At 45.1% G+C, this 65756-nt stretch overlaps 3 protein-coding genes across 4 annotated transcripts in view; all 3 read right to left on the minus strand.

Annotated features, from left to right (window-relative positions):
• Nucleotides 1-6991: 6991 nt before the first annotated feature.
• LOC139381308 (5-hydroxytryptamine receptor 1D-like) lies at nucleotides 6992-16037 on the minus strand. The gene is made up of 5 exons (XM_071124759.1): nucleotides 15866-16037; nucleotides 12149-12309; nucleotides 9247-9362; nucleotides 8728-8850; nucleotides 6992-8237 (listed from the first exon to the last, which is right to left on the minus strand). Exons 1-5 carry the CDS (start codon nucleotides 16035-16037, stop codon nucleotides 6992-6994), a joined length of 1818 nt encoding a protein of 605 aa, XP_070980860.1.
• A 391-nt stretch (nucleotides 16038-16428) lies between these two features.
• On the minus strand, nucleotides 16429-60740 carry LOC139381865 (probable methyltransferase TARBP1). The gene is made up of 29 exons (XM_071125692.1): nucleotides 59664-60740; nucleotides 59409-59512; nucleotides 59224-59293; nucleotides 58981-59129; nucleotides 57782-57834; nucleotides 57538-57635; nucleotides 57083-57218; nucleotides 56313-56409; nucleotides 56059-56148; nucleotides 51302-51458; nucleotides 50757-51122; nucleotides 50162-50259; nucleotides 49117-49269; nucleotides 48662-48891; nucleotides 46543-46768; nucleotides 38841-39029; nucleotides 38129-38334; nucleotides 37069-37140; nucleotides 35385-35505; nucleotides 34914-35024; nucleotides 34683-34832; nucleotides 34163-34249; nucleotides 33451-33671; nucleotides 32589-32670; nucleotides 32237-32408; nucleotides 31774-31959; nucleotides 19956-20080; nucleotides 19432-19568; nucleotides 16429-17363 (listed from the first exon to the last, which is right to left on the minus strand). Exons 1-29 carry the CDS (start codon nucleotides 60673-60675, stop codon nucleotides 17195-17197), a joined length of 5067 nt encoding a protein of 1688 aa, XP_070981793.1. The 5' UTR covers nucleotides 60676-60740; the 3' UTR covers nucleotides 16429-17194.
• Nucleotides 60741-64656: 3916 nt separating this feature from the next.
• The window catches only part of LOC139381478 (FERM domain-containing protein 6), a 28661-nt gene continuing 27561 nt past the window's right edge, over nucleotides 64657-65756 (minus strand). For both annotated transcript variants that reach the window (XM_071125046.1, XM_071125045.1), the window contains exons 15-16: nucleotides 65178-65248; nucleotides 64657-65070 (exon numbers count right to left, since the gene is read on the minus strand). In XM_071125046.1, the coding sequence (XP_070981147.1) occupies nucleotides 64768-65070; nucleotides 65178-65248 (374 nt within the window). In that variant the 3' untranslated portion in view covers nucleotides 64657-64767. The remainder of the gene's footprint in view (nucleotides 65071-65177; nucleotides 65249-65756) is intronic.

Raw genomic sequence — 65756 nt, forward strand, 5'->3', positions numbered from 1 at the left:
AAACAGGAAGTGGGCAGAACCTCTGCCTTGTTGTGAATGTATACATGACCACTGCTCAACACTCACCATGTGCTATCTATCTTTTCTATTTATTCGGAGGGAGGCACAATTTGATTGGTTATGTCACAGCCTCACACTACAACCATTCTTATTGCACTCATCCTTCTTGAATGAACTGTGAGATGCATCTTATTAAATGGACATGTTTTTCAATTTCTGCATTTAGTTTGACCACTGATGTGAAGGGACAGCGAGTGACTGACATGACATCTACAGAACAAGCATGCAGAGATGACCACATATAACTGAGCAGTCCATTCACTTCACTGCCTATTATTTTTGTTCTGCAATAGAGTACAGGGTTGGGCTCAGTTCCATTTCAATTCAGTCAAATTTTCTGGAAATAAACTGAAATTCCAATTCCCCTCATTGAAAAGCATTGGGGAACATTTGAATTGAAGTTTGGAATTGGAATTTCAGTCCTAAATTGGCTGAATTGAAATGGTAGTGAGACCAACCCTGAATAGAAGTACTACATCAGCACTGTAATCTCCCATTGTCATTCTTCGTAATGACAATATAATCATGATATTGTATTCCTCTGGAATTATTGCTAGACATACCTGTAAACCTTTGTAAGGAATGAAGCTGACTTTTACACTGAAATAATAAATGCAACATATGATTATCACATCTGAAGAAGAATACAGCGTGGTTGGATTACATGATGACGCCATGTGTTAGATCCGTTCTTCAACAAGTGTAATCACATGTACTATTTCAAAATATATATTTTTAATACATTTATTTGTTTACTGGATTAGTATATAATATGTAGCTCACACTGAAGTTTAATTTTTTTACGGGATTTGCAATGTGTGTTTTAGAATGTGTTGAACTGTCCCTATATGTTGAACATGTGAAAAGGAAATAACTAAACAAAGGAACTAGACAGTATAACAGATTACATTTACAAAGGAACTAGACAGTATAACAGATTACATTTACAAAGGAACTAGACAGTATAACATATTACATTTACAAAGGAACAAGACAGTATAACAGATTACATTTACAAAGGAACTAGACAGTATAACAGATTACATTTACAAAGGAACTAGACAGTATAACATATTACATTTACAAAGGAACAAGACAGTATAACAGATTACATTTACAAAGGAACTAGACAGTATAACAGATTACATTTACAAAGGAACAAGACAGTATAACAGATGTAATTTACAAAGGAACTAGACAGTATAACATATGTAATTTACAAAGGAACTAGACAGTATAACAGATTACATTTTCAAAGGAACAAGACAGTATAACAGATTTCATTTACAAAGGAACTAGACAGTATAACAGATTACATTTACAAAGGAACTAGACAGTAGTAGGCGAGAGCCAAATCGGCATATTCAGAGGGGATGCGCACGGTGGAGACCTGGTCTGGACTTTCCACTGTAGTAGCACCGACAGAAACCCATAAACACCTCCCCGAGCACTTTCGTGACCACCCCATGAGAGCCCTCTGTTGCCACGAAATAGTGGGGTCATGACAGGCCAACCAGGGTAAACCCAGCACCACGGGAAACGCAGGAGAATCAATAAGGAAGAGGCTGATTCTCTCCTTGTGACCCTCCTGCATAACCATGCCCAGTGGAGCGGTGGCCTCCCTAATTAGCCCTGACCTTAATGGTCGACTATCTAGGGCGTGTACAGGCAAGGGCATGTCCACAGGAACAATGGGAATCCCTAAACTATGGGCAAATGATCTGTCAATAAAATTCCCAGCTGCACCTGAATCTACGAGTGCCTTATGCTGGGAATGCGGGGGGGGGGGGGGGAATCAGGAAAATTAATCAACAAAAACATGTGAGCAACAGGGGGCTCTGGGTGAGCCTGGTGCTGACTCACCTGGGGTGACACGATAGTGCCCTGCCTGCTGCCTTGACTCCTAGAGGAACCTCCCCAGCACCGACCAGCAGTGTGCCCTCTGCGGCCACAGATGGTGCTTGGAACGGCCCCTCCTCCGGTCACCCTAAGTGCAGCACCTCCCAGCTTCATGGGCATTGCAGCGGTGGTGCTGGGGAATGGAACCAACAGACCCCGATCTGGACGCCCGCGGCTGGCCAGCAGGTTATCCAACCGGATGGACATGTCCACCCGCTGGTCAAAGGTGAGTGTGGTGTCCCTGCAGGCCAACTCCCTACGGACGTCCTCACGCAAACTACAATGGTAGTGATCGATCAGGGCCCTGCCGTTCCATCCCGTGCTGGCGGCCAGGGTCAGAAAGTCCAACGCAAACTCCTGTGCGCTCCTTGTCTCCTGCCTAAGGTGAAAAAGCCATTCACCCGCCGCTCTACCCTCAGGTGGGTGGTCGAAAACTTCCCGGAAGCAGCGGGTGAACTCCTCAAATTGGTCCAACACCGCTTCTCCTTCCCCCCTAACGGCGTTGGCCCACTCCAGGGCTTTACCTGAGATGCAGGAGACACGCTCTCACGGCCCGAGGGAGCCGGGTGAATGGTTGCCAGGTAAAGCCCCAGCTGGAGTAGGAACCCCTGACATCCCGAAGCCGTCCCATCATACTCCCTCGGAAGAGCGAGCCGGATCCCACTGGGACCAGGTGAAGGAGAGGTGGGTAGTGGTGCCATTGGTGGTGTCGGCCGAGGCGTCCCAGCAATCCATCGTCTGCAGGACGCGATCCATGCCGGTGCTGAGATGTTGCAGCATGGCCGCATGCTGCTGGGACGCGCTCCTCGACCCTTAATACGGGGTTGTCTGCTCCTGCTGACTCCATATCCTCAAGTGTTGCGGGATTCTGTCAGAATGGTGGGTGTAGCTGGTGTATGCAGTCAGGAGCAGGAGAGCAGAGAACTGGGAGCAACGTAACTTTACTCAGAATAATGAATGGTGCAAGGTAAAACAATACACTTGCCCAAACACAAACACACGAACATCAACGTTTACACACGTGCAAGAAACAGCACCTGTCAAAATAACCAGTCACCGACATTACAGAACATGATATAAAACAATCCCGCACAACGCCATGGGGGAAACAGAGGGTTAAATACAGTGGGGCAAAAAAGTCTTTAGTCAGCCACCAATTGTGCAAGTTCTCCCACTTAAAAAGATGAGAGAGGCCTGTAATTTTCATCATAGGTACACTTCAACTATGACAGACCAAATGAGAAAAAAAATCCAGAAAATCTCATTGTAGGATTTTTAATGAATTTATTTGCAAATTATGGTGGAAAATTTGGTATTTGGTCAATAACAAAAGTTTATCTCAATACTTATATACCCTTTGTTGGCATTGACAGAGGTCAAATGTTTTCTGTAAGTCTTCACAAGATTTTCACACACTGTTGCTGGTATTTTGGCCCATTCCTCCATGCAGATCTCCTCTAGAGCAGTGATGTTTTGGGGCTGTTGCTGGGCAACAAGGACTTTCAACCCCCTCCAAAGATTTTCTATGGGGTTGAGATCTGGAGACTGGCTAGGCCACTCCAGGACCTTGAAATGCTTCTTACGAAGCCACTCCTTCGTTGCCCGGGCGGTGTGTTTGGGATCATTGTCATGCTGAAAGACCCAGCCACGTTTTATCTTCAATGCCCTTGCTGATGGAAGGAGGTTTTCACTCAAAATCTCACGATACATGGCCCCATTCATTCTTTCCTTTACACGGATCAGTCGTCCTGGTCCCTTTGCAGAAAAACAGCCCCTAAGCATGATGTTTCCACCCCCATGCTTCACAGTAGGTATGGTGTTCTTTGGATGCAACTCAGCATTCTTTGTCCTCCAAACACGACGAGTTGAGTTTTTACCAAAAAGTTATATTTTGGTTTCATCTGACCATATGACATTCTCCCAATCTTCTTCTGGATCATCCAAATGCTCTCTAGCAAACTTCAGACGGGCCTGGACATGTACTGGCTTAAGCAGGGGGACACGTCTGGCACTGCAGGATTTGAGTCCCTGGCGGCGTAGTGTGTTACTGATGGTAGGCTTTGTTACTTTGGTCCCAGCTCTCTGCAGGTCATTCTCTAGGTCCCCCCGTGTGGGTGTGGGATTTTTGCTCTCCATTCTTGTGATCATTTTGACCCCACGGGGTGAGATCTTGCACGGAGCCCCAGATCGAGGGAGATTATCAGCGGTCTTGTATGTCTTCCATTTCCTAACAATTGCTCCCACAGTTGATTTCTTCAAACCAAGCTGCTTACCTATTGCAGATTCAGTCTTCCCAGCCTGGTGCAGGTCTACAATTTTGTTTCTGGTGTCCTCTTTGGTCTTGGCCATAGTGGAGTTTGGAGTGTGACTGTTTGAGGTTGTGAACAGGTGTCTTTTATACTGATAACAAGTTCAAACAGGTGCCATTAATACAGGTAACGAGTGGAGGACAGAGGAGCCTCTTAAAGAAGAAGTTACAGGTCTGTGAGAGCCAGAAATCTTGCTTGTTTGTAGGTGACCAAATACTTATTTTCCACCATAATTTGCAAATAAATTCATTAAAAATCCTACAATGTGATTTTCTGGATTTTTTTTTCATTTTGTCTGTCATAGTTGAAGTGTACCTATGATGAAAATTACAGGCCTCTCTCATCTTTTTAAGTGGGAGAACTTGCACAATTGGTGGCTGACTAAATACTTTTTGCCCCACTGTACATGAACAATAATTAGGGGAATGAAAAACAGGTGTGTAGAAACAAAGACAAAACAAACGGAAAATGAAAAGTGGATCGGCGATGGCTAGTAGACCGGCGACGCCTACCTCCGAGCACCGCCCGAACAAGGAGAGGAACCCACTTCGGCTGAAGTCGTGCGACGCTTACCTCCGAGCACCGCCCGAACAAGGAGAGGAACCCACTTCGGCTGAAGTCGTGCGACGCTTACCTCCGAGCACCGCCCGAACAAGGAGAGGAACCCACTTCGGCTGAAGTCGTGCGACGCCTACCTCCGAGCACCGCCCGAACAATGAGAGAAACCCACTTCGGCTGAAGTCGTGACATAGACAGTATAATAGATTTAATTTACAAAGGAACTAGACAGTATAATAGATTTAATTTACAAAGGAACTAGACAGTATAACAGCTGTAATTTACAAAGGAACTAGACAGTATAACAGATATAATTTACAAAGGAACTAGACAGTATAACAGATGTAATTTACAAAGGAACTAGACAGTATAACAGATATAATTTACACAGGGGAGCGCAGCTGCTTGTCAAGAAGCCACACTCATGTTAGAAGTTCAGCTCCCTGAAACAATTATTTTCAAATAAACAACTAATTTAACCAAAAAAGGGGGAATTTCTATCATCCTAATGGAGGTGTAGATTACATCTCACATTCCAGTGTTTCTAATGGAGGTGTAGATTACATCTCACATTCCAGTGTTTCTAATGAAGGTGTAGATTACATCTCACATTCCAGTGTTTCTAATGAAGGTGTAGATTACATATCACATTCCAGTGTTTCTAATGAAGGTGTAGATTACATCTCACATTCCAGTGTTTCTAATGAAGGTGTAGATTACATCTCACATTCCAGTGTTTCTAATGAAGGTGTAGATTACATCTCACATTCCAGTGTTTCTAATGGAGGTGTAGATTACATCTCACATTCCAGTGTTTCTAATGGAGGTGTAGATTACATCTCACATTCCAGTGTTTCTAATGAAGGTGTAGATTACATCTCACATTCCAGTGTTTCTAATGAAGGTGTAGATTACATCTCACATTCCAGTGTTTCTAATGAAGGTGTAGATTACATCTCACATTCCAGTGTTTCTAATGAAGGTGTAGATTACATCTCACATTCCAGTGTTTCTAATGAAGGTGTAGATTACATCTCACATTCCAGTGTTTCTAATGAAGGTGTAGATTACATCTCACATTCCAGTGTTTCTAATGAAGGTGTAGATTACATCTCACATTCCAGTGTTCCTATTGGCGGTATAGATTACATCTCACATTCCAGTGTTTCTAATGAAGGTGTAGATTACATCTCACATTCCAGTGTTTCTAATGAAGGTGTAGATTACATCTCACATTCCAGTGTTTCTAATGAAGGTGTAGATTACATCTCACATTCCAGTGTTTCTAATGAAGGTGTAGATTACATCTCACATTCCAGTGTTTCTAATGAAGGTGTAGATTACATCTCACATTCCAGTGTTTCTAATGAAGGTGTAGATTACATCTCACATTCCAGTGTTTCTAATGAAGGTGTAGATTACATCTCACATTCCAGTGTTCCTAATGGAGGTGTAGATTACATCTCACATTCCAGTGTTCCTAATGAAGGTGTAGATTACATCTCACATTCCAGTGTTTCTAATGAAGGTGTAGATTACATCTCACATTCCAGTGTTTCTAATGAAGGTGTAGATTACATCTCACATTCCAGTGTTCCTATTGGCGGTATAGATTACATCTCACATTCCAGTGTTTCTAATGAAGGTGTAGATTACATCTCACATTCCAGTGTTTCTAATGAAGGTGTAGATTACATCTCACATTCCAGTGTTTCTAATGAAGGTGTAGATTACATCTCACATTCCAGTGTTTCTAATGAAGGTGTAGATTACATCTCACATTCCAGTGTTTCTAATGAAGGTGTAGATTACATCTCACATTCCACTATTCAAACTTGTAAACAAGACTGTATAAGATTTCTGTTAATCAGACTCTGTGCAGCCAATGGCAATGTCTGCTATAGGTATAATGCCGGGAGCCACTTGTGGATTTGACAGCTCTAACGCAGTTCTGCCTCTGACACCATCAAAACAACTGCTATGCTGATGTCGGCTAAAGCAGATCTGATTGGATCGAGCCGTTAGTCTTCTGTTTTACCCCACGTCCTCTGAGGTTGGAGCGCGGGGTAAGTCATAGTACAGCACTCCTGGAGACGTTTCATTCGGGGTTAAGTGCCTTGATCAACAACAGATGGATGGTTCATAAAGATCTTAATCCGCTCCGACTAGCATACATCATGCTCTACCCTCACTGTGATCTGTCCATAGAAGAAGGTTGCCTGTCTGTCTCTGGTGGCTGCAGAGAACGGCAGACTGCTGCCCTCTGCTGTCCTGGTGGGGACCTGCAGGCACTCCAACCTCCTGTTTGAACTCCTCTCCCCACCTCCTCCAACTGAGTCCTGCCACGGGGGGCAGGAGGAGGTGGAGGAAGAGGCGGAGCTACCGGGGCGGAACACACCACACACACGCTCCCTGGAGCTGTCCGAGAAGTTGGAGTCGACTGTGAAGACGGAAGAGCAGTAGGCCCGTCTCAGCCCCTCTCCTACAGGTGTGTTGTGGATGTTAGACCCAAGTCCAGAACATACTAGGCCAGGATGGGGGCGGGGCCACTGGGGTCGGGGATGGACGGAAGTCAGAGTACATGGGTCAAATGGTTCACCGCTCCTCCCCTCCTCTCCCTCCCCCCTGGTCTCGCCTCCCCCACTCCCCACCACGTTCCCCCCAAGACGCACTCTGATCTTCTGCTTCAGGCACCGCAGAGCCCCCTGGAACCTCTGACTGAGCAGAGCATACAGCAGAGGATTGATGTCTGAGTTCAACAGAACCAACCAATAGGAGAAGGTAACCGCTGAGGGCGGAACTAAGGAGGACTTACACGATAGGGCGGTCTCCGTGGCCTGGACTAGCGCAACGCCTATATATGGAGTCCAACACAAGAAGAAGGCAGCGATAACCAGGAAGAGACGTACAACCCCGTGGTGATGGAGGTGATTGGAGTTGGAGTTCTGGTGGGGCGGATGGGGGTGGCCATGGGGGGCGTGTTGGGCCAGGAAGGAGAACAGTCTCCGGGATGCAGCATTGGAGCTGGAGGTAGAGTCTGGGTGGTTGGAGGTCTGTGGAGCTCCAGCAGTATGATCTGACCCTGAAGGAACCTCATCCCCAACCTCTCCATGGGTCTCCGATACAAACCGCCCACTCAGATGATACACCAGCCTGGAGGTGGAAGGACCGTGGGCACCTAGACACCTCGGACTAGTCCGCTCAGAAGTACTCTCGGTCGGGAAGGAGGAGCTCGGCATTCCAGTGTTTCTCTGGAGCTGGTCCTCCAGGTTGTGGATCCTCCTGGCGTGGCTCCGGGCTACACGGACGATGATGACGTAACAGAAGAGGATTACTGCAGCAGGCATGAGGAAGGACAGGGCAGCCATGAAGGCTGTGTAGCTGGGACTGCTCTTCCAGTTCACCGCACAGCTGAAATAATAGTACATGGTGATAGTTTACATTAGTGACCTTATTACTGTAACATGTCCTGGAAGTACTGCACAGTGTAACAAGTATTGGAAGTACTGCACAGTGTAACAAGTATTGGAAGTACTGCACAGTGTAACAAGTATTGGAAGTACTGCACAGTGTAACAAGTGTTGGAAGTACTGCACAGTGTAACAAGTATTGGAAGTACTGCACAGTGTAACAAGTATTGGAAGTACTGCACAGTGTAACAAGTATTGGAAGTACTGCACAGTGTAACAAGTATTGGAAATGATCACTGTTACACAACACTGTAAGAATGAGTAATAGCAATTATTGATACATTGTACTCACGGAAAATATGAAACATTAATAAGGGCAATGCAGCCTTTTATCTAAAGCAAACGTACATTTTAGTGCTGACATTCCATACATTTTGAGATCATACATTGTTAGTATATTTGACCCCAGCGGGAATGGAACCTACACCAACCTGTACATGGGAGCCATGTAGGACACAGTGCTCCAGCCCAGCAGAGGAGGACAGCTGGTGACCAGGGCCTGGAGCCAGATCCACAGCACCACAGCACACTTCCTCCATAAGGTACAGTGGGAACTGGAATAATAATCAAAATAACTAGAAAAGTTCCATTTTCTGAAGGAAATGTCTGTGCTTTAACTGTTTCTAATCTAGATCTATAGTCTAATGAGATGTCCTAGGTTTAGATCGGATTGGTCTATAGTCTAATGAGATGTCCTAGGTTTAGATCTGATTGGTCTATAGTCTAATGAGATGTCCTAGGTTAAAAACAGATTGGTCTAGATCTATAGTCTAATGAGATGTCCTAGGTTTAGATCTGATTGGTCTAGATCCTAAGTTAGTAGTACAGTGCCTTCAGAAGGTATTCACACCCCCTGGGAATACTTTCTGAAGGCACTGTATAATTTGTCTAGATCTATTTTAGTTGGTTCAAATGTATAGTCTTGTAGTTGGTCAGGATCATTGAATTACCTGTAGCGCAGACAGTCCATGATAGAGTGGTAGCGGTCCAGGGCGATGGCTGCCAGGGTCAGGACTGAGGCTGTACAGTAGACTGAGGAGGTGTACCCCACATACAGACACAGGTCCTAGCAGACAGAAGGTAGGGAGAAACAGATGAACCAGTCCAGTCACTGTTATTGGGCACATTTCTCACACACAGACGATCAAATAAACGTTTGAAAGAGTCACTAGTGTTATGGAAGGGGCAGCCACTGACAACCCTGCTCCAGGAGAGCGACCCGCCCGACAACCCTGCTCCAGGAGAGCGACCCACCTGACAACCCTGCTCCAGGAGAGCGACCCACCTGACAACCCTGCTCCAGGAGAGCGACGCACCTGACAACCCTGCTCCAGGAGAGCGACCCGCCTGACAACCCTGCTCCAGGAGAGTTACCCACCTGACAACCCTGCTCCAGGAGAGCGACTCACCTGACAACCCTGTTCCAGGAGAGTTACCCACCTGACAACCCTGCTCCAGGAGAGTTACCTGCCTGACAACCCTGCTCCAGGAGAGTTACCCACCTGACAACCCTGCTCCAGGAGAGTTACCCACCTGACAACCCTGCTCCAGGAGAGCTACCCGCCTGATAACCCTGCTCCAGGAGAGCTACCCGCCTGATAACCCTGCTCCAGGAGAGTTACCCGCCTGATAACCCTGCTCCAGGAGAGTTACCCACCTGACAACCCTGCTCCAGGAGAGTTACCCACCTGACAACCCTGCTCCAGGAGAGTTACCCACCTGACAACCCTGCTCCTGGAGAGTTACCCACCTGACAACCCTGCTCCAGGAGAGTTACCTGCCTGACAACCCTAATCCAGGAGAGTTACCCACCTGACAACCCTGCTCCAGGAGAGTTACCCACCTGACAACCCTGCTCCAGGAGAGTTACCCGCCTGACAACCCTGCTCCAGGAGAGTTACCCACCTACAACCCTGCTCCTGGAGAGTTACCCACCTGACAACCCTGCTCCAGGAGAGTTACCCACCTGACAACCCTGCTCCAGGAGAGTTACCCACCTGACAACCCTGCTTCTGGAGAGTTACCCACCTGACAACCCTGCTCCAGGAGAGTTACCCACCTGACAACCCTGCTCCAGGAGAGTTACCCACCTGACAACCCTGCTCCAGGAGAGTTACCCACCTGACAACCCTGCTCCAGGAGAGTTACCCACCTGACAACCCTGCTCCAGGAGAGTTACCCACCTGACAACCCTGCTCCAGGAGAGTTACCCGCCTGACAACCCAGTAGCTCTCCATTAGGAGGGTTGGCCTCCCCTTGGTTATGGTACACCCCTGGGCTATGGTCCACCCCTGGGTTGTGGTCCACCCCTGGGTTATGGTACACCCCTGGGTTATGATACACCCCTGGGTTAGGGTACACCCCTGGGTTATGATACACCCCTGGGTTAGGGTACACCCCTGGGTTATGGTACACCCCTGGGTTATGGTACACCCCTGGGTTATGATACACCCCTGGGTTAGGGTACACCCCTGGGTTAGGGTACACCCCTGGGTTATGGTACACCTCTGGGTTATGGTCCACTCCTGGGTTATGGTACACCCCTGGGTTATGGTTCACCCCTGGGTTATGGTTCACCTCTGGGTTATGGTCCACTCCTGGGTTATGGTACACCCCTGGGTTATGGTTCACCCCTGGGTTATGGTACACCCCTGGGTTATGGTACACCCCTGGGTTATGGTTCACCCCTGGGTTATGGTACACCCCTGGGTTATGGTACACCTCTGGGTTATGGTACACCCCTGGGTTATGGTACACCCCTGGGTTATGGTACACCCCTGGGTTATGGTTCACCCCTGGGTTATGGTACACCCCTGGGTTATGGTCCACTCCTGGGTTATGGTCCACTCCTGGGTTATGGTTCACCCCTGGGTTATGGTTCACCTCTGGGTTATGGTCCACTCCTGGGTTATGGTACATCCCTGGGTTATGGTTCACCCCTGGGTTATGGTACACCCCTGGGTTATGGTACACCCCTGGGTTATGGTACACCCCTGGGTTATGGTTCACCTCTGGGTTATGGTCCACTCCTGGGTTATGGTACACCCCTGGGTTATGGTTCACCCCTGGGTTATGGTACACCCCTGGGTTATGGTACACCCCTGGGTTATGGTTCACCCCTGGGTTATGGTACACCCCTGGGTTATGGTTCACCCCTGGGTTATGGTACACCCCTGGGTTACCCTGGGTACACCCCTCCTGTCTCAGCCTCCAGTATTTATGCTGCAGTAGTTTATGTGTCGGGGGGCTAGTGTCAGTTTGTTATATCTGGAGTACTTCTCCTGTCCTATTCGGTGTCCTGTGTGAATTTAAGAGTGCTCTCTCTAATTCTCTCTTTCTCTCTCTCAGAGGACCTGAGCCCTAGGACCATGCCTCAGGACTACCTGACATGATGACTCCTTGCTGTCCCCAGTCCACCTGGCCGTGCTGCTGCTCCAGTTTCAACTGTTCTGCCTTATTATTATTCGACCATGCTGGTCATTTATGAACATTTGAACATCTTGGCCATGTTCTGTTATAATCTCCACCCGCACAGCCAGAAGAGGACTGGCCACCCCACATAGCCTGGTTCCTCTCTAGGTTTCTTCCTAGGTTTTGGCCTTTCTAGGGAGTTTTTCCTAGCCACCGTGCTTCTACACCTGCATTGCTTGCTGTTTGGGGTTTTAGGCTGGGTTTCTGTACAGCACTTTGAGATATCAGCTGATGTACGAAGGGCTATATAAATACATTTGATTTGATTTGTTATGGTACCTACAGATTAACTATATGACTGCTTAGAGGCACTATAACATCAATGACACTCACACACACTCTCACACACACAGATGAATAGAAGCCCCAGATCAGCCTTACAGTACAGTCGACCCATCCGTTGTTCATGATGGAGAGAGCTATGAAGGGCATGACCCCAACCCCGACCAACAGGTCACTGATGGCCAGGTTCATAATGAGCACTGATGTCACGCAGTGGAAGGTCTTGGTGGCCGCCACTATCACAATCACCAGGATGTTACCTACAGACACACACACATAATATGACAGCATTAGAGTCACATGGATCTTTACCTTCCATTAAAGGGGCCTATCTGCAGTTGCTATAGTCATTTTTGGATGTATAAATTAACCGTGTGAACAGACATTTTTGGATGTATAAATGAACAGTGTGGACTCGAGTCACATTACCTGGACTCGAGTTTGACTCCAGTCAGAAATGTGATGATTTGAGGCTAGACGTTGAGCCTCAAGACTAGGACTAGGACTTGAGACTGATGAAGTGAAATTATCTGGCCAGGTTTTGGAACATTTTGTCACTTATTTTATGGCACAGAGTCTTGGTGGAATTCTCTCCACGCAGCCAGACACTGTAGCTTGCAAAAAAACGTGCACGAGATTGGGTAGTGAAACGCACACTCGGCCCTCTGATTGGACCAGCAAACTGTCAGTCAACAGAGGTCGGATGAGCTGGTGGTTTTTAAAGTTGGGGTGGGTCACAGAAGGTTTTTGGGGGTCAGAGTGTGAAACTGAATGGATTAAAAAAATTATAATAATATAAATTATTACATTATTTTATATGTATAACTAAGCCTATTCGATCTGGTCACCAACATAGGCCTAAGGCATTACACCAAATTCCTTTCTCAAAAACATAACATGGAAAAGATGAGTGTATTGACTGTTGACCAATGACCAGTCTGCAGCATCAACCGCCCCACAGTTATCCAGATAAGTGACCAAAAATCACTTGTTTCATCCTCTCCGGTTTTTCCTGGTAAAAACAGAGTAGCCTATGTTGATATTATCTATATACAGCTCAGAAATCTGTTACAGAGAATCTTTGCCAGAACAACAGGCTACCAGGCAATTTCATTAGAACATTTTCATATTTCAGTTAGGTCTAGTTTGGGTGAGTTAATTAGGCTATATATATACAGTACCTCAGTTCTACGTATTGGCTATATGTCATAAGACATATAGCTGTAACATCACACTACCTTCAATACTTATGAGATGAAGATGTTTGTGAGGAAGAGAAAGGCTCCAGACAGACCCTGCTTTCCGACCTCCGCTGCATACAGTAGAGTAGCTTCCAGCCTTGTAACGCTTAGAACACACCAACAGACAGATTGCATTTTGGAACACCAGAATTACATAAATTTCCAATGAAACGCTGCGTTTGCTTTGCAGCATTGCGTTGCAGATGTAGTTGCAATGCGTTCGGTGTAGTGCATTTCGAACATATGTGTCAAACTGTATGCGTTAATTGCTTGACAGAAATGGTAGCAGAAGGTGAATGTTGAACTGTTGTTGCCTACATATCCAGATGAGGCCTCATGCCATTTTGTGCCATAACACTGTCGGTGTGTTCGAAGCGTTATGATGCTGCTTGCTCTGGACTCTAGAGAAGTGACATGATATCACTAATTGATATTGACATGAATGACTTTCAGCTCAAAATGCAGGTGTAAAACGCAGTTTATTTCTGTATCTTGTGTTTTGAAAATACATAACCGTTTATGGCTGTATGAATTCTTATTTCTATGGCAATGACAGGCTACATCTGCTCAGATTGTGTTCGCGTGTGCATGTGCGTGCGCGTGGGTGTTCGCGAGCGTTGAACACTCCGGTCAAAACGTTTAGGAAACAATGATCTAGCGAACAGATTGCTGATTTGTTGTACAACTATAGGATCGGGTCCCGGCAAAACGTTAAATTATAGAGCGAGAGGATTGCCATAAATAAATATTTACAGCTCCAAAATAATATTAACTGTTAGCTTTACAAGCTCACCAGCAATGGGCATCAAGCAACACAATCACTAGCATAGGCCCACTGGTCTTTTGCTATGTCGAAATGGATTCAAATTAATAATTTACTTATGAAGCTTGCATTTAGAATATGTTGTTCAAATTCATTATTACATCATCAAAAATGTGTTGTCGACAAAATAATGAAAAGAGCTGTCAGGTAGCCTCAATAAATAGACACATATTTGTAGTTGAAGTCATTGCATGCATCGATGTTTTATTTTACTTGACTTGAGACTTGACTTGCTCTTACAATGCACGACTTGGACTTGACTCCAGACTCGACCAGTTCTATTTGTGACTGGACTTGAGACATGGACCTCATGACTTGAGACTTGCTTGTGACTCGAATAATAGTGATTCAGTCCCACCTCTGTAAATGAATGATACCAGTAACTGCCAAAATAAAGGAAACCAGCATAAAGCATATTCATAGGGCGCTGGGCCACCACGCGCCGTCAGAACAGCTTGACATAGATTCTACAATTGTTTGGAACTTTATTTGAGGGTTGAAACACCACTCTTCCACGAGAAATGCCATAATGTGGTGTTTTGTTGTTGATGATGGTGGAAAACTCCAGAATCTCACATAAGTGTTCAGTTGGGTTGGGATCTGGTGACTGACTGGCTGACTGACACACCCACAACTGAGATCTCTTCTAGCCATGGTAGCCAAAATAATGGGCAACTGGGCATTTTTTTTATACATGACCCTAAGCATGATGGGATGATAATTGCTTAATGAACTCAGGAACCACTCCTGGGTTGAAGCACCTGCTTTCAATATACACTTTGTATCCCTCATTTACTCAAGTGTTTCCTTTATTTTGGCAGTTATCTGTATGTATCCATTGATTCTTGAAGAATATAACTTATGCCTCTTGAGCTTAGTTCAACTGTCGTACCTCATCAGAACCCAAAATATAAACTTGTTTTACACCAATGTTTGTAAACAAAGTAAATGTAAAGACACTATATAGCCTCAACATGGTTAAAACTATATTTTGTTATCTCCTAGATGGTCAGTCCTTGCATCCATAGCTACGTCCATGAATTTGAGAGTGGTTATATGTCTTCAGCCCCAACTGTCAGCTTTGTAGAGGAACGGGGGCAGGGAAAACGCTTGGTTGTTGTTTCAACTGCTGATTGCCGCTTTAATTGATACAGCAAGTTTCAGAGTAGGCCTCCTGTAGAGGTCTCAAAGCATTCTTCTAAGAAAAGCCATTGCTACAAATTCCATTGAAAGAATAAGGCAACATCAAAAACAATATTTCGATGCTTTTGGTGCTTTAATCACAGACATGGCCAGTGTCTTTCTAAAAGAAAGCACATCACACAGAGAGACATCTGCCACCAATGTATAGCAGCACCCAGCGGGGATTTGTACAGCATTCATCACGCTAGCGTTTCCCCTTGATTATTTTACACAGGCATAAAAGGCTCTCCAAATCAGTGTTCAGAGCATCTGTAATCAGTGTTCAGAGCATCTGTAATCAGTGTTCAGAGTATTTTTAATCAGGGTTTAGGACCAAGAAGTTAAACCCCACATGTATAATTAAAACCATTATAGGAGCCCAATGTATTGAAGGCAGAGGGGAACATAGTGGGCGTCTAATGCTACAATGAAGATAACGCATATAACTGGAAGTCAGTGAAAACTGAAAAGTGATTCACTTTTTCGAAATGATTAAGTATATTTTCATGAGCTTTATGAAAATAAAAGGTTTTCCTTGCAGTTGCGCATCTGCGTTATGATGACACACACCTGTGACTGCGCCGAGACACATCAACACCATCAGGACCTCCAGAACCAGTTTAGTTCGGGGGGACAAGTTGAGCCGAGCCTCCGCCATCGATGTCGCATTCCGGACTGAAATCCGCATCTCATCCGGGAAAGGGGCACTTGTATCCAGCCAAGCGCCACCTAGCTGCTCCATAGCCTACTCTCCTTTTTTGATGCTATTTAGCCTAGTTTAAACTTTTTGTTGATACTGGTTGGAAATAGTTTTGGGCGCCAAATATCCATAGGCTATTAATTCTACACAGGGTAAACGACATACATTTTAGTAATCTTGTAAATACGTTTCCTTCTCATTATCCATTGTTGCTATCCTCTACCAGTCTAATGTCTCCGCCGCACCGCTCAGTGGTTCGTTCACCTGCGCAACGTTATTCTTGGTGAAAGTTGGGCGTGGCGCACGGCACCTTTCGATAAACTACTGTGAGCTTATGTTCTTTCTGCGCTATGAACGGCTCCGTGAGAAATAACATGGTTTGGTAAGAAAAACATAAATAAACCAAATGTGTGTGATAAGAAAAACAGAGTTCTTACGAAATAATTGTTTTATTTGTTTAAAAAGATGCATTACTTTCCAACAATTTCTCCACTCCAAAAAAAGCATTGTTCAATATTTAATACCACACAGAAAAAAAACAGAGACTCGGGGAAAATCAAGTGTCTGCTGCTTTACTGGGAAAGCACTTGGAAACATGACCCTGTCCAAACGACAAACGCATTGGAATATTCTAATGTAATATCTAGCCACGGCTAAAGCGGAATACCCTCCAATGGATCTGAGATGGGTTCTAGGTCTAATAACAAGTCACTACTTGTAAGACTAACATCCATTCTCTAGATCTATGGCCCATTGGATGGTTAAGGCTGCATTTTAAAATGGGTTAAAGGTACAGTTGTGGGGGCTGTAGGTACAGTTGTCGGTAGGTACAGATATAGGATCAGCGTCCCCTTCTAACCTTAACCATTAGTGGGGAAAGGCCCCATGTAGCTCAGTTGGTAGAGTGTGGTGCTTGCAACACCAGAGTTGTGGGTTCGATTCCCATGGGGGACCAGTATGAACATGCATGTACTCACTACTGTAAGTTTCTCTGGATAAGAGCATCTGCTTAATGACTACAATGTAAAGGGGCAACTTAACCCTACTCCGCAGCGGGGGCAGTAGGGGGTAGGTACTGGTGGGTTTACCCCCACACTAGGGCCATGTTCATTAGTGCACGCAATGGAAAACATTTAAAAAACGTTTTACAACAGAGTGAAAACGTTTGTTTCTTATCATCCAGGTCATCTCTCCCTATTTCAGTCTGACTTCACTCCAGTAGAGGGCAGGTACTGGCGGGTGTACTCCCACACCAGTAGGGCGGCGCTCACGTGTACGTTGAGGGAACGGATGACACCTTGCTGAGGGATCTCCACACACACATCCAGCAGCTGGAGCAGGTTAGCTGGGATACCCTCACGCTCATTACTAAAGTAGGGAGGAGGGGGGGAGTATGAATAAAAAGGAGAATAACTAGACAGGTGAAATATGGAACACAGTGCTAGGAAACGAGATAGGATGTTGGTCCATAGAAATTTAAAGGGCTGGAACACTGGACATTCCCATTCAAGTCAATGTCATTCTATTTCTATAGTGTAAGGTCAAAGTTCATTTAGATCCGTGTTAGATCCACATATATATAGATCCACGCGACTGAAATTTAAAGGTAATTTCCAATTGAGCTGACAATGTGGTCTCCACAAATGCGGGAGCAATGCCTTTAGTAGGTCCATAGCCGAAAAGGGGCGATGGGGTTGAATCCCGGCCTTAGTCACTGATCTACAGAACATTCACCCTGGCCTGCTGTGAACAATATGACAGAGACAGGTACAGATATGGTTGTAATGGGTTACATTAGACAAACACCATGCTGTGCTGGAACAGAGCAGACCACAGGTGGAGTGTTCACTGACTAATGGCTGTGTGTGTGTGTGTGTGTGTGTGTGCGCGTGTGTGTGTGTTTGTGTGTGTGTGTGTGTGTGTGCGTGTGTGTGTGTGTGCGTGTGTTGACTGAGTGCGAGATACACTTTGCCTTGTTGGGTTCATTACAAATAGCAGCTCTCCTCGGCCTTCTCAGCTTAAACAAACCCTGTATGTTTGACTGAGCTCAACCATCCCACCCAGGAATGATCAACCTCCAATGACAAACCAATAACAGACGCCGTTTGGAGACGGTACACAGTAGAGAAAAAACGTGTATTACTGACCGATGTGTGTCTATTGATCAAACATCATTCTGTAGCTTGTGTGTGTGTGTGATATTTATTTATTTATATATATATATATATATATAACACACACACACACACTTGAAGTCGGAAGTTTACATACACTTATTTACTTTGTGCACAAGTAACTTTTCCAACAATTATTTAGACAGATTATTTCACTGTATCACGATTCCAGTGGGTCAGAAGTTTACATACACTAAGTTGACTGTGCCTTTAAACAGCTTGGTAAATTCCAGAAAAAGCTTCTGATAGGCTAATTGACATAATTTGAGTCAATTGGAGGTGTACCTGTGGATGTATTTCAAGGCCTACCTTCAAACTCAGTGCCTCTTTGATTGACATCATGGGAAAATCAAAAGAAATCAGCCAAGACCTCAGAATGTGTGTGTGTGTGTGTGTGTGTGTGTGTGTGTATATACATATACAGTGGGGAGAACAAGTATTTAATACACTGCCGATTTTGCAGGTTTTTTACTTACAAAGTATGTAGAGGTCTGTAATTTTAGGTGCAAATCTAAAACAAAAATCCAGAAAATCACATTGTATGATTTTTAAGTAATTCATTAGCATTTTATTGCATGACATAAGTATTTCATACATCAGAAAAGCAGAACTTAATATTTGGTACATAAACCTTTGTTTGCAATTACAGGGATCATACGTTTCCTGAAGTTCTTGACCAGGTTTGGTCTCTCACAGTTGAAGTGTACATATGATAAAAATTACAGACCTCTACATGCTTTGTAAGTAGGAAAACCTGCAAAATCGGCAGTGTATCAAATACTTGTTCTCCCCACTGTATATACATACATACATTTGTGCATGTGATGCATGGCTGGAGCGTGTGTTCCCTGTTCTTCCCTCCACAGAGCACCCATTAGAGACCAGCATGCCTGGGCACGTCTCCTCACTGCAGCAGGAAGCAGGGCTGTGTGTGTGTCTGCCTGATCGGGGCCCAGGGGAACACTCACTCCATTACTGAGATTCCATTAAAGAGCTTTGTCAGCTTCCTCCCTGACCCGTGAGACAGTCCCGGCCATGGCTGTGTATGTACACGTGTGTTAATACAGTCAAGTCAATGAATTGATGTGCAATAATTATGTCATGCATTGATTGTTCATTTGTGTGGTTTGTCTGTTAGTGAATAATTGCATTTCATGTCATGGCTTTTGTTGAAGCAGAAAATACTTCCAATATGACACAAAGTTATATATACAACTGGACATGACAATGTGCTCTGCTGTCCTACAGGAGAGTGGTTTTACCCCAGCAGTAACAGAGTCTTCTCAGGGAACTTGTAGTCCTTTAGACTCTGACTATTGGCTGTCTGCTCCACTCCCACAATGCAGTAGCCCTCCCTCTTCTTCAGCTGCAAGAAGTCAGCTAGTTCTACGGGCTTCACCTGGTAGAGACACAAATATATGATGTTAACATAACACGTTTTTAACTGGCTAAAAAGTCAGCTGAACACAGTAGAGTGAATGAACTTGGTGAGCATCTCAATATCCTAGAGTGTTCAGCTGTCCTCCTTCCTCTACATCTGCACTGAAAAACTACAGCACTGGAGACTTTAGGTCAATGGTGTCCAAATCATTCCATGGAGGGACAAGTTTTTTTTTTCTTCCTGCCAATTAAAACCTAGACAAACAGGGGAGGGGAGTTCCTTACTAATTAGTGACCTTAATTCATCAATCAAGTACAAGGGAGGAGCGAAAACCTGCAGACACTCAACCCTCTGTGGAATGATCTCGACACCTGTGGTTAAGGCCACTAAAGTGTTGTTACCTACCTCCAGTAGGGGGAGCCATAGCTCAGAGGAGACACTCAGGGCCTGGAAGTGTTTATCACTGACGTGGCGAAGACTGTCCAATACCAGAGCACTGGCCCCAAAGATCTCACACGTCCTACACAGACCTTCACACACACACACACACACACACACACAGACAGAGCGATCGAGAGAGACAAAGAGAGAAAGACAATGAGAGAGACAAAGAGAGAGGAGACAGAGAGAGAGAGAAAGTGTTTATCACTGACTTGTCAAAGGCTGTCCAACACATATTACACTGAACAAAATAATAAATGCAACATGTAAAGTGTTGGTCCCATGTTTCACGAGCTGTAAGATGCCAGACATTTTCCATACGCACAAATAACTTATTTGTCTCAAATTTTGAGCACAAATATGTTTACATCCCTGTTAGTGAGCATTTCTCCTTTACCAAGATAATCCATCCAACTGACAGGTGTGGCAAATCAAGAAGCTGGTTAAACAGCATGATCATTACACAAGTGCACCTTGTGCTGGGGACAATAAAAGGCCACTCTAAAATGTGCAGTTTTGTCACACAATGCCACAGATGTCTCAAGTTTTGAGAGAGCGTGCAATTGGTATACTGACTGCAGGAATGTCCAGAAGAACTGTTGCCAGATAATTTAATGTGCATTTCTCTACCATAAGCCACCTCCAACATAATTTTTGAGAGTTTGGCAGTACATCCAACTGGCCTCACAACCGCAGACCACGTGTAACCAAGTCAAACCAGGACCTCCTATATCCGGCTTCTTCACCTGCGGGATCGTCTGAGAATAGCCACCCGGACAGCTGATGAAACTGTGGGTTTACACAACCAAATAATTGCTGCACAAACTGTCAGAAACCGCCTCAGAAAAGCTCATCTGCATGCTCGTCATCCTCATCATGGTCTTGATCTGATTGCAGTTCGTGATCAAAGCCGTTTTTTGGAGTTTTCTTTTAAGGTATTTGTGACCAACAGATGCATATCTATATTCCCAGCCATGTGAAATACATAGAATAGGGCCTAATTCATTTATTTCAATTGACTAATTTCCTTATACGACCTGTAACTCAGTACAATCTTTGAAATTGTTGCCTGTTGCGTTAATATTTTAGTTCAGTGTTTAATGGTCGATATGGTATATCTACAGGCCACTGGCCCCAAAGAGCTCACATGTCCTACACACACATGTATGTACACATTAACAAACAATTACACAACCACTATTTACATGTTTCAGATATTTGTATGCTACAGGTTTAAGGTGATATTTTCTTCAGACAGAGCATGGAATTTGTTTTATTTTATTTAAAGGCCCAGTGCAGTCAAAATTCTCTTTTTCCTGTGTTTTGTATCACCTGACAAAACTAACACTGTAAAAGTGTGAAAACATTTGCTGTTTGAAAATATAATCTACAAAGGACTTTCTAATCAGCAGGTTTTGCATTGGTCGCGTTTAAGCTTAATTAGTTAATAGACCAATAACAAACCTCTCTGCCAATAACAGCTGTTTTTTAGTTTCCCCCTCCCCACTCCCAGTCCTATAACAATTATTGCTTGAGATTTTTTTGTTGCTAAAAAAACTATTTTTGTCAATTTTAATGGAAAACTATTTTATAAGGTACTTAATTGTTCCCCAGAAATGATTTGACTGATATAAAAATGGCTGCATTAAGCCTTTAAACTACTACACAGCCCGGCAGACAGACAAACATGCACACACACACACACACAGAGAAATATAAATCAAACAAAAACACAATGATTTACACAACCATTATTTAAATGTTTCAATTATTCTGAATGCTACAGGTATAGAGTGATATTTTCTTTAAGCAAAATAGCCCAGATCAGCACATAAAATACTGTAAAAGTCATATTTTGCAGTGTGGTTTAATGAAGTATGTAATAAGGATATGATTATTTAACCAGATACTCGTCAGCTTTTTTATTCTGTGGGATGCACAAGTTGCAGCCTTAGGAACTCACATTTAAATCTAACACTGTGATAGCCACCCTGTATAAAATATAATATTGTTGAAAATCCACCTTAAAAAATATCCACCTTTACTCAAAGACCATGTGACTGCATTAAAGCCAAACACAGTCCACAGATCACACCCATTTTAAGACTGAAAGTAACTCTTACAGCGGGAAAGGCTACTTCACAGTTCTCTCGTGTCTTTCTTTTGTTGATTTGGACATTCATTAATTGTCTGTTAGGAGTGGAACTAACTGAGACTGGGAGAGGAACGCAAATTCACAACGTGACGTTTGGACAATAAAAAGGGAAACTGGCTAGACATTTCCTGTAGTAAATGGATTACACCTGACAACACATACCAGAGGATATTATTTTTTTCACGTTTTGAGGCTATACCGTGTTTGTTTACAATTACGATGTTAACAAATGTTGCCATAAAGCAAGCTTATATTCTGGGTTCTGATGGGGTACGACAGTTGAACTAAGCTCATTAGGTATTTTTAAATTATATTCTTCTAGAATCAATGGCTTAGCAAGAACATTACTGCTTTATAAATCCAAAAGTGGATGTAGCCACTGCAGATTGCGCATTTGGAGTGAAAATGGCCACATCAAAAGATCAAGATGTCGATAACTGTGAAACTAGCACTCCTGAACAGTCAAATCCTCTGCTACCCCAGTTGTCACAACTTGATGAGCTCTCAAACGTAATTGAAAGGGCAGAACCTAGTGAACAGGAATTGAAGACTTTAGTTTCACTTCTTCTGTCTCTTGGTGATAATATCGAACGCGATTTAAAACAACAGAACTTAATGATAGATAGGCTTAAAGTCATACATACCAAAATCATGGACAAACTTAGTCCTGGTGAAAAGGATGGTAGTAGTTTCATCACTGGAACAATAAGACAGTTCTACAAAAAGGCACTGGATTCAGTAGGAACAATCATCACTAAACTGGCCAAAGAGATTGGAGTCAACTATTCAGAGTCAAATATGTGTCTCCAAAAAGAGTTTGGCCTTAAAACCGATTGTCCAAAGGAATGTTTGAATTGCAACCATATAAAGAGCTCAATGTCCTGGATTCAGGTTGAACCCTTCGTGTCTACAGATGATGAGACCACCGTCTACACACTCGACTCTTCTGCAGCAGGGCATTACGAGTGCATCTTATCAGGGCTGCGGTGGGTATGTGAGAGCAAAGTCAGTCTGCGATACCAGTTCAGCTCCTGGGAGCCTCACAGGGCCACTCTGAACAACATGCGGTTTGAAGAAGGAGGTCCATTACTGGACATCACAATGATTTCTGGCAAACTAGAGGAAATTAGTCTGCCACACTTTGTCTGTATAGATCCAGACTACCCACAATCCTCTTTGAGAGAAGACATAAAGGTTCTACATGTGAAAGACAACAGAGTGCTTGTGGAAGAAGTGGATGAGGTGACGGGGTTCCACGCCAAACTGCTTCGTCCCTCCTTCTCTGGCAGGGGTTTGGTACTGAGACGTGGGTTGCATTGGAGAGTGCAATGTGACCTTCTGATCTTTAGGTCCACCAGAGCACTCCTCACCTTACACACATATCTGATCCAATGTGATCCTTCTCTAGCACGGGAGGTGGAGGCACAGGAGAAGTCCTATGGATTCGTAAGACTTCCAAAGCCAAAGCCGGAGAAGTCCCAGCGGAAGGGGAGTCGCTTCACCCTCAAGACCTCGTGTCAATCCTCGATTACACCAGAAAAGATCAAGCTAAGAAGCACCCGGCCAAACTACTTTGAAGTGTACATAAAGGACCCTGCGATGGACTTTGAGATGGAGTTGATAAGTGAGAAGGGAGAATCTGCATGGAAAGCTGAAATACGAACAGAGGAATACAGAGATGATTCATCCACAAGAGACATTGAGTTTGTTGATGAATTCAGACCACAGATCATTCAAAGGGTCAATAATGTGTTTGCCATAGCAGATATTCTCTTCACAAAGGGCATGATCGGTGAAGAGATCAATGCAAATATCAGCGCTGCACCGACCCGCCAGGCCAAGATGAGAGTGATATACGAGGCACTGAATTCAGGTGGACCACACGTCAAAGCTGCATTCTTTACTGCACTCAAAGAAAAGGAACCCTTTCTAGTCAAAGACTTGGCTCAATAATACCTTATCGCTCAATCTCTAACACCCCTCTACGAGACCATTATGCCTAGACACTTTATTCAGCATGTTCTCCTTCAGTCCAGCAGGACAGAGGCAAGAGGAGGAGTGATGAGGAGAACTATGAAAGAAGAGACTTTTCAGGTGTCAAGAATAGCAATCCAAGGACCAGTTCTCTGTGACATTTTAGTGACAGAGGGCATGGGTAGGAAGGCCCCACCAGCATACACACACACATACACACACACTCATGAAGAGGTTTCACTTTCACTCACACATGGAGCACAAAGAAGAATGAACGTTGAGAGAGAATTGACATTGATTACAGAAAAGAAGACAAATTTGAAATGAACTGGGACTGGAATTCTTTAAAATAATAATTAACGGGTAAATATGTTAAAAGGTTGAAAACATTGGGAAATATACAGTGGAAGATATTAAAGGGTTGAAAACATTGGGAAATATACAGTGGAAGATATTAAAGGGTTTAAAACATTGGGAAATATACAGTGGAAATATACAGTGGAAGATATTAAAAGGTTGAAAACATTGGGAAATATACAGTGGAAGATATTAAAAGGTTGAAAACATTGGGAAATATACAGTGGAAGATATTAAAAGGTTGAAAACATTGGGAAATATACAGTGGGAATATACAGTGGAAGATATTAAAGGGTTGAAAACATTGGGAAATATACAGTGGAAGATATTAAAAGGTTGAAAACATTGGGAAATATACAGTGGAAGATATTAAAGGGTTGAAAACATTGGGAAATATACAGTGGAAGATATTAAAAGGTTGAAAACATTGGGAAATATACAGTGGAAATATACAGTGGAAGATATTAAAAGGTTGAAAACATTGGAAAATATACAGTGGAAGATATTAAAGGGTTGAACACATTGGGAAATATACAGTGGAAGATAGTAAAAGGTTGAAAACAATATTAAAAGGTTGAAAACATTGGGAAATATACAGTGGAAATATACAGTGGAAGATATTAAAAGGTTGAAAACATTGGGAAATATACAGTGGAAGATATTAAAGGGTTGAAAACATTGGGAAATATACAGTGGAAATATACAGTGGAAGATATTAAAAGGTTGAAAACATTGGGAAATATACAGTGGAAGATATTAAAAGGTTGAAAACATTGGGAAATATACAGTGGAAGATATTAAAGGGTTGAAAACATTGGGAAATATACAGTGGAAATATACAGTGGAAGATATTAAAAGGTTGAAAACATTGGGAAATATACAGTGGAAGATATTAAAGGGTTGAAAACATTGGGAAATATACAGTGGAAGATATTAAAAGGTTGAAAACATTGGGAAATATACAGTGGAAGATATTAAAGGGTTGAAAACATTGGGAAATATACAGTGGAAGATATTAAAGGGTTGAAAAAATTGGGAAATATACAGTGGAAGATATTAAAGGGTTGAAAACATTGGGAAATATACAGTGGAAGATATTAAAGGGTTGAAAACATTGGGAAATATACAGTGGAAATATACAGTGGAAGATATTAAAAGGTTGAAAACATTGGGAAATATACAGTGGAAATATACAGTGGAAGATATTAAAGGGTTGAAAACATTGGGAAATATACAGTGGAAATATACAGTGGAAGATATTAAAGGGTTGAAAACATTGGGAAATATACAGTGGAAATATACAGTGGAAGATATTAAAAGGTTGAAAACATTGGGAAATATACAGTGGAAGATATTAAAGGGTTGAAAACATTGGGAAATATACAGTGGAAATATACAGTGGAAGATATCAAAAGGTGATTAAAGAAATGCAGTAAAATGGTTAAGAATGTTATAATGATGGTTGTTTTTAAGGTACAGTATATCTGGAACATGTTTAAGAGTCTTGGAGGAGGTTGATATTGACATGGTGTAATGATGAAATGTTATGTTTAAATGATGAAATGTTTAAAAAATGTTGGATGTTTAAGATGTAATGGGAGTAATAAAGTAGGTTGGAGTAAGATTAGAATTGAGTGGAATGAGAAAGGTTAATGTCTAGAAATGAATGTTTTAAAAGTGAATGATAATGTAGTATCCTAAGGGTGCTAGCTGGACTAGCTCCCCAGGTCAGAACAGCCAGGAGGAGGCAGGAAGAGGTACGCGTGCGGTTGAGGCGGACATCCTGTCTAGGCAAGAGAAGAATCCCCTTCTGAGAAATGGCCGCATTACAGTAGGTGTTAACCACTGAATGCGTGCGTCATCGGGGCAGATCTTTAACCACCGTGAGTCAGCAGAATACGAGGAGTGAAAGAGGCAGGATTTTTGGGAGAGGTACAACTCTCTTTGAGCTTGCTAGAAGAACCTGTCTTCAGCTGGAGGAAGATTTTGCTAAATCTTTTTAGCTTAAAATGCATCGATATTTATTCTTAGTGTTTAAGTAGAAATCTAGGGGGAACACTTAAGGTTACCTCATTGATAGGAGTGTTAAAGTAGTTAAACACCGACTGAAGGACTGATCATCCCGAGGGGGGAAGACAAACGGTTTATAAATTGTAAGAAATGTTTTTTCTTGTTATTAAATACTGTGCTTCTCATAAAATTGTAAAAGGACAAACAATATATTACTGGCACCCTAATAATGGTTTAGTTAAGGGCGCTGGAGGCATCTATGACTCTAATCCAGGGTTAATTTTCACTTATCGGTTTGTGATATTTCTTTGTGATTGATTGATCTGGGATTTTTTATGTATTTTTCTAGAATTTTGAATAAACTAGCTTTATTGTTCTGACACCCTGTGTTATCAAAGAGTCATACAAATGCATGTCGTTTTACTCTAGGTTTCTGAAATTGACTTGGTTACTTCCGGCGCCGACAGAGATGGCCGCCTCGCTTCGCGTTCCTAGGAAACTATGCAGTTTTTTGTTTTTTTACGTGTTATTTCTTACATTAGTACCCCAGGTCATCTTAGGTTTCATCACATACAGTCAAGAAGAACTACTGAATATAAGATCAGCGTCAACTCACCATCAGTACGACCAAGAATACGCTTTTCGCGACGCGGATCCTGTGCTCTGCCTTACAAACAGGACAACGGAGTGGATCCCATGCAGCGACCCAAAAACACGACTCCAAAAAAGAGGGAAACGAGGCGGTCTTCTGGTCAGACTCCGGAGACGGGCACATCGTGCACCATTCCCTAGCATTCTTCTTGCCAATGTCCAGTCTCTTGACAACAAGGTTGATGAAATCCGAGCAAGGGTAGCATTCCAGAGGGACATCAGAGACTGTAACGTTCTTTGCTTCACGGAAACGTGGCTTACTGGAGAGACGCTATCCGAAGCGGTGCAGCCAACAGGTTTCTCCACGCATCGCGCAGACAGGAAAAAACATCTTTCTGGTAAAAAGAGGGGCGGGGGCGTATGCCTTATGACTAACGTGACATGGTGTGATGAAAGAAACATACAGGAACTCAAATCCTTCTGTTCACCTGATTTAGAATTCCTCACAATCAAATGTAGACCGCATTATCTACCAAGAGAATTCTCTTCGATTATAATCACAGCCGTATATATCCCCCCCCAAGCAGACACATCGTTGGCTCTGAATGAACTTTATTTGACTCTTTGCAAACTGGAAACCATTTATCCGGAGGCTGCATTCATTGTAGCTGGGGATTTTAACAAGGCTAATCTGAAAACAAGACTCCCCAAATTTTATCAGCATATCGATTGCGCAACCAGGGGTGGAAAGACCTTGGATCATTGTTACTCTAACTTCCGCGACGCATATAAGGCCCTGCCCCGCCCCCCTTTCGGAAAAGCTGACCACGACTCCATTTTGTTGATCCCTGCCTACAGACAGAAACTAAAACAAGAGGCTCCCACGCTGAGGTCTGTCCAATGCTGGTCCGACCAAGCTGACTCCACACTCCAAGACTGCTTCCATCACGTGGACTGGGACATGTTTCGTATTGCGTCAGACAACAACATTGACGAATACGCTGATTCGGTGTGCGAGTTCATTAGAACGTGCGTTGAAGATGTCGTTCCCATAGCAACGATTAAAACATTCCCTAACCAGAAACCGTGGATTGATGGCAGCATTCGTGTGAAACTGAAAGCGCGAACCACTGCTTTTAATCAGGGCAAGGTGTCTGGTAACATGACCGAATACAAACAGTGCAGCTATTCCCTCCGCAAGGCTATCAAACAAGCTAAGCGTCAGTACAGAGACAAAGTAGAATCTCAATTCAACGGCTCAGACACAAGAGGCATGTGGCAGGGTCTACAGTCAATCACGGACTACAGGAAGAAATCCAGCCCAGTCACGGACCAGGATGTCCTGCTCCCAGAAAGACTAAATAACTTTTTTGCCCGCTTTGAGGACAATACAGTGCCACTGACACGGCCTGCAACGAAAACTTGCGGTCTCTCCTTCACTGCAGCCGAGGTGAGTAAGACATTTAAACGTGTTAACCCTCGCAAGGCTGCAGGCCCAGACGGCATCCCCAGCCGCGCCCTCAGAGCATGCGCAGACCAGCTGGCCGGTGTGTTTACGGACATATTCAATCAATCCCTATACCAGTCTGCTGTTCCCACATGCTTCAAGAGGGCCACCATTGTTCCTGTTCCCAAGAAAGCTAAGGTAACTGAGCTAAACGACTACCGCCCCGTAGCACTCACTTCCGTCATCATGAAGTGCTTTGAGAGACTAGTCAAGGACCATATCACCTCCACCCTACCTGACACCCTAGACCCACTCCAATTTGCTTACCGCCCAAATAGGTCCACAGACGATGCAATCTCAACCACACTGCACACTGCCCTAACCCATCTGGACAAGAGGAATACCTATGTGAGAATGCTGTTCATTGACTACAGCTCGGCATTCAACACCATAGTACCCTCCAAGCTCGTCATCAAGCTCGAGACCCTGGGTCTCGACCCCGCCCTGTGCAACTGGGTACTGGACTTCCTGACGGGCCGCCCCCAGGTGGTGAGGGTAGGCAACAACATCTCCTCCCCGCTGATCCTCAACACTGGGGCCCCACAAGGGTGCGTTCTGAGCCCTCTCCTGTACTCCCTGTTCACCCACGACTGCGTGGCCACGCACGCCTCCAACTCAATCATCAAGTTTGCGGACGACACAACAGTGGTAGGCTTGATTACCAACAACGACGAGACGGCCTACAGGGAGGAGGTGAGGGCCCTCGGAGTGTGGTGTCAGGAAAATAACCTCACACTCAACGTCAACAAAACTAAGGAGATGATTGTGGACTTCAGGAAACAGCAGAGGGAACACCCCCCTATCCACATCGATGGAACAGTAGTGGAGAGGGTAGCAAGTTTTAAGTTCCTCGGCATACACATCACAGACAAACTGAATTGGTCCACTCACACAGACAGCATTGTGAAGAAGGCGCAGCAGCGCCTCTTCAACCTCAGGAGGCTGAAGAAATTCGGCTTGTCACCAAAAGCACTCACAAACTTCTACAGATGCACAATCGAGAGCATCCTGGCGGGCTGTATCACCGCCTGGTACGGCAACTGCTCCGCCCTCAACCGTAAGGCTCTCCAGAGGGTAGTGAGGTCTGCACAACGCATCACCGGGGGCAAACTACCTGCCCTCCAGGACACCTACACCACCCGATGTCACAGGAAGGCCATAAAGATCATCAAGGACATCAACCACCCGAGCCACTGCCTGTTCACCCTGCTATCATCCAGAAGGCGAGGTCAGTACAGGTGCATCAAAGCTGGGACCGAGAGACTGAAAAACAGCTTCTATCTCAAGGCTATCAGACTGTTAAACAGCCACCACTAACATTGAGTGGCTGCTGCCAACACACTGACACTGACTCAACCCCAGCCACTTTAATAATGGGAATTGATGGGAAATGATGTAAATATATCACTAGCCACTTTAAACAATGCTACCTTATATAATGTTACTTACCCTACATTATTCATCTCATAGGCATACGTATATACTGTACTCTATATCATCGACTGTGTCCTTATTTAATACATGTATCACTAGCCACTTTAACTATGCCACTTTGTTTACATACTCATCTCATATGTATATACTGTACTCGATACAATCTACTGTATCTGCCTATGCTGCTCTGTACCATCACTCATTCATATATCCTTATGTACATATTCTTTATCCCCTCACACTGTGTACAAGACAGTAGTTTTGAAATTGTTAGTTAGATTACTTGTTGGTTATTACTGCATTGTCGGAACTAGAAGCACAAGCATTTCGCTACACTCGCATTAACATCTGCTAACCATGTGTATGTGACAAATAAAATTTGATTTGATTTGATTTGATTAATCGAGGATCTCTAGCAAATTTTCTTGGCTAACTAGTCCATTGGGAACCCTAGACCCGAACTATAGGTACGGAGTGCATTGATAGGAGTCGTAAAATGGGTGTCTGGGCTAAACCAACCCAGAGGAGTGCGTCCCACTCATAGTGTGCTGAAGTTGAAGCTCTGGCCTGGACGATCCTGAGAAGGCGCTGGGGGTTTATAAATTAGGAGTGAGAGAGCATAGGCACTCGTCTTCTAGGATAGCCCACTTTACTCTAAGGCCTTTACTGTTGAGGAACAGTCCCTAGCCGTATACTAGCTCAGTGGTAAAGCAGAGCGGCATCTATCAGATCTGTAGGGATTAATGAGGAGGAATAATTGACCTGCCATTGGGTAGGCAGGGGCGAGTTGAATTGTTAATCCTGCAGAGGTGGTATTCTAGCTCTGACACAGGGTTAGAAACCTAGAACATAAAACAGTGTTTGTATGGTCCTAAAATGGTTCTCACGTTAAACGTCAACTTTGGCCACGAAAATTCTCAATTTTCAAACAGAAATGGGGTATGCCTTTGGTGGTTCATCGATGACGATGATACATTACTCCCACTCGCCAGAAAAAGTAACTATTGACTCCTGAGTTTAAAAAAATCTTAACTAGACAGTAGCTAGCCAGTTTGCTAGCATCATTTAATAGCCTAATGGTAGTAGCTAGTACTACTAACTAGTAGCTAGGCCATAATTTAAAATAAGAATTTGTTCTTAACTGACTTGCCTAGTTAAACGAAGATAAAAAATAAAAAAAAAATGTGAATATTGGTTGATAAAATAGGTTTTCTCCTGTATAAACTCATTTAAATCAACATAAGGCTTACATAAACAGACAGCAGGCAGCGCAGCAATACGGCAGCCCAGTGGGGAACATGAGTCTGTTATGATGCAGTCCTAGTGCTCCTTAGACAAACTCTGATTAGGACTGATTAGTTTATGTAGTGCTGCCTGCTGCTGTCTGTTTGCATGGCAACGCTTAGCAACACCAAGTATATTGGGTAGCTAATGGAAAATAATACAATACAATAGAATATAGCTAGATAGAAATGGCTGTGGGTTCATATGTGACCAACTGGATTCCAACCAGGGTCTCCTGAACACTACATGACTGTGTTAGCTCCTTGAGCTCAAGCCTGGGGAGCTAACACAAGTCTTCAGGTCTCAAGCAAGGTTACTCATCATGTGAACATGGTTCATCATTCCACCTCCGTTACACATGGAACCCAGAGAGATCAGCAGATGAAGGTTAAAACATTCATCCTGTACCAAGTTGTTCAGCATTGACTGACCTGTATAAATAGAGGTTAAATAGAAAATAAATAACTAACCTCCCAGGTTGGTGGGCTTGTCTATGAGCGAGGCAACCACCAGGAGGGCACTGTGCAGCTTGCCCAGGCGTGCTGCTCTCTGCTGGGGCACCAGACCCAGCTCTGGCTCCTGTTCCTGGATCCCCAACCTCCAGGGGGTCATCTTCTTCTGGACCTCGGCCCAGCGCTCCTCACCATCCTGATCCCCTAACAAACAACAACACTGAGGCATCTTCAACAGGGCTTTTAAACTGAAGTCCAGAACACTTATAAAATCAGGGACCTGGCCAATCAATTTCATGAATTGATCATTTAACTACCAGGTAGAAAGGAGAACCAGCAGTACTTCAGACCAATAGTTGAATAGCTGTGATCTCCACTTTAACCAGAGTAGCTGTCTGTTGGGTACAGTCTCTGCTGCCATCTAGTGGTGATACCCTTTTCAGTTCAATACAACTTCCTTTATCCCCTCAGGGGAATGTACCTTTATCCTGCTGGATCCAGTCTCCAGGCTGAATCTGGCTCAGGTCAGGGACAGGGTTCCTCAACGGGAGAGATGCACTCTGGGAGAAGTCCACCAACTTCTCAAACTTCCAGGGCGGAATCCACTCGTCCTCAAACACCTCTGATAGGCTGGGGAATGTGTAGAATATGGTCTGGCAGGGAGAGACGGGAGGAAAAAGGACAGTTTACACACGTCGTCTCTCCTCAATCGACACTCGGTACATTCGTTTTTTAGAGACCCAACACAATCAGGTCAAATTACAATGAATCAAGAGATTTTAAAAGATTTATACTTCAAATTCACACAATCAATCAACAATACAGTGTCTTACTTCCACACTATAGTCTCTAACAGGATGAAAGCCACCAAAGAAGAAGTGGTCCTGGATCCTGGTCCAGTTCTTATTGGCATTTCTGTACAGAGATATACAGTAGTTATACGAGTCCAATAATGTATTTATTTAATCTAGGCAAGTTAGTTAAGAACAAATTCTTATTTACAATGGCGGCCTACCCTGGCCAAACCCAGACTACGCTGGGCCAATTGTGCACCGCCCTATGGGACTCCCAATCACAACCGGATGTGATCTAGCCTGGATTCGAACCAGGTACTGCAGTGATGCCTCTTGCACTGAGATACAATGTCTTAGACCACTGCACCACTCGGGAGCCCAATAACAATTTCCACAGTTTCCAATGGAGCTAAGATAACCAAATGTGGTTCCTCCTTCACTAATAATAACAGGTAGCCTAGTGGTTAGAGTGTTGGACTAGATCGAATCAATGAGCTGACAAGGTCAAAATCTGTGGTTCCTCCTTCACTAATAATAACAGGTAGCCTAGTGGTTAGAGCGTTGAACTAGTAACCGAAAGGTTGTTAGATCGAATCAATGAGCTGACAAGGTCAAAATATGTGGTTCTGCCCCTGAACAAGGCAGTTAACCCACTGTTCCTAGGCCGTCATTGAAAATAAGAATGTGTTCTTAACTGACTTGCCTGGTTAAATTTTTAAAAAGAGACTTCCAGTAATATATGCCATTTAGCAGTCACTTTTATCCAAAGAGACTTACAGTCATGTGTGTATACATGTTATGAATAGTGTACAGATGTACAGTGACTGTATGAATTTTAGAATGCGATTCCTGCGGCAACCTTGGCAACATAATAATCCTAGTTCATATGTAACTCACTCACCCAGTACTCTGCATAGCCTCAGCCTGGTGCAGACAGGCCTTAACGACGGTGGCCAACCCCCCGAGCCCATCCGCTCCCCCGGCCCCCTCCTCGGCCTCGGCCCTCGCCCCCTCCAGACCCCACACCCTCTTCAGGGCCAGCAGGGCGTACAGACGAACACTGAAGTTATGGCTGAAACACCACTGGAGTATAACATCCAGGGCCTTACGCCACTGTACTGCCTGGTGGGGGGTACAGACAGAGAGATGGAGAGATGGAGAGAGACGGAGAGAGAAAGACAGACAGAGAGAGAGAGATGGAGAGATAGAGAGATACAGAGACGGAGAGAGAGAGAGAGAGAGAGAGAGATGGAGAGAGAGACAGAGAGAGATGGAGAGATAGAGAGAGAGACAGAGAGAGAGAGACGGAGAGAGAGAGAGAGAGAGATGGAGACGGAGAGAGAGAGACAGAGAGACAGAGAGATAGAGATACAGAGAGAGATACATACAGAGAGAAGGGAGAGAGATACAGAGAGAAGGGAGAGAAGTGTGAACACTGAAGTTATGACTGAAACACACTGAAACACAACTGGAGGATCGTGTCCAGGGCCTTAAGCCACTGTACTGCCTGGTGTGGAGGGACACAGAGGAGGAGGAGAGGGGCTCAGGAGAAGGGAGAAGAGTCCCCGGTGCTTTGAAGGTTTTACTTTATGATGGTGACATGTGGCTCTTACCTTCTCCTTGAGTTGAGGCATGATGATGTTGAGGTGGACCAACACAGACAGGAAGGTACAGACACTGGTCTTGGTCTTCTCTTGATCCTGTTCAGACACAAACCACATCAATTAGACACATTGGCTATAGATCAATATTGACTATTACAAGTTCTTTAAGCCAGTGAAAATAGAAGCCACTTTTCATTCAGTGACAATACAATAGATGCCAGTTTTTGTGGTATTGTGTGGTGCAGTGGGTAAGAGCATGGCACTAGCAACACCAAGGTTGAGGGTTCAATTCCCGAAAAGGGTAAGCACTCACCACCCTGAAGCAGGCCCAGAGTCAGTCTGTATTCTGGGTCCTGGACTAGGATTAAAACCATCTGCCACTCACCACCCTGAAGCAGGCCCAGAGTCAGTCTGTATTCAGGGTACTGGACTAAGATTAAAACCATGTGCCACTCACCACCCTGAAGCAGGCCCAGAGTCAGTCTGTATTCAGGGTACTGGACTAAGATTAAAACCATCTGCCACTCACCACACTGAAGCAGGCCCAGAGTCGGTCTATGTGTTCAGGATACTGGACTAGGATTAGAACCATCTTCCACTCTATCAGGTACTTGACTGAGGCCTGGTTACTGACGAAACCTGCCTCAAACACACGACCCAGAACGGTACCTACAAACTCCTGGATGAACACAAACACAGGGTTAATAGAGGTTTCATTCAGGTGTGTATGTGTGTGTGTGTGTGTGTGTGTGTGTCTCACCCCTCTCAGTTTGGGCAGCAGCATCAGTAGTGTCTGCCACACCCTGTTCTTGACACGATGCTGCAGGGAGTTGCTATAGTAACGCTGTTTTGACTTCGATATGGCCTCATCCTGAAAGAGAAAAAGACTTAAAACGACACATGAACTAATAACTACTGTGTTGGAGCTCAGGGAGATGGACAGTGGTCTTTAATATATTACTGCAGTATGAACTGGATTAATGTGTGTGATGCTATGAACACACACACACTGAATGAGTAGACATCGTGGACTATAAACAAGCCAAATCTCCAGCTGTGTCAGTCTTCCCTTGATTCCTACGGTCCTCTCTGGTCACCTCCTCCTCAAAATGAATTGGAGGATAAGATCTCAGAGGAGGAACCTAGGATGTTCTCCTGTAATGTATTTTGAGAAGGAGGTAAGGAGAGAGGACGCGAGGAAAGACTAATTGAGGAAGAGCCCTGGTCTTACCTTTTTAAGCAAGCAGAGAACCAGTTCTTCCATCAGTCTCTCATGCAGCTGATTGGAGGGCTGGAGGCGGCTGAGGAACGCCACGACACACACACGTGGGAACTGGTCATCCCGGTTATCACTGCCAGAGAGAAAGAGAAAGCTTAGAGATAAATGTATCTCTGCAGAGAAATAGGGACTACATTCACTGTTGACTATAGTACAAAGAAGGTCCACTATTGTCAGTGATGTGGTCGAATCCATGTTTTTATAGCCTGAATACACTACAGTGAGGGTCAGGTACTATGTTCCAGTCCCACTACAGTGAGGGGTCAGGTAATATGTTATAGTCCCACTACAGTGAGGGTCAGGTAATATGTTCCAGTCCCACTACAGTGAGGGGTCAGGTAATATGTCCCAGTCCCACTACAGTGAGGGGTCAGGTACTATGTTCCAGTCCCACTACAGTGAGGGGTCAGGTAATATGTTCCAGTCCCACTACAGTGAGGGTCAGGTACTATGTTCCAGTCCCACTACAGTGAGGGGTCAGGTAATATGTTCCAGTCCCACTACAGTGAGGGTCAGGTAATATGTTCCAGTCCCACTACAGTGAGGGGTCAGGTAATATGTTCCAGTCCCACTACAGTGAGGGGTCAGGTAATATGTTCCAGTCCCACTACAGTGAGGGGTCAGGTAATATGTTCCAGTCCCACTACAGTGAGGGGTCAGGTTATAGGTTCCAGTCCCACTACAGTATAGTACAGCAGACAAGACTACAGTAGAGTACAGTATAGTACAGTAGACTATAGTACAGTACAGTAGACTATAGTACAGTATAGTACAGTAGACTAGAGTACAGTACAGTATAGTAGAGTACCATAGACTACAGTAGACTACAGCATAGTACAGTAGACTACAGTAGAGTACACTACAGCACACTATAGTACAATAGAGTAGACTACACATAGTACAGTAGACTACAGTATAGTACAGGACAGTAAACTACTGTATAGTAAAGGAGAGTACTGTGTATAGTAGAGTACAGTAGACTACAGTATAGTACAGGACAGTAGACTACAGAACAGTACCATAGACTACAGTATAGTACAGTACACTATAGTATAGTACAGTAGACTACAGTACACTAGGGTACAGTAGATTACACTATAGTACAATACACTACAGTATAGTACAGTACACTACAGTACACTACAGTACAGTAGACTACCGTATAGTACAGTACACTACAGTACAGTAGACTACAGTACAGTAGACTACAGTACAGTACTCTATAGTACAGTACACTATAGTACAGTACAGTAGACTATAGTACAGTACAGTAGACTACCGTATAGTACAGTACACTATAGTACAGTACAGTACACTACAGCATAGTACAGTACAGTAAACTATAGTACAGAACACTATAGTACAGTACAATAAACTACAGTATAGTACAGTACACTATAGTACAGTACAGTAGACTACCGTAAAGTACAGTACACTACAGTGTAGTACAGTAAACTACAGTATAGTACAGTAGACTATAGTACAGTACACTACAGTATAGTACAGTACACTATATATAGTACAGTACAGTAAACTACAGTATAGTACAGTAGACTATAGCATAGTACAGTAAACTACAGTATAGTACAGTACAGTAGACTACACTATAGTAGATGAAGTGAGTTCAGCAGCTGACCTGGGGACTGCAGTGTTAGCAGCACACTCCTCTCCAAGCCTCTCCACATAGACCTGAACCTCCTGGATCAGCCTATGGAGAAGACAATCCATTATCCAGACAAGACCCTCAGTCCACAACAACCACTCCAATAACACACTCTCTCACATTCTCTGTCTCTTCTCGCTCACATTCTCTGACTCTTCTCGCTCACATTCTCTGACTCTTCTCGCTCACATTCTCTGTCTCTTCTCGCTCACATTCTCTGACTCTCGCTCACATTCTCTGTGTCTTCTCGCTCACATTCTCTGACTCTTCTCGCTCACATTCTCTGACTCTCGCTCACATTCTCTGACTCTTCTCGCTCACATTCTCTGACTCTTCTCGCTCACATTCTCTGACTCTTCTCGCTCACATTCTCTGACTCTTCTCGCTCACATTCTCTGACTCTCGCTCACATTCTCTGACTCTCGCTCACATTCTCTGACTCTCGCTCACATTCTCTGACTCTCGCTCACATTCTCTGACTCTCGCTCACATTCTCTGACTCTTCTCGCTCACATTCTCTGACTCTCGCTCACATTCTCTGACTCTCGCTCACATTCTCTGACTCTCGCTCACATTCTCTGACTCTCGCTCACATTCTCTGACTCTTCTCGCTCACATTCTCTGACTCTTCTCGCTCACATTCTCTGACTCTTCTCGCTCACATTCTCTGACTCTTCTCGCTCACATTCTCTGACTCTTCTCGCTCACATTCTCTGACTCTTCTCGCTCACATTCTCTGACTCTTCTCGCTCACATTCTCTGACTCTTCTCGCTCACATTCTCTGACTCTTCTCGCTCACATTCTCTGACTCTTCTCGCTCACATTCTCTGACTCTTCTCGCTCACATTCTCTGACTCTCGCTCACATTCTCTGACTCTCGCTCACATTCTCTGACTCTCGCTCACATTCTCTGACTCTTCTCGCTCACATTCTCTGACTCTCGCTCACATTCTCTGACTCTCGCTCACATTCTCTGACTCTCGCTCACATTCTCTGACTCTCGCTCACATTCTCATTCTTTCACACACCAACCTTTGGTCCCTCCTGAACACAGGTCCATACACACATGCCTCAGCCAGGATGTCAAGGTGCAGTAGGGCACTGGAGAACATGGCATCTGATTGGCTCTCGCCTTCACTTCCTGGGTCAGAGGGCAGCCAGGTGTGGCAGCAGTGTTGGATCAGAACGTTGAATACACCAGTCTTGGCCTGGGAGAGTTCCATCAACTCAATGGCTATCTAGAGATTGAGAGGAGTCAGGTTAATTACACATCAGTTGTGTCCACATCAACGCTGTGTTTTAATACTCATAATAACCACAACATGTTCTGCTAAACACTTGGAACTAATTGCCAAGTCACATTTATCCTGTGAATATGTACCCCATGCCTCCCTCTAGTTACCTGTTGTAGAGTAACAGTGAACCCAGGTGTTGATACCCCATGCCTCCCTCTAGTTACCTGTTGTAGAGTAACAGTGAGCCCAGGTGCTGATACCCCATGCCTCCCTCTAGTTACCTGTTGTAGAGTAACAGTAAACCCAGGTGTTGATACCCCATGCCTCCCTCTAGTTACCTGTTGTAGAGTAACAGTGAGCCCAGGTGTTGATACCCCATGCCTCCCTCTAGTTACCTGTTGTAGAGTAACAGTGAACCCAGGTGTTGATACCCCATGCCTCCCTCTAGTTACCTGTTGTAGAGTAACAGTGAGCCCAGGTGTTGATACCCCATGCCTCCCTCTAGTTACCTGTTGTAGAGTAACAGTGAGCCCAGGTGCCTGCTCCTCTGTTAACTCCAGCAGGCTGTGGTGAAAGGCCATGGTCACAAAGCCCTGCAGGGTGGGCCAGAAGTCATGAGGGTTACTGCTCAGTCCCAGCACCAGCTTCCAGGAGACAGTCACAGCCTCTACACACAGGGCCTCCTCAGACAGCGCCACCTGGTGGAGGGAGGGAGAAACACAGGTTTACTATTTCATATTGCCTTATCAGAAGCCATATAAAGCAGGACATAAATGACTTGGCCACATGACCACTGAAACACTGTTGCAGTCTAAATCAGCTGTTAAACAAAACCAAGGCTTGGATTTCACTGTCTTTCCCCATAGACTGCTTACAAGGTGTTACGGATACAGGTATCCTGTGTCTGTGTGTATCCTGTGTCGGTGTGTATCCTGTGTGTGTTTCTTTTCTCTCCTTCTCCCCTCACAGGTGAAAATCATCACTCCCCAATCAGTCAACAATCAACCCATCAATCAGAAGACACACCTCCTCCTGTTTCCTACCCTATCACAGTTCCTTCCCCATGGTTTAAAAACCCCATCATTTGTTTGTTCAGGAGCTCAATCTTTGTAATGCCATGTTGGAAGATAGCTGTTCTTTGTAGATTTCAGGAGAGCTCAATCTTTGTAATGCCATGTTGGTAGATAGCTGTTCTTTGTAGATTTCAGGAGAGCTCAATCTTTGTAATGCCATGTTGGAAGATAGCTGTTCTTTGTAGATTTCAGGGTAGCTCAATCTTTGTAATGCCATGTTGGAAGATAGCTGTTTGTAGATTTCAGGGTAGCTCAATCTTTGTAAATGCCATGTTTGTAGATCTCGGTTCTTCACTCGCTCTCTGTGTATTAATTAACCTCTTCTTTTGTTTGAGCACCTCCAAATCACTTGGTCATCTCCTGTGAGTATTGTTTTTGTTTATGGTGTTTGCTGGTGGGAAAAAGGGGAAACCAAGACAAGTCGCCCATGGGCATACACTACCCGTAGGTAAACTTTGTTAAAACACACTAGTTAGAACTGGGCGGACCACCCACTGTATTTTTGGTTAGTTAGTTAGCTGTTGTTGAAATAGGCTAGCCTAGCTTAGGGGTGTTTTTGCATATTTGTTTCTTTCCTTGGGTCCAGCTCAGCCCCTTTTCCTGCTCCCCCCCCCATTACCGTGTGTTTATAATAAACCCTGAGTTTGACGGTATTATTTCGGTTGTCGTGGTTATTTCGTTCACTTTTACTTTGTCACTATTATAATTTACATGAGTTATGTTACGGGTCTCACTACCATCCCCCCCTAGACTGTCGGGCCAAAAGAGATTCGTAACATAAGTGGGGGCTCATCCGGGATTTGTCTTTACTGACACCCATGCCGCTCATGTAGATTGTTGTAGTGGTATAGTTCAGTGTTGAGCGTCATAGCTGAAGTAGCATTAGTGTTTGCTATTTTCGTTGGCTCTTGTGAAGTAGTGTAAGATGGCTACTTTTGATTTGAAGTCCTTTTTGGATAATCCTTCGTGGGAGGTTTTTGATAAATGTCGTAGAGTTGATTTAATGACCTTGGCTGACCATTACTCAATATCAATTCCGCAGAGTGTAGTTAAGGCGGAGGTTAAACAGCTAGTGTTAAATGTATTGTTGGAAGAGCAGGTGCTTGTGTTACCGCTGCCTGAGTCTACTAACCCTGTAGGGGATGTAACTGCTCCTATAAGCCCATTGGTATCTGATAATGAGGGTGAGGCTAAAACACCAGCCACATTGTCCCATTTTGAACCACTCTCCCCACTGTCAAACGGTGATGCCAGAAGGGATGTCCGTTTAGCACAGTTCCAACTAGAGGTGGAAGAGAGAGCCCAAATTAGGCGAGAGACTCTCCAGTTGGAGATGTGTAAAATTGAGGCAGAAAGAGAACAGCGGCATTTAGATTTGGAGATGTGTAAAATGGAGGCAGAAAAAGAACGAGAACAACGGCAGATGATGTGTAAAATTGAGGCAGAAAGAGAACAGCGGCAGATGACGTTTAAAATGCGCCAGATGGAACTGGAGGCAGAGACAGCGAGGCTAGCCTTCGTTCCTACTGTGCCTGTTTGTGAGCCGTCCCCACCTGCTGTGTCCTCAAACACGTTTGACATTAGTAGGCAGATAGCCTTAGTACCTTTGTTCAGAGAGTCGGAGGTTGACTCCTATTTTTGTGTATTTGAGCGTATAGCCGTAGCATTGAAGTGGCCTGAAGAGGTATGGTGCCTATTACTTCAGTGTAAATTAACTGGTAAAGCCCAAGAGGTTTTGTCAGCGCTACCTCTGGAGGACAGTTTGAATTATGAAGTGGTCAAAGCTACTGTTCTTCGTGCCTATGAGCTTGTGCCTGAGGCATACCGACAGAGATTTAGGTCTCATAGAAAGTCTTCTAGTAAGACTTATGTGGAATTTGCTAGAGACAAGGGAAATCTGTTTGATAAATGGCATGCTGCTAGTAAGGTAACTGATTTCAACTCTCTCCGGGAGTTAATCTTGTTGGAAGAGTTTAAAAATTGCTTACCCGAACGCATTGTAGTTTACCTAAACGAACAGAAAGTATCCTCCCTGGCAGAAGCGTCTGTGTTGGCAGACGAGTTTGTGTTGACGCACAAGAGTGTGTTTTCGGCTCAAACTGAGAGTAGAACCACTGAGTTTCCTACCTTTAGCTCTAGTCGGCCCGCAGTAGTATATCAAGCACGCCAGAAGAATGAGCGTTCCTGTTTCTATTGTCATAAAGTGGGACATATGATTAATGATTGCTTCCTGCTTAAACGCAAACAAGGGATGCCTCTTCGTGCCAAGCCGCCAACAGGTGTTGGTCTAATTCGTACGGTTGTGAGGTCTGCAACAAAACAGGTGCCTCAGGGTAACTGTAGTTTGAAAGACCCAGTCCCCGACCGCAGTTATGAACCATTCATTTTCGAGGGGTTTGTGTCCCTAGAGAATGACGAAGCGTCTCAGCGTCCGGTTAAAATCCTTAGAGATACTGGTGCGGCGCAGTCGTTTATATTGTCTGATGTGTTGCCCTTATCTGACGATACATACTGTGGTTCCAGTGTGTTAGTGCAGGGTATTGAAATGGGTTTTGTCCCAGTGCCGTTGCACTTTGTGAAAGTACACTCTGAGTTAATCAGTGGAATATTCAGAGTGGGGGTACGTCCTAAGTTGCCAGTGAAAGGTGTGACCTTTATAATGGGTAACGATATTGCCGGAGGAAAGGTAGTACCCGTATTGGAAGTATTGGATAAAAGTGACCACTCTCTCTCGAATGAGTTGGCACAGAGTTATCCACATGTGTTCCCCGCTTGTGCTGTCACTCGTGCTCAGGCACTACAAGAGGGTGACGTGATAGATTTGTCGAACACTGTTCTGTTCAAAGAGGATGATCAAGAGGATGGATTGTGTGATACCTCTGAGAAGCTGATCACCTCTGACAAACAGCTCAGGAAAGAATCAAAGTACGTTGAAGTTATTGCTGATGCAATACAATTACCAGTCACTCGTGAGCAGCTGATTGCTAACCAAAAGGTTGACAACAAGCTTGCTAAATGTTTTTCTAGTGTTGTCTCGTTAGAAGAGGTGAAGAAGAAGAATGTGGCTTACTTCATTGATGGTAATCTCCTCATGCGTAAATGGAAATCCCATGTTGACGCGGGTGGAGATTGGAATGCTGTTTACCAAATAGTGATTCCTACAGCCTTTCGACAAAATGTGTTATCCCTTGCTCATGATCACCAGTGGTCTGGTCATTTAGGAATTACAAAGACGTATGATCGGATCCTTCGACATTTCTTTTGGCCAGGTTTAAAACAAGATGTGGCTCAGTTCTGTCGGACATGCCACACCTGTCAGATAACAGGAAAACCAAATCAGGTTATTCCTCCTGCTCCTCTTTGTCCTATACCTGTAATAGGTGAACCATTTGAGCATGTGGTGGTTGATTGTGTCGGACCGTTACCGAAGACAAAATCGGGTAACCAGTTTTTGTTAACGATAATGTGTATGGCTACAAGATACCCCGAGGCTATTCCTCTGAGAAGGATTACAGCTCCGATAGTGAGTAAAGCCTTAATAAAATTCTTCACGACATTCGGGTTACCTAAGGTGGTACAAAGCGATCAAGGTACCAATTTCCTATCCAAGCTCTTCAAGCAGGTGTTGAAATCCTTATCAATTACGCACCGTGTATCAAGCGCCTATCACCCAGAGTCTCAGGGTGCGCTTGAAAGATGGCATCAGACACTGAAGTCTATGCTACGTAAATATTGTTTGGAATCTGAGAAAGATTGGGATGAGGGAGTTCCTCTAGTTTTGTTTGCTGCTCGTGAAACTGTGCAGGAGTCCCTAGGTTTCAGCCCGGCTGAACTAGTGTTTGGTCACACAGTAAGAGGACCAATGAAAGTCCTTAAAGAACAGTTCTTGTCCCAAGAGTTGTGTACCAGAGATGAGAATGTGTTGGACTATGTTAGTCGCTTTCGTGAGCGCCTACACCAAGCTTGTGCTCTTGCAAAGGAAGCTCTGTCTTCCTCACAGAGGAGCATGAAAAGACACTATGATAAAGAGGCTGTTTCTCGTCCACTACAGCCAGGTGACCAAGTACTGGTGTTATTACCTGTTCCAGGATCTTCACTGTCAGCTCGTTTCTCTGGTCCTTATTTAATTGAAAAGAAAATAAGTGAAACTGACTATGTGCTTCAAACTCCTGATAGAAAACGCCAATCTCGTGTGTGTCACATTAACATGTTGAAAGCATACCACACCCGACCCATCACACAGTTAGATAGTTCAAAAACAGAGGAAGGTACTGCTGTCTCCTCTGCTACTACTGCAATGATAGTGGACTGTCATATTGATGATGTTGATGGCTTGGAGTTGCGCAATACTCAGCAGCAGTGTGTTAGATTGCCCAACTCAGAAATGCTGCTGTCTATCCAGTCAGGTCTGGTTCATTTAACGGATGGACAGGCTAATGATATTGTGAGGCTACTACACAGTTTTCCATGTCTCTTTAATGACGTTCCTACTCGCACAAATGTGTTGGAACATGACATTAATGTTGGAAATGCTACACCTATCAAGCAACACCCATATCGTATCAACGCTTCCAAGAGGAAGATAATGAGGGATGAGGTGAGATATTTGTTGGAGAATGACCTGGCTAAGCCAAGTTCAAGCCCTTGGAGTTCTCCTTGCATTCTGGTTCCTAAACCTGATGGTACGTCCAGGTTATGTACGGATTATCGAAAGGTAAATTCTGTCACAATGCCAGATTCGTTCCCGTTACCCAGACTGGACGACTGTATCGACACTATTGGTGCTGCTAAGTATGTGACCAAGTTGGACCTCTTAAAAGGTTACTGGCAGGTTCCGTTAACTTCACGTGCTTCTGAGATTTCTGCCTTTGTGACCCCAGACAACTTCCTTCAGTACTCAGTCATGGCTTTTGGGATGCGAAATGCACCAGCCACTTTCCAACGACTGGTTAACTCTGTATTAGCTGGCGTTCCTAATTGTAGTGCATACCTTGATGACCTAGTGATTTATTCGTCTACGTGGTCAGATCATGTTGACTTGCTAAGGGTAGTATGTGAACGGTTGGCAGCTGCTTCTCTAACCCTGAACTTGGCAAAGTGCGAGTTTGGGAAGGCTACTGTTACCTATCTCGGTAAAGAGGTTGGCCATGGACAGGTGCGCCCTGTTGATGCCAAGGTCTTGGCTATAACTGCATTCCCTGCACCTACCACTAGACGAGAGCTACGCCGCTTTTTAGGGATGGTTGGCTATTACCGTAGCTTCTGTAAAAATTTCTCTGCGGTAGTTGCTCCATTGACTGATTTGCTCAGTCCGGCAAGACCATTTGTGTTGTCCCCTGATTGTAAGAGAGCTTTTGAATCAGCGAAAGCACTCTTATGTAGTACCCCTGTACTTGCTGCTCCGGATTTTGAACAACCGTTCAAGCTTGAGGTAGATGCTAGTGCCAGAGGTGCTGGTGCTGTTCTACTGCAGCAGGACAAGAGTGGAGTAGATCATCCCGTTTGTTATTTTTCACGTAAATTTAATAAATGTCAAACAAACTATGCGACAATAGAACAAGAAGCTCTTGCTTTGTTGTTGGCTCTGCAATACTTCGAAGTATACATTGGTTCCAGTGCCCTACCAGTGATTGTGTATACTGACCATAACCCCTTAGTTTTTCTCCACCGAATGTACAACCAGAACCAGCGCCTTATGCGTTGGGCGCTGATTGTACAAAATTATAATTTGGAGATCCGCCACAAAAAGGGTTCAGATAATGTGTTGGCAGATGCTTTGTCTCGTGTGTGAAGATGATTTCAGTATGTTTTGCAAGGTTGTTGATTTGTTGTGAGTGTTCATTTAAATACTGTAGTCGCAATCCCCCCTAGGGTTGCTCTTTTAAGGGTGGGAGTGTTACGGATACAGGTATCCTGTGTCTGTGTGTATCCTGTGTCTGTGTGTATCCTGTGTGTGTTTCTTTTCTCTCCTTCTCCCCTCACAGGTGAAAATCATCACTCCCCAATCAGTCAACAATCAACCCATCAATCAGAAGACACACCTCCTCCTGTTTCCTACCCTATCACAGTTCCTTCCCCATGGTTTAAAAACCCCATCATTTGTTTGTTCAGGAGCTCAATCTTTGTAATGCCATGTTGGAAGATAGCTGTTCTTTGTAGATTTCAGGAGAGCTCAATCTTTGTAATGCCATGTTGGTAGATAGCTGTTCTTTGTAGATTTCAGGAGAGCTCAATCTTTGTAATGCCATGTTGGTAGATAGCTGTTCTTTGTAGATTTCAGGAGAGCTCAATCTTTGTAATGCCATGTTGGTAGATAGCTGTTCTTTGTAGATTTCAGGAGAGCTCAATCTTTGTAATGCCATGTTGGTAGATAGCTGTTCTTTGTAGATTTCAGGAGAGCTCAATCTTTGTAATGCCATGTTGGAAGATAGCTGTTCTTTGTAGATTTCAGGGTAGCTCAATCTTTGTAATGCCATGTTGGAAGATCTCGGTTCTTCACTCGCTCTCTGTGTATTAATTAACCTCTTCTTTTGTTTGAGCACCTCCAAATCACTTGGTCATCTCCTGTGAGTATTGTTTTTGTTTATGGTGTTTGCTGGTGGGAAAAAGGGGAAACCAAGACAAGTCGCCCATGGGCATACACTACCCGTAGGTAAACTTTGTTAAAACACACTAGTTAGAACTGGGCGGACCACCCACTGTATTTTTGGTTAGTTAGTTAGCTGTTGTTGAAATAGGCTAGCCTAGCTTAGGGGTGTTTTTGCATATTTGTTTCTTTCCTTGGGTCCAGCTCAGCCCCTTTTCCTGCTCCCCCCCCCATTACCGTGTGTTTATAATAAACCCTGAGTTTGACGGTATTATTTCGGTTGTCGTGGTTATTTCGTTCACTTTTACTTTGTCACTATTATAATTTACATGAGTTATGTTACGGGTCTCACTACCATCCCCCCCTAGACTGTCGGGCCAAAAGAGATTCGTAACACAAGGTAAGGAAACATGTTGTTTTGTAATTTGGGTGAACTATTCCTTTAAACATGGTTATTGGTGTGAACAAGCCTGTAGAGAGCTGGGTGAGATAGAATGTCTCAGCCAGGTAGTGGACATGACAATATCAGCTGTAGTCAATGCTAAGACTCACCTGTGGCAACATGGAGGCCATGAAGTCCAGTACAGGCAGTACCAGGCCACTGGGTAGCAGAGACAGAGCCCCTATAGCAGCCTGGAGGGACCCTGACGCCCTGGGGAGCTCCAGGGGCCCGGGTGGGCCTATTCTCCTCCCGTATCCCAGGCACGTCCACTGGTCCCGGATGAAATGAGCTGCCATACGGCCCCAGTCCTTGAGGAGAGGACCCTGCTCTGAAACACTGTGACAGATGACAAACTCTTAATATTTCAGAGATATTGGCAAGGCCCACTGATTACTACTATCTCCCAGACAACACATCTACTAGGGACCTCTGATTACTACTATCTCCCTGACAACACATCTACTAGGGACCTCTGATTACTACTATCTCCCAGACAACACATCTACTAGGGACCTCTGATTACTATTATCTCCCAGACAACACATCTACTAGGGACCTCTGATTACTACTATCTCCCAGACAACACATCTACTAGGGACCTCTGATTACTACTATCTCCCTGACAACACATCTACTAGGGACCTCTGATTACTACTATCTCCCAGACAACACATCTACTAGGGACCTCTGATTACTACTATCTCCCTGACAACACATCTACTAGGGACCTCTGATTACTACTATCTCCCAGACAACACATCTACTAGGGACCTCTGATTACTACTATCTCCCAGACAACACATCTACTAGGGACCTCTGATTACTACTATCTCCCTGACAACACATCTACTAGGGACCTCTGATTACTACTATCTCCCAGACAACACATCTACTAGGGACCTCTGATTACTACTATCTCCCAGACAACACATCTACTAGGGACCTCCGATTACTACTATCTCCCAGACAACACATCTACTAGGGACCTCCGATTACTACTATCTCCCAGACAACACATCTACTAGGGACCTCTGATTACTACTATCTCCCTGACAACACATCTACTAGGGACCTCTGAATACCCAAATTAGAGCTGTGCAAAATAGATTTTAGTTTTACGGAAAGGAGAAAAAAAAACTAACTTGCCAAATAGTTGTGTTAAGAGGTCTTAAAACGACTAGAGTGGGTCTAAGAGGTTATTGTAATATGTTCTGTTGTATTTAAATTCTTAATGCACGTAATGTGCACGTGAGTTATAGATCCTGTGGCTCAGAAAGCATAGCATTTGGAACACCAGGGTTGTGGGTTCTATTCCCACGGGGATCAGTATGAAAATAATAAAACACATGAAAATGTATGCACTCACTGCTGTAAGTCCCTTTGGAAAAGAGTGTCTGCTAATTCATTAAAAACGTTTAAAAAAATAAGAGGTATGTGGGTGGAGGAGGGTTAGGCTGGGTGGTGTCATATGTATAGGTAACAGGAATGTGGATGTTGTGTTTTTACTTTGCTATTTTTAACATTTCTTAAGGACTCTTGGAAGACTAGCCCTTGGGCTAAAAGAGATCCTAATAAAATCTATACATTTCTATTGGACACTAAATAATCTGCAACACAACCAAAACAAACAGCAAATACATCCAACAAGTTGGTAGAGTCCCTGGCTTGATGTAATCATTGTGTGCTGGGAATATGGGACCAAATACTAAACCTGACTACTTTAATACACATAAGTTGATTTGACCCGATACTTTTGGTCCCATAAAAAGGGGGGACTATATGTACCTTTAATTTCTAAACGGTTCACCCTACATGGAGGACAATACCCTCAAATTAAAGCTGTCAGTCTGAACTTTAACCTCATTGTCATTGTATCAATCCAAAGTGCTGGAGTACAGAGACAAAACAACAACAAATGTGTCACTGTCCCAATACATTAGCAGCTCACTGTATGTAGATGTGCATATCCTTGACACAATCTCCATTTGACCTGTAACCTCTGGGAGATGGGTTTTCTCCCACATGTAAATTCCAGGTTGAACAGCAAATTATTGAAGAGCATGTGACCAAAACAGTCACAAATTAGACCCGTGACTGGCAGAGAAACGAGGGTCATTTAGTGTTTATACTAGTGGTTTACTATACAACACATTGTCCTGATGATACAGTACATCTGCATTTAAACAATAACATGCATTCTATATACTACACAAAGTGTTCTGTACTGACCCTGTTGACTGAGCTGCAGTTGGAGGTTTCAGCAGGGTCTGGTTGAAGTTGACCAGAGAGAGAGGAGGGGCTGGGGGTGGAGCAGGGGAGTAGAAGTAGCTAGACAGATGAACCAGTAGAATTGTGGTCTCTGATTGGAGGTTGAACACTCCCAACGCTGCAACCTCACAGGTCATGGCCAACGACGCCATGGCAACCGCCCTGGACACCTGACCCGCCACAGAGGGGATCTAAGAGAAACACACACAAGTCCCTTCCAGTTTTATAGTGAAAACCATGGTGAATATAAACATGACATGACAAATAGCAGTTCAACTAGTCTTTTTGAAATCAGAGTCTAACTGCTAAAGAAAATATCCCATTTTTCAAATTGACACACGAATCCAATTATGTATGAAGTGACTAGCGAAGGAGAGCAGCCTGAGAGAGGGGAGGTCGATCCTGGAATACTGTACCTGGTCAGCTTCTAGGGTCCTCAGGACGTATCTGAGGAGTCTGGGGAAATAGGCCTCCTGTACCTTGGAGTGGTTCCACTCTAACACACTGTACATCAGCACCACCTCCTTCAGCACTGACAGGTAGAGCTCAGCACGCTCTACATCACATAGCTGGAGAGGACAGACAAACAAAACACAGGCGGAGGACAAATGCAGGTACATGATCAATGTTGTAGGATGTGAGATTGAGTGAGTGACAGTAAGTGAGTGAGTGAGTGAGTGAGTGACAGTGAGAGCGAGTGACAGTGAAAGCGAGAGAGAGTGACAGTGAAAGCGAGAGTGACAGTGAGTGAGTGAGTGAGTAAAAGCGAGAGAGAGTGAGTGACAGTGAGTGAGTGAGTGTTATGGATTTTATGAATAATGACTAAATTACGTATACATTTAACGTAGAACTATAACTAACATAATTACTACCCTGTCACTGTATGAAACTTATTAGAATCATAAAACTAAATCTAATGTGTGTAGTTTTAGTCAAAAATTAGAACAAGGACTTTCTGTTCCTTTTTAGTATGTAAGCAGGGTGTAAGTGAGAAACAAATGGAGCTATCGTCAGACAAGCTGGAACACTGTGTTCCTTACAGGACATTCTGTCCCCACCCAGGGAGGGGAGAGACCTTGGGCTTGTAGTAGATTGTTTAACAGGTGGCAGACTATTTATGAGTAGAAGAAGACTTGTGAACTATGTTGCCATTGTATCTGAGAGGAGGAGGGACATTGATGACGAAATGTGAGGTATATAGACCAATGTTCCAGAAATGATAGGCAGAGCTCTCATAAATAAACATTCCTGACAATTGTAGCTGGGCCTCCGTCTTATTCATTCCAACCAGTTTCCTACAAATCCTGGGTATCAGGCTGAGTAATCAATTCAATTGGGTTTATGAACACTGAGAACATAATTCTCTTGACAGTGAGTGAGTGAGTGAGTGAGTGAGTGAGTGAGTGAGTGAGTGAGTGAAAGCAAGAGAGAGTGACAGTGAGAGCGAGAGTGTGTGTTCACCTCCTGTAGTTCTCCACTCAGTCTTCGGAGGATAAACTCCTGAATGGGCTCCACCACGCCCAGAACCAGCGTTTCCATGGAGACCGTCACACTGTCTTCTGTATGAGACAGAAGACAAAAAACGTATTATTTTTTAAACAATGAATGACATCTTATTTTGCATGTTTCCAGTGTTATGAATCAATGTGGATCATTACTAAGAATCAATTTGAATCACTGCTATGTATCACTACTTGAGTCAAGTAGAGCAGAGTAGAGTACAGTAGAGCACAGTAGAGTAGAGAACAGTACAGTACAGCAGAGTACAGCAGAGTACAGTAGAGTAGAACACAGTACAGTAGAGTACAGTAGAGTAGAACACAGTACAGTAGAGTACAGTAGAGTACAGTAGAGTACAGTAGAGTAGACCAGAGAACAGTACAGTACTGTAGAGTACAGCAGAGTACAGTAGAACACAGTACAGTAGAGCACAGTAGTTTACAGCAGAATACAGTAGAGTACAGTAGAGCAGAGAACAGTACAGTAGAGTACTGTGGAGTATAGTACAGCAGAGTACAGTACAGTACATTAGAATACAGTAGAGTGCAGTAGATACCTTGTTCTTTCGCTACTGCAGCAGGGGTGTGTCTGGCTGGTGTGAGCTGCAGTACTGCAGCAGGGGTGTGTCTGGCTGGTGTGAGCTGCAGTAATGCAGCAGGGGTGTGTCTGGCTGGTGTGAGCTGCAGTAGTCGTAGCAGCAGCTGCAGGCTCTTGTCAGTCTTGCGTAGCGGCAGGTAGACATTAGTGTGGAGCCTGCTCAGTGTGTCCAGTAGGGGGCGTAAGAGCGAGTCCATCCCACCGCTGACACCAGTAGTCTGCTCTCCTCCAGACCTCTGAGTCCTCCCCTCTATGTCAACACACAGTAGGATGGCCTTGGCTAGCAGCTCCTCCTCTCCTGGGTCTGGGACACTGTCTGTCTGGTCTGTTGGACGTCACAACAAAGTTCATCAGTACAGTCATCTATTCTGTATACTGGAGGTGAGTCCATCTACACATACTCGTATCTGTACCTGTTGATATTCTTCATCGGATAATACTCGGAATTGGAAAAACTGATTCAGCTGTGCCAGCCGGGACTCACCTGTGCCAGCCGGGACTCACCTGTGCTAGCCGGGACTCTGAGGAAGAGCTCCATTTGGTGTTGGACGTAGCCTCTCACAGTCTCTCTCTCTGGAGAGGTACTGGTACTGGTACCATCAGCTGATTCTCTGACACAGGGCCTGAAGCTGCCTTCACTGTCAGCCAGCCAGTCACACAGCTAGTGAGGAGACACAGAAACACAAGGGACAACTGATGGAAAAACACTAAATATTTAAAAACTGTTTGAAAAGATTAGAGCTCTTCCTCATTCCACCCCCACAGTACCTGATTCCAGAGAACAGAGCTCTTCCCTCATTCCACCCCCACACAGTACCTGATTCCAGAGAACAGAGCTCTTCCCTCATTCCACCCCCACACAGTACCTGATTCCAGAGAACAGAGCTCTTCCTCATTCCACCCCCACACAGTACCTGATTCCAGAGGACAGAGCTCTTCCTCATTCCACCCCCACACAGTACCTGATACCAGAGATCTTCCCTCATTCCACCCCCACACAGTACCTGATTCCAGAGGACAGAGCTCTTCCTCATTCCACCCCCACACAGTACCTGATTCCAGAGATCTTCCCTCATTCCACCCCCACACAGTACCTGATTCCAGAGATCTTCCCTCATTCCACCCCCACACAGTACCTGATTCCAGAGAACAGAGCTCTTCCTCATTCCACCCCCACACAGTACCTGATTCCAGAGATCTTCCCTCATTCCACCCCCACACAGTACCTGATTCCAGAGAACAGAGCTCTTCCTCATTCCAACCCCACAGAGTACCTGATTCCAGAGATCTTCCCTCATTCCACCCCCACACAGTACCTGATTCCAGAGAACAGAGCTCTTCCTCATTCCACGCCCACACAGTACCTGATTCCAGAGATCTTCCCTCATTCCACCCCCACACAGTACCTGATTCCAGAGAACAGAGCTCTTCCTCATTCCAACCCCACACAGTACCTGATTCCAGAGAACTTCCCTCATTCCACCCCCACACAGTACTTGATTCCAGAGAACAGAGCTCTTCCTCATTCCAACCCCACACAGTACCTGATTCCAGAGATCTTCCCTCATTCCACCCCCACACAGTACCTGATTCCAGAGAACAGAGCTCTTCCTCATTCCACGCCCACACAGTACCTGATTCCAGAGATCTTCCCTCATTCCACCCCCACACAGTATCTGATTCCAGAGAACAGAGATCCTCCCTCATTCCACCCCCACAGTACCTGATTCCAGAGGCCAGAGCTCTTCCCTCATTCCACCCCCACACAGTACCTGATTCCAGAGGACAGAGCTCTTCCCTCATTCCACCCCCACACAGTACCTGATTCCAGAGAACAGAGCTCTTCCTCATTCCACCCCCACACAGTACCTGATTCCAGAGCTCTTCCTCATTCCACCCCCACACAGTACCTGATTCCAGAGATCCTCCCTCATTCCACCCCCACACAGTACCTGATTCCAGAGGACAGAGCTCTTCCTCATTCCACCCCCACACAGTACCTGATTCCAGAGGACAGAGCTCTTACTCATTCCACCCCCACACAGTACCTGATTCCAGAGGACAGAGCTCTTCCTCATTCCACCCCCACACAGTACCTGATTCCAGAGATCAGAGCTCTTCCCTCATTCCACCCCCACACAGTACCTGATTCCAGAGGACAGAGCTCTTCCTCATTCCACCCCCACACAGTACCTGATTCCAGAGAACAGAGCTCTTCCTCATTCCACCCCCACACAGTACCTGATTCCAGAGTTCTTCCCTCATTCCACCCCCACACAGTACCTGATTCCAGAGAACAGAGCTCTTCCTCATTCCACCCCCACACAGTACCTGATTCCAGAGAACAGAGCTCTTCCTCATTCCACCCCCACACAGTAACTGATTCCAGAGAACAGAGCTCTTCCTCATTCCACCCCCACACAGTACCTGATTCCAGAGAACAGAGCTCTTCCTCATTCCACCCCAACACAGTACCTGATTCCAGAGCTCTTCCTCATTCCACCCCCACACATAACCTGATTCCAGAGAACAGAGCTCTTCTCTCATTCCACCCCCACACAGTACCTGATTCCAGAGAACAGAGCTCTTCCCTCATTCCACCCCCACACAGTACCTGATTCCAGAGAACAGAGCTCTTCCTCATTCCACCCCCACACAGTACCTGATTCCAGAGGACAGAGCTCTTCCTCATTCCACCCCCACACAGTACCTGATTCCAGAGCTCTTCCTCATTCCACCCCCACACAGTACCTGATTCCAGAGGACAGAGCTCTTCCTCATTCCACCCCCACACAGTACCTGATTCCAGAGATCTTCCCTCATTCCACCCCCACACAGTACCTGATTCCAGAGAACAGAGCTCTTCCTCATTCCACCCCAACACAGTATCTGATTCCAGAGAACAGAGATCCTCCCTCATTCCACCCCCACACAGTACCTGATTCCAGAGATCTTCCTCATTCCACCCCCACACAGTACCTGATTCCAGAGAACAGAGATCCTCCCTCATTCCACCCCCACACAGTACCTGATTCCAGAGAACAGAGCTCTTCCTCATTCCACCCCCACACAGTACCTGATTCCAGAGGACAGAGCTCTTCCTCATTCCAACCCCACACAGTACCTGATTCCAGAGATCTTCCCTCATTCCACCCCCACACAGTACCTGATTCCAGAGAACAGAGCTCTTCCTCATTCCACGCCCACACAGTACCTGATTCCAGAGATCTTCCCTCATTCCACCCCCACACAGTACCTGATTCCAGAGGACAGAGCTCTTCCTCATTCCACCCCCACACAGTACCTGATTCCAGAGATCAGAGCTCTTCCCTCATTCCACCCCCACACAGTACCTGATTCCAGAGGACAGAGCTCTTCCTCATTCCACCCCCACACAGTACCTGATTCCAGAGAACAGAGCTCTTCCTCATTCCACCCCCACACAGTACCTGATTCCAGATAACAGAGCTCTTCCTCATTCCACCCCCACACAGTACCTGATTCCAGAGAACAGAGCTCTTCCTCATTCCACCCCCACACAGTACCTGATTCCAGAGAACAGAGCTCTTCCTCATTCCACCCCCACACAGTACCTGATTCCAGAGAACAGAGCTCTTCCTCATTCCACCCCCACACAGTACCTGATTCCAGAGCTCTTCCTCATTCCACCCCCACACAGTACCTGATTCCAGAGAACAGAGCTCTTCCTCATTCCACCCCCACACAGTACCTGATTCCAGAGAACAGAGCTCTTCCTCATTCCACCCCCACACAGTACCTGATTCCAGAGAACAGAGCTCTTCCTCATTCCACCCCCACACAGTACCTGATTCCAGAGAACAGAGCTCTTCCTCATTCCACCCCCACACAGTACCTGATTCCAGAGGACAGAGCTCTTCCTCATTCCACCCCCACACAATACCTGATTCCAGAGAACAGAGCTCTTCCTCATTCCACCCCCACACAGTACCTGATTCCAGAGCTCTTCCTCATTCCACCCCCACACAGTACCTGATTCCAGAGGACAGAGCTCTTCCTCATTCCACCCCCACACAGTACATGATTCCAGAGGACAGAGCTCTTCCTGATTCCACCCCCACACAGTACCTGATTCCAGAGGACAGAGCTCTTCCTCATTCCACCCCCACACAGTACCTGATTCCAGAGGACAGAGCTCTTCCTTATTCCAACCCCACATAGTACCTGATTCCAGAGGACAGAGCTCTTCCTCATTCCACCCACACACAGTTCCTGATTCCAGAGGACAGAGCTCTTCCTCATTCCACCCCCACACAATACCTGATTCCAGAGGACAGAGCTCTTCCTCATTCCACCCCCACACAGTTCCTGATTCCAGAGGACAGAGCTCTTTCCTCATTCCACCCCCACACAATACCTGATTCCAGAGAACAGAGCTCTTCCTCATTCCACCCCCACACAATACCTGATTCCAGAGAACAGAGCTCTTCCTCATTCCACCCCCACACAGTACCTGATTCCAGAGGACAGAGCTCTTCCTCATTCCACCCCCACACAGTACCTGATTCCAGAGGACAGAGCTCTTCCTCATTCCACCCCCACACAGTACCTGATTCCAGAGGACAGAGCTCTTCCTCATTCCACCCCCACACAATACCTGATTCCAGAGATCAGAGCTCTTCCTCATTCCACCCCCACACAGTACCTGATTCCAGAGAACAGAACTCTTCCTCATTCCACCCCCACACAGTACCTGATTCCAGAGAACAGAGCTCTTCCTCATTCCACCCCCACACAGTACCTGATTCCAGAGGACAGAGCTCTTCCTCATTCCACCCCCACACAGTACCTGATTCCAGAGGACAGAGCTCTTCCTCATTCCACCCCCACACAGTACCTGATTCCAGAGAACAGAGCTCTTCCTCATTCCACCCCCACACAGTACCTGATTCCAGAGGACAGAGCTCTTCCTCATTCCACCCCCACACAGTACCTGATTCCAGAGAACATAGCTCTTCCTCATTCCACCCCCACACAGTACCTGATTCCAGAGAACAGAGCTCTTCCTCATTCCACCCCCACACAGTACCTGATTCCAGAGGACAGAGCTCTTCCTCATTCCACCCCCACACAGTACCTGATTCCAGAGGACAGAGCTCCTCCCTCATTCCACCCCCACACAGTATCTGATTCCAGAGGACAGAGCTCTTCCTCATTCCACCCCCACACAGTACCTGATTCCAGAGGATAGAGCTCTTCCTCATTCCACCCCCACACAGTACCTGATTCCAGAGCGGTGTTCCTCTACGTAGAGACTCGTCTGCTCTGAAATGCACCAGCAAACTAAACACATCATCCAATGTCACTAAGGTCTGCAAAAGATGGAACAAAGACAATCTAAAATGGCAGTTTCTAAACAGATGCTGTCATTTGTACGCTGACAGCTATAAGCTCTTCTTCAACACTCTATTTGGGTGCAAAATGTCATCACTTTGTACCAAAGCCGCACAGCCTCAAACACATCATAGTGTCTTACCACATCTGTCAGGGAGAGGGCACTGTTCAGCAGGAAACACTGGGCAGCTCCTCTCAGTAGCACCTGGTGGGTGATCATAGTGCAGCGGAGCACCTCCCTGAGATACAACACAGAAATCATTAGGGACAGTTTCCCAGACACAGATTGCCCCTAGCCATCGACTTGAACAGTCTGTTCAACGGAGATTCATAGAATCCACACTTCCACACCAAGAAATGCTACTATGAACAATAAATAATGAACCTTATGTCAAGTTAGAGTCTTAGAGACAATGTCTGCATCTGAAATGGTACCCTATTCCCTATGCAGGCAGCCAGGGACCAGGAGAGGGCAGGGAGGAAGATGGGACAGGGCCCAGGAGAGGGCAGGGAGGAAGATGGGACAGGGCCCAGGAGAGGGCAAGGAGGAAGGTGGGACAGGGCCCAGGAGAGGGCAAGGAGGAAGGTGGGACAGGGACCAGGAGAGGGCAGGGAGGAAGATGGGACAGGGACCAGGAGAGGGCAGGGAGGAAGATGGGACAGGGCCCAGGAGAGGACAGGGAGGAAGATGGGACAGGGTCTGAGAGAGGGCAGGAAGGAAGATAAGACAGGCTACCTGAGAGAGGGCAGGGAGGAAGGTGGGACAGGCTACCTGAGAGAGGGCAGGGAGGAAGATGGGACAGGGTCTGAGAGAGGGCAGGAAGGAAGATGGGACAGGCTACCTGAGAGAGGTCAGGGAGGAAGATGGGACAGGGCCTGAGAGAGGGCAGGGAGGAAGGTGGGACAGGCTACCTGAGAGCTTGCAGGCCGTCGGGGCCCAGGAGAGGGCAGGGAGGAAGGTGGGACAGGGCCCGAGAGAGGAAGAGGATGGGGACAGCACACCAGTGTTGAGAACCTAGCCGCTGGACAAGCTGCAGCAACACAGGACCTGAGGAGACAGAGGATCAACATTAGACCCTCTCTGATGAACAGTCATTACTGTTACAACAAGATGGAGCAACACAGGACCTGAGGAGACAGAGGATCAACATTAGACCCTCTCTGATGAACAGTCATTACTGTTACAACAAGCTGCAGGACAAACATCTGGCTCAAGTTCAGTTGGGAGAAAACCTTTTTGAAATGTACATGAATTTGTCCAATAATAAGAACCCAGATTTCCCTCTGCAAAAAGTTGTGCTACGGTGTATCCTACTGAACATGGCCCAGGTGATTCAGTGCCCTGTGATGAAGCTCTGTTACAGTACCTCTGTTCTCCTGTGGCAGGCTGCTGAAGAACGTGACCATGAAGACCTGCAGCTTGACTCCCAGCTCAGGACACTCTCCTACACTCTGTCCTGCAGTCCTGGAGATGAAGAGACATAACCTTCCTCAACAGTCACTCTAAATAGGCCTAACTCACTACTTCATCACTAGCAGAAACGGCATCATCTGTGAGTCTATAAATCAATATTGTGTTTTGCTGTTGTGCTGCTATGATCACTGGCTCACCTGTGAAAGAGGGAGCTTTCAGACATCACATCCATGAAAGGACCCAGAATGAACTGAGGAAGAAAGGATAAGAAGAGGTCAATCTCTCATACACTAACCACCTACTGTCCCTCATCATCTCACCCACCAAGACAACAAACTAAACAACGACCGCGAATACACCACTACTGAAAAGGAAGTTGCTGACTATTGTACATTCCCAATATGTCCTTCATACCATCACAGTCACCTAATCATCCCCAGCTTACAATCAGCTCATTCCTCCCCCCTCCTCTCCCCTGTAACTATTCCCCAGGTCACTGCTGTAGATGAGAATGTGTTCTCATTCAACTTCCCTGGTAAAATAAGGGTTAAATTAATAAAATAAACAAACTAATAACATAGAAAAGGGAAAAATAGAATTAGGTCAGTCTGGGTTGATGTTCTAACACTGACTGACAACTGTACCAGGTACCTGTGAGAAGGCCGGGGCGAAGGCCCACCTGGAGTCTGGGTTGATGTTCTAACACTGACTGACAACTGTACCAGGTACCTGTGAGAAGGCTGGGGCGAAGGCAGGGCGTCAGACCACCTGGAGTCTGGGTTGATGTTCTAACACTGACTGATAACTGTACCAGGTACCTGTGAGAAGGCCAGGGCGAAGGCCGGGGCGAAGGCAGGGCGTCAGACCACCTGGAGTCTGGGTTGATGTTCTAACACTGACTGACAACTGTACCAGGTACCTGTGAGAAGGCCGGGGCGAAGGCCGGGGCGAAGGCAGGGCGTCAGACCACCTGGAGTCTGGGTTGATGTTCTATAACACTGACTGACAACTGTACCAGGTACCTGTGAGAAGGCAGGGGCGAAGGCAGGGCGTCGGAGCACCTGGAGTCTGGGTTGATGTTCTATAACACTGACTGATAACTGTACCAGGTACCTGTGAGAAGGCCAGGGCGAAGGCAGGGCGTCAGACCACCTGGAGTCTGGGTTGATGTTCTAACACTGACTGACAACTGTACCAGGTACCTGTGAGAAGGCCGGGGCGAAGGCCGGGGCGAAGGCAGGGCGTCAGACCACCTGGAGTCTGGGTTGATGTTCTATAACACTGACTGACAACTGTACCAGGTACCTGTGAGAAGGCCGGGGCGAAGGCAGGGCGTCAGACCACCTGGAGTCTGGGTTGATGTTCTATAACACTGACTGACAACTGTACCAGGTACCTGTGAGAAGGCCAGGGCGAAGGCAGGGCGTCGGAGCACCTGGAGTTCCAGTAGGTGATCCACTCCCTCTCTCATGACGGACTTGTTCTCACTGTGGAACATACGCTGGTACACACCCAGCAGCCATGACGGGTGGAACAGACTGACGCCTGAGAGAAGACAGATGGACGATTGGTAGGCAGTATTTAGTGGGATATAAAAGGTTTGGGTTGTCACCTTATGGTTGAGAGACACACACATCACCTTGACTATCATTGGCTGCTGTTTGGATCAACGTATGGATTCTGTTGAGCACAGGGCGGACCACGTGAATCTACACAACACAGAGGAACGGTAATAGTTCTTTACGACGTCATAATGGTGTTATAAATGTATAATGCATTAGGAAGAGGGGTTTGATAGCAAGTGTTATCCATATTATATCTCACCTGGTTCTCCTCCAGTGTCTCCATAACCAAGGCATAGTCCTCCCAGAACTCTCTGAGCAGCTTGCATCTGTCTGGGGCCCATCTGAATATGATCTCCTCATTATCTGCAAAGGACTCACATAGTTACAATTAGGTTAAACTATACAGTTTTAGAGACTTGAGTATTATTCTGTATAGTAAAGAACATATTTTAACATGGGTAATATTAATCAAGCTTGTCTGTCTGAATGTCAGTCGCATGTATCAGCATCTTACCTTCACTTGACACTGAACTGCTTGGAAACTCAACCGCCTCATCCTCTGACAGAGCGACACACCTTTTCAGCAGGTACAACGCCCGCTTCCGGGACACGTTGTCTTTGTGCGTCAGTCCATCTTGTAGAATCCTCCAGAACTGCAGAGAACGACGAGGGTCAGGTCGAGTATAGCTCAGACTTTGAGGAAGGGTGTGTTGCTGTACTTTAGCCGGAGAGAAGAGATAGTCCGAGAGAGTTGTTAAACACAGCAAGGCGCGTTCTGTCACCACAGGTGAGTCCGTGTTTGAGCTGTCACTCTTGTGCCAGCTACACAAATCCTCTAAAATGAACCGGAGTTTACTCGCTATCCCATCCTCGCTGTAGCAGTTGAGGAGAGTGAAAATAAGCCGAACGGTGATTTTGGAGACCAGAGCATCCGGTAACGTCTTGATACAGGACAGGGCAGATGAGAGGATCGACGTGGTCAATTCTTCGTTGGATGAGAGAGCGGGTAGGATGACTGACATGGCTTCGATAGCCACGTCGATACCCAGCCGCCCCTCATCCTGGCCAGGAAGCTCTTCCTCTGTCTCCCCGTCTGGCAGCTGGAAGGATGGCAGGACAGCGCGGGCGACTCGCCCCGAAACGGCCGTGTCACACAGTGTGTTGATGCAGACAGAAAGAAGCCTGCACACAGCGATGGTGATTTCAGCCCTTCCATCTGGCACACGTTTACCTTTGCACGCCCCGTCTCCGTTAGAGACTTTCAAGAGAAGTGGTAAACATTGTGTCCAAATGATCGATTCAACTTTTCGTAGAAAGATGTCTCTTTTTGCAATTGAAAAGGCAACTTTGTCTCCATCGTCAGATGTGTCAGACTGGGGTAGTTTACCAATTCCATCAATAAACGTTGTCAGTGCCTCTACTCTTTCTGTGTCCGGCCACGAGTCAGTTGGCCAGCACAACGTGTTAAAAAAAGTATCCGGATCATGGCAACTTGATAAAAGGGCATTGATTAAAATAGAAGACATTTCAAAAGCCGACTTCAATGTGTTCACAGAGATTCATACATGACCTCATGTTTCTTGTCGGTATGTAAACTTCCTGATACGTCACTCACCGTTGCCAAACGCAACTCTCGCGAGAGAAATAAACTTACAGCAACCCAAAGCTTCAAACTAGCCCTACTGCACCATATTTGCAAATATGTATATAAATACATGTGGCTCACTTAACCTGAGGAATTGTTGTACTCTATACAACTCTCTCTATTACCTGCAAGTGGAAAAAGTAGTTTATTTTATTTCAAACATCCCTAATCTGAGACAGACCCTCACCACTGACATGTAACTTTTATTTACCTAGGCAAGTCAGTTAAGAACAAATTCTTATTTACAATGATGGCCTACCCAGGTCAAACCCAGACGACACTGGGCCAATTGTGCGCCACCCAATCACAGCCAGATGTGATACAGCCTGGATTCAAACAAGGAACTGTAGTGACACCTCTTGCACTGAGATGCAGTGACTTCGACCACTGCACCACTCAGAAGCCCAAAATAATTCCTGTCAGATACAAAATCCCCCCCCCCCCCCCCCCCCCCCCCTCCTCTTTCTCTCGCTCTCTTAATGGCAGGTGCACTTGGTGCAACATGCAGGACAGTCAGACTGATTGTGTTGGGTGGTTGTGGCAGGACAGTCAGACTGATTGTGTTGGGTGGTTGAGGCAGGACATCAGACTGATTATGTTGGGTGGTTGAGGCAGGACATCAGACTGATTGTTGGGTGGTTGAGGCAGGACATCAGACTGATTGTGTTGGGTGGTTGAGGCAGGACATCAGACTGATTGTGTTGGGTGGTTGAGGCAGGACAGTCAGACTGATTGTGTTGGGTGGTTGAGGCAGGACATCAGACTGATTGTGCTGGGTGGTTGAGGCAGGACATCAGACTGATTGTGTTGGGTGGTTGAGGCAGGACATCAGACTGATTGTGTTGGGTGGTTGAGGCAGGACATCAGACTGTGTTGGGTGGTTGAGGCAGGACATCAGACTGATTGTGTTGGGTGGTTGAGGCAGGACATCAGACTGATTGTGTTGGGTGGTTGAGGCAGGACAGTCAGACTGATTGTGTTGGGTGGTTGAGGCAGGACATCAGACTGATTGTGTTGGGTGGTTGAGGCAGGACAGTCAGACTGATTGTGTTGGGTGGTTGAGGCAGGACATCAGACTGATTGTGTTGGGTGGTTGAGGCAGGACATCAGACTGATTGTGTTGGGTGGTTGAGGCAGGACATCAGACTGATTGTGTTGGGTGGTTGAGGCAGGACATCAGACTGATTGTGTTGGGTGGTTGAGGCAGGACATCAGACTGATTGTGTTGGGTGGTTGAGGCAGGACAGACTGATTGTGTTGGGTGGTTGAGGCAGGACATCAGACTGATTGTGTTGGGTGGTTGAGGCAGGACATCAGACTGATTGTGTTGGGTGGTTGAGGCAGGACATCAGACTGATTGTGTTGGGTGGTTGAGGCAGGAATCAGACTGATTGTGTTGAGTGGTTGAGGCAGGACATCAGACTGATTGTGCTGGGTGGTTGAGGCAGGACATCAGACTGATTGTGTTGGGTGGTTGAGGCAGGACATCAGACTGATTATGTTGGGTGGTTGAGGCAGGACATCAGGCTGATTATGTTGGGTGGTTGAGGCAGGACAGTCAGACTGATTGTGTTGGGTGGTTGAGGCAGGACAGTCAGACTGATTGTGTTGGGTGGTTGAGGCAGGACATCAGACTGATTGTGTTGGGTGGTTGAGGCAGGACATCAGACTGATTGTGTTGGGTGGTTGAGGCAGGACATCAGACTGATTGTGTTGGGTGGTTGAGAGGAAGGGCAATTTCAGGAGTAGCAGTACATGCATGGGTCACATATGAAGCTCATGTGATCTGTTGAGATTCAGTGGATCAGGAGATACTTTTCAGCATCAATGCATATAACAATATACACCAATAGATTGCACCAATAGACACCACTATAGCTCACCTGTTGTATTTGTTTCTACTATCAATCACTACAATAGTTATGCCTTTCATTGGAAGGAGACTGTTTTTGAGTAAATCAACAAAAACATTCAAAAACTGGCAAATAAACTGGAAAAATGTCAATATTTCCTTGGATTAGTATGAAGATCATTCCATAGACCAGTGGCGTTCAAACTTTTTCAGCGGGAACATCACCCCATGCCAAATATAATTTCAAACTCATGACCTTAAAATCGGTACATTCGATTTTTACATAAAATAACCTTAAATTCATAACATTTCTCTTATCAAAATGAAAAGAAACCAATAAATACATTTTTCTAAATGTCTTTCTCAAAAACGTATATTGTCTCATACAATAATCCATACTCTTTAATGTTTGTTTGGCGACACCAGTGCAGTTTCCCCTCAACCCCACTAGGGGTCGCCACCGACTTTGAATACCACTGCCCTTGACTGTATTGTATCAAAAAAGAGATCAGTATTTAGGTTTATTGTATCTAATCCAAAGTGCATCAATTACACACTATAGTAACAAAGAGGTAATGGACCAATATAAAAGAGAACGGATGTGTGTATTGTTGTGAATTGTTAGATACTACTGCACTGTTGGAACTAGGAACACAAGCATTTCACTACACCCGCAATAACATCTGCTATACATGTGTACATGACCAATAAAATGTGATTTGACCCCAATATGTGCTTTGAGCAACGTACAGAGAGATTCTTTGTCATTGCTTTATTTATATAATCATTCCAGTGTATGCATGAAGACAGAAATAGCTCATAATGTGCTGCTCTACTTAGAGAGAAAGTCAAAACATTAGTATAGAAAGAAAACATTTAGAAATAGAATTAATAGAAATGTAATATTGACAAGCAGTGCAAGCATGTTGAACTGTTTTTTACAATTTCATTTTTTGAGTTTTGTATTTTAAAAAAGGACAAACATTGTGGCAGCTATGGCAGACTTGTAAATATCATCAAACATTATCGTGACAAAATACAATCTTGTATATGTGATGTTCATTTCAGAGCATTCTTTTTTTATATCGTTGTCTAATATCTTCTCACTTTTGTTTTCAATGTTCTTAATTGGAAAATGGAAAAAAAAAAATATATTTTTTAAAAACTGACATACAAGGGAAACAAAAGCAAAACATAAGATTAAAAATGCTGTTGGTTATTTTTAATAATGTAATGATGATACATTTAAATTTACACAGGATGTCAACGTGCAGTAAAGTCCTTTGCTCTTCACAATAGACCATAAAGTACTTCTAGAGATACTCCTGGTTCAAACCACGATTCACACAAACACCAATTAAGAAACTGAAGAAATGCAATGTTCACCCCTATAATTTACAGTTATTGATATGGTTACAGTGTGTTAGTACCTCAAAGTAAAAAAATATAGTAAAATAGTTGAAAATATAAGACAATTATGTACAAAGTATCTACAAAAGGTAAAACAAAAATAGTGTCAAACATGTTCAATAAATATGTAGAGTATGGTCTGTATTGGGATGATTATTGAAGGTGATGACCTCCTTCCATTTCACAATGAATGCTAGCAATACCAATCAATCCTCTTAAAAAGGTGCATAAAGTCCTCCAACATCTCTGTGCAGCCTCTCCCCTGTATCTGAGTCATACAGTAGAGCACAGGCATGAAGAGGGCCCTCCATGGTCCTTGATGTGACCAGGCCAGTACAGTTCGGCCCGGTAGTGTAAAAACATTACGTTCTACAGTATGAACTCTAGCTGCATGCAGCCACTCCCCTGTATCCTACAGTTTCATTGGAGGGGGATGTGGGTAGAGAATAGGCTTGAAGAAGGACATTGGTCCTCTGTGTTGTTCTACAGTTAGAACTCTAGCTGCATGCAGCCACTCCCCTGTATCCTACAGTTTCATTGGAGGGGGATGTGGGTAGAGAATAGGCTTGAAGAAGGACATTGGTCCTCTGTGTTGTTCTACAGTTAGAACTCTAGCTGCATGCAGCCACTCCCCTGTATCCTACAGTTTCATTGGAGGGGGATGTGGGTAGAGAATAGGCTTGAAGAAGGACATTGGTCCTCTGTGTTGTTCTACAGTATGAACTCCAACAGCTGTTCGTCTCCCAGTAGATCCAGAGACAGGCAGTTCATAGACCTGTGTCCATAGAAGGTGCCCTTAGCCGGGCAGTGGAGGGGGAGGTAGTAGCCTCCGTTGTTACACCCTGGGGGGCTCTTAGCGTCACACTGGGAGTCCGGGAGGGGCAGGCCAAAGGTGTAGCTGTGGGAAGAGTCAGGGGGTAGAGTCGTGCCGAGGGGGGCGGGAGGGGGGAAGAGGCGAACGTCATCCAGGCTCTGGCTGTGGCGGTCCACACAATGGGATCTTGACTTCAGGATCTGCAATACAAAGAGAGAGTGAGTTTATGAAAGTAATAAGAGATGGAAGGAGAGGAAACATGGAGTATCCTGAGAAAGGAGGAGGAAGAAGAGGATAGGGGTCTTACCTGTCCCAGGGTATCTTTGCTGCGTAGTGTCACCAGGTCTTCATCTCTGTCTACCTGATCCCCCTTGAATCCTGTTAAAATGACATCACTGTAGTCAGCTAGAGGCAGGTACATGGACTCCATTTTACACTCACATTTCATTTCAGGATGCAAGAATCTGAAATAATATCATATCATTCCCAGGCCACTAGGTGGCATATGAGACTCAAATTGTAATGTTCTTTATGAACAAAATGTAAATCTCTGCTAATGTTTCATTACAACGAGTTAACTAGTAGCAGTAGTACTTTCCCCCAGATATATATGGAACAAATGCACGTTTTGGTAGTATGTTACTCAAAACACTTCTCTAATGTCCAATATGTTGTCAGTGTTAAAATACCTACAATATAATGTGATAAGAACTCCTATAGCTTACAACCTCACTCACCTTCACAATGAGTCTCTGGGTTGAGCACAGGACAATTAACCTCACTCACCTTCACAATGAGTCTCTGAGGTGAGCACAGGACAATCAACCTCACTCACCTTCACAATGAGTCTCCGAGGTGAGCACGGGACAATCAACCTCACTCACCT

The sequence above is a fragment of the Oncorhynchus clarkii genome, chromosome 23 (genome assembly GCF_045791955.1).
Source record: "Oncorhynchus clarkii lewisi isolate Uvic-CL-2024 chromosome 23, UVic_Ocla_1.0, whole genome shotgun sequence".
Lineage (NCBI taxonomy): Eukaryota > Metazoa > Chordata > Actinopteri > Salmoniformes > Salmonidae > Oncorhynchus > Oncorhynchus clarkii.

Coding starts and splice junctions, on each gene's coding strand:
- LOC139381308 (XM_071124759.1), bottom strand. CDS start 16,037: ATGGAGCAGCTAGGTGGCGCTTGGCTGGATACAAGTGCCCCTTTCCCG. Junction 12,310..15,865: donor GTGTCTCGGCGCAGTCACAG/GTGTGTGTCATC, acceptor GTGTGTCTGTAG/GTAACATCCTGGTGATTGTG. Junction 8,851..9,246: donor ATGGACTGTCTGCGCTACAG/GTAATTCAATGA, acceptor TTATTATTCCAG/TTCCCACTGTACCTTATGGA.
- LOC139381865 (XM_071125692.1), bottom strand. CDS start 60,675: ATGTCTTCTATTTTAATCAATGCCCTTTTATCAAGTTGCCATGATCCG. Junction 56,410..57,082: donor GACGGCCTGCAAGCTCTCAG/GTAGCCTGTCCC, acceptor GTTGTATCTCAG/GGAGGTGCTCCGCTGCACTA. Junction 49,270..50,161: donor TGAGTGGAGAACTACAGGAG/GTGAACACACAC, acceptor TGTCCTCTCCAG/CTATGTGATGTAGAGCGTGC.